Consider the following 72089-nt stretch of genomic DNA (forward strand, 5'->3'; position numbering starts at 1 on the left):
AGCCGAACGTATGATCCGCACCACCAATGATGTGGCTCGTACCCTTCTCTTCCACGCCTCTCTCCCTCCCTCCCTGTTTTTGGGTAGAGGCCCTTCATATGGCTACATATCTTCTCAATATTCGACCCACAAAAACACTCCATTTCCTTACTCCCCTTCATCGCCTCTACAACCGTACTCCATCCTACTCTCATCTTCGCACTTTTGGATGCCTTTGCTATCCAAATCTGAGTGCCACCATGTCTCCTAAGCTTAGCCCACGTTCCACTCCTTGCATATTCCTTGGCTACCCCCCTAATCATCGTGGGTATCGTTGTCTTGACCTCTCTTCTAAGAAAATAATTATTTCACGTCATGTAACCTTTGACGAGTCCTCTTTTCCCTTCTCCTCTCTCCATGTCCCTGACCCCATGGACTATGATTTTCTTCGTCCTCGTCCGCCCGTGTCCTCGACCCCATCCTCACAGGCCCCTTCCCCCCCCCCCCACTCCCTCTTCCCTCTCCTTCACCCTCGGTCCAGCAGTCTGGCCCCTATATCCCCCCACTACTCCCCTCCTGCCCAACACCACAAAATCCCTTCCGCTCCCCGCCCAGCCTCACGCATCAACCCCCCCCCCACCAGCCCCCCTACCTCTCCCATCCCCCGTGAGCCTCCTAGCCCTCCCGGCCACCCCGTGAACATCCCAGCCCACCCAGCCCCACTACACCTACCAGCCCGCCCAGCCCCCGCGAGCCTATCAGCCCTCCTCACCCCTCGCCACCATCCTCCCCCCCAGCCCACCTCGCTCCACCTCACAGCCACCACCCGACGCCCGCCCCCCTACCACTAGAAGCCAAAACGGTATTTTTAAACCCAATCCCTACCGTGGCCACCGATTCTTCCACGTCCAAAACCCACCTGACTTGTCCACTTTAACCCGCTCTCACCTCCATGCCTTACAGGATCCTAACTGGAAAGCCGCCATGTATGATGAATATAATGCGCTAATTAAAAATAATACTTGGACTTTGGTAGAGCGCCCCCCCAGGGGCCAATGTGATTCGTTGAATGTGGCTGTTTAAACATAAGTTTCGTTCTGATGGGTCTCTTGAGCGCTATAAAGCGCGTTTGGTTGTTAATGGTAAGACACAGGAGGTTGGCATTGATTGTGATGAAACATTTAGCCCCCTGGTTCGTCCTAATACTATTCGCACTGTTCTTAGTCTTGTTGTGTCCCGTAGGTGGTCTATCCACCTGCTTGATGTGAAAAATGCTTTCTTACATGGCAATTTGCAGGAAACTGTTTATATGTTTCAGCCCCCAGGTTTTCAGGACTCCACTAATCCTAAGAGTGTTTGTTTACTACAAAAGTCTCTCTATGGTTTGAAACAGGCACCCAGGGCATGGTACCAACGCTTTGCTACCTACATCTTGTCTCTCGGCTTCGTCAGCAGCAAATGTGATCCATCTCTTTTCATTTATCGCCGTGGATAGGACATGGCCTATCTTTTATTGTATGTGGATGATATTGTGCTAGCCACCTCCTCGGACTCCCTCAGGACCCGCATCATCACTCTTCTTCGGTCCAAGTTTGCTATGACTGATCTGGGTCCCCTCTCATACTTCCTTGGGATATCGGTCCAGCGCACCTCCCAGCATATGTTCCTCTCTCAGCGCAAATATGCCGAGGAAGTTCTTGCCCGTGCTAACATGTCTTCCTGCAACCCTTCTGCTACACCTGTTGATACTCAGGCCAAACTCAGCGCCTCCAGCGGTCCTCCCATCAAGGACCCCACTCTCTATCGTCAGCTTGCAGGTGCCCTCCAGTACCTGACATTCACTCGTCCTGACATCTCTTATGCCGTTCAGCAGATTTGCCTCTTTATGCATGACCCTCGTGAGCCTCATTTTCATGCCCTCAAGCGTATCCTTTGATACCTCAAGGGCACCTTAGACTATGGTATGCATTACTCCTCCACTCCTGCCACGGGCCTTATTTCTTACACATATGCCGATTGGGGTGGGTGCCCCGACACGAGACGTTCTACATCAGGATACTGTGTGTTTCTTGGTGATAATTTGATCTCTTGGTCCTCAAAACGGCAAGCTACTCTCTCTTGCTCCAGTGCCGAGGCCGAGTACCGCGGCGTTGCCAACGCCGTCGCTGAGTCTTGTTGGCTCCGCAACCTTCTTCTAGAGCTATACTATCCTCTCGCCAAAGCTACCATGGTTTTCTGTGATAATGTTAGTGCTGTTTACATGTCTCATAATCCTGTTCAACATCAACGCACTAAACATGTCGAGATGGATATTCACTTTGTCCGCGAAAAGGTTGCCCTTGGTCATGTTCGAGTCCTCCATGTACCTTCTGCGTATCAGTATGCCGACATCTTCACCAAAGGTCTTCCTAGGTCTCTTTTTTATGAGTTTCGCTCCAGTTTGAGCGTCCATCCCCCTCCCGCTCCAACGCGGGGGTGTGTTAGAATGTAATTATGTAAATGATTTGTTGTATATTTATTACCGTAAATATCCCTTGTATACCTAGTCTGTACCTATTTATGTTTAATGAAATGATGGAGGCTCCTCAAGGAGATTATCATATCTTACAGAAACACTGCCCTTCCAGCGCAGCCCTTCCTTTTTTTCCCCTAATGCTCTAATCTGGATCTTCATTATTGTTTTCCTCCTTTTGATATTGATTTCTCTCTTTTCATCCGAAAGGATGTTTTAGGTTGGCCTCCCCATTAAGAGGTTGTCCTAAGTGTTGTTTCCTTATCAAAAAAAAAAATAGAAAATGTATATAATGCTTATAAACAATGTTAAAGGACTACATATACCAAAACACATTTTTGAAGTTCAGCTAGTATGTTGCCTTAGCTGAGGAAAGAGACCTTTATTACTTGTCGCTTTTAATCAATAAAATTATGAAATGATGCTCCTAATGTAGAAGTACTTTGTTAGCTTGAGTAGTAAGATTCCATAGACCAAAACACATGCGGTTGGAAGGCGTACGGAGGGTTATACATGTTCGCGTTGGCACAGACCTTAAGAAACTTATGATGTCCACAGTCCATACTTTAAGCCTATAGTGAATTTAATGGGCGTCACTCGTTAGTCCATGCAAGCAATTCAATTGAAGAGAAAGTATGAGGTTTTAAAACGGACAGTTACCACATTTAAAATATTAATTAAAAATTATTATTTCAATGTGGGAAAGTAATTCATTTTGTTATAAAAATTTTTCCAATGTGATTAAATAGTTAAAAAAGTTCAGGAGATATTATTTTGCAGAATAAATAGATTTCTCATGTGGTCATGTGCATCAATAGGCTGGTACAAAATGATGTCTTAATGTTACCCTTTTTTCTCCTAATGGTATTAAAAGAGTTTAATATGATAGTAAGATGATAATTCTTGCCCGGTTAGAGAGCATTAAAATTTTACTTACCAATACAAGCACCAAACGTGCGGTATAGTCGTGCAAAATTATAGCCAGAACATTTTTTTTGTTCTTTGGCGATGTTGAAACTCATTAAAATTCACTTATGAGTGCCCCATATTGGAGAAAAAAGAGAGAATATATCACTTTATAAGATTAGGAGTTACTCTTCCTATCACCAATTGGTTTTAGTTTGGAACCTTTTAGCTTGTAAGTGGGCTAACTCTCCTCCTCCTTATTGGGTTACCCAGATCAATTTTCATATAATCTCAAAATTAACATGGTATTAGAGCCCAAGTTGCGGGTCTCGTCTAAACTGGGTATTTGATCGCTACAGAATAAGGATTTACCTTGATAGGGTGTCTAGCCCCTTAGAGGATTATTGCTCTGACATTTCCAGTTAGCGCTGAATTTTTAAGGACACTGTTACTCCTCCTATTACCAATTGGTTTTAGGATGGAACCTCCTAACTTGTAAGTGGGCTAAACTCTCCTCCACCTTATAGGGTTATCCAGGCCGATTTTCATATAATCTGAAAAACAACATATTACAGGCCACAACATTTATGCACATGGATTATACTTTATGAGACTATGAACCTTTGAACCTCACCTGTAATCATGCCCATTGCCCACAAAACATCACAAATATTGCACATTATAATTTACAATTTGTCCCCACTTGGTTCTTTCTTTAGAACTTTAGAAATTAATGGGTGTAACTGTTACACCATATCTTATGGTATAACAACCCAAATATTACAATTTTTTTTATAAAAAACTCTAACGACATGAAATAAATGACAAAATGACATTATATTCATATCATTATTTATACAGTTCATGTCATTTTCATGTTATACCCAAAACGCACTCCTGATCTTTTGATAAAAGAAGCAAATCTTGTAAGATACTAAAACAAATTAAAGTTGAAACGAAAGAAACTACAAATAGTACTTATTAATTCCATGATATATTTGGTTACATTTGAAAGCAACAGTTCACAAATCACATATTAACATACATGCTTTAGCTTGTCTATAGGATTGTAAGTTCGGCCACAAAAGTAGGAGCACTCGCAAAATGGAATACGCTAACCCTAGCACAAGGTCCAGATATGCCCTGATAGTTGTTGCATAGCATAGAGAGAACAAATTTTATGTGGGGTGTGGACTGTGGTAATGGTAGGGACAATTTGTTAATGGAATAATCGTATGAAATAAAGATATAGCAATCTGAGTGAACATATTTAGCTGTAAAGATCCCTTCCATTTCCTCCTAGACTTGGGCTCCTTATGGATCGAAGCTACATTGTGCATCCAACTTAATTTTTTTTTTTTGATTTGGCTGTTTGCCTATGTTTGTTCTAATCTCTCACGTGTTGTGTTGTGTCATCTAAAACTTTTCTTCCCGCTTTTTGACGCATACAAGTAAAAATTTATACTTAGATTTTATCATTTTTTCATCACAAAAAATCTTCTATAAGATTGTGTCGTACTACTGTGTCTAATTTGTGAAAATAGAATAGTATTATGGAGTGGCTTGTTCCTTTTCTTTCGGATAGCTTTTGACGTCTTACTATAATAGAGATCATGTTCAGGTTAGCTTAACATCATTCTTCAAGTTCAATTTATTCTTTATTCGTCAGCTGTGTTTATGATTCCTTGTTAAGGGAAGATTAACATACATTGGTATTGTGTGGCAACCCCAACCTCGCTCTAGGGGGTGGTTGTCATTGTGTTGAATAACATACTTTTACTACATGTGAACGTACTTTGTGCAATTTGAGTGAGTTGCATGTGAATAAGAGTCGCGAACAAGCCTTTAATTGATTTATAAGTTAAAAGCTTTGTTGGATTTCAGTTTAGGACAACCAAAAGGACTCCAATAACATACTTCCTCCGTTCCATAATAAGTAAAATACTTCTCTAAAAAAAAAATCACATAAAAGAGAGAAATGTTTGACTTATGATGGAGCGGAGGAAGTATATTTCCTATTGTAGTTCCTGTGATGAATCTAAACTCCATTGATTTTGTATTGAATCAAAAGTGAATTCAAGGATGAAGACAGATTGAATCAAGAGTTCAATTCTACCCATAATTAACCTTTACATAATTAATTTAAGCACCACATAATTTATATAAACACCACATAATACTTCCTCTGAATCATAATATATTCATCATATTGAATGATCACACTTGTCGATGCACATCTTTCACTAACAATACTTCAATTATATATTACAAAAAATTATGAAAAAGAAAAATTTTGAAAACGTACATTGAAATTTCATTAACAATTAATATTATGACATTTATTTATATAAATTAGTAATTAAAGATGATTAAAGCTGATATCTAGACAGTAAAAAAATCAGTATGATACATGTATTAAGAAATGGAAGAAGTAATATTGAGAATAATAATTGAGAGCATATGATTGGAATATTGGAGACAAAAATGCTGTCAAAATCACCCAAAACTTAGAAAAATAAATTTGCAATGAAAGAAGGTGTCGGTTACTCAGTTACAATCAGTTCTAAACACACTAAAAATCCAGCTCATATTTTCCCCCACAACAAGCCAAAAATCGAACAACAGTGAGATATATTATTTATTTTAATTTAATTTAATTCATATACTAAACAAATTAAGATTTTTATAAGGAAAAAATCTCTAAAAAAATCCAATCATACATGCCAGAAGGGCTTATGATGTGAGCAAAGGCGAAAAGCGAATAGTGTTACATGTAAGCAAGTGGCCACGTGGGTAAGGAAGCGGTCCCAAAGGCCCAAACCAATAAAAGAAGAACAAAGAAAAAAAGGCGTTTCGGGTTAAGAACGTAAGAATACTATCTATTCCTTGGATACGATCTTAAGCAACAATGACGTATTGAGTACTTTCGTCTTTCCCATGTTCCTCAAAAATTTAAGAATCAAGGTTGGTCAATTTTCCTTACATTTCTGTAATAAGGGTTTGATTCTTGTTTTTTGTAAAGTTGAAATTCTTAATTTTTTTCCACTTATAAGATACCTTTATGTTAAATTTCGGATTATGTGAAAATGGGCCTGCGTAACCCAACAAGGAGGAGGAGAGTTTAGCCCACTTACAAGTTAGGAGGTTCCATCCTAAAACCAATTGGTGATAGGAGGAGTAACTCCTTATCTTATAAAGTGGTTTATTCTCTCCTCTTTCTCCAATGTGGGACACTCACAAGTGGGCATTTCATGAGTTTCAACACACCCCCTCACTTGTGAGTGTCCTTAGAAATTCAGAGCTAACTGGAAAGGTCAGAGTAATAATCCTCTTAGGAGCTGGACATCCTGTCGAGGTAATCCTTATCCAGTAGCGATCAAATACCCAGTTTAGACGAGACCCGCAACCCGGGCTCTGATACCATGTTAAATTTCGGATTATGTGAAAATGGGTCTGGGTAACCCAATAAGGATGAGGAGAGCTTAGCCCACTTACAAGTTAGGAGGTTCCATCCTAAAACCAATTGGTGATAGGAGGAGTAACTCCTTATCTTATAAAGTGGTTTATTCTCTCCTCTTTCTCCAATGTGGGACACTCACAAGTGGGCATTTCATGGGTTTCAACACTTTATCTTCTTTATAAAATAACTAGCATTTCACGAATGATTAATGGTAATTACTTTACAGTTTGTAAAATTGATTTTTTTTTTTCTGTTTTTTAAAAAAATTAATAAAGTAATAGTTGTTATAGTTTTATTTTTTCATTAAGGATATATTCATCAAGCATGAACACCAAAATTCTCAAAAGTTTACATATATAATAGAAATTGTTCCTCGAAATTTAGCTTTTAATTTATCATAATCACTAATCTTTTCTTGGTTGCCTACCTTTATTTTTTGTTAAGTCAGGAATTCGCTATTCTCCGATGCGAAATTTCTATTATATTATTGCATTGGAAGAATCATGAAGATAAGTGTGAGAATCGAGTGAAAGTTCAGGCCTAACCTTTTAAAAAAAGTTTTAGAAAAATAAATTCAGAATACAAAAAAGATCAAGTCAACAGAAATAATTTTGATTAGTAAACATTAGTTTAACAAATATTAGTTCAATAATAAGATTAAATGTGCGTTCAAGCATTGTAAGGAACCACATGCCACATCACCTTATACACTGATGTGGGGTCGCTTTGTCTCCAATATAGCATTCTCTTATAAAAATGATCAGAATATTTGTATAAGAGGTCTCGAACCAATGACCTCTTACTTTGTAGAGTCATGACCCATGCTCTTACCATTAAACTATGACTTGCATTTGTGACAAAATATTAACCCCAAATTGTACGTCATTTTTATCTCACTAAACTATCGGGGGAATCACCCGGGTCCAACAACTAGTATTTGGACTTGGGTGATGTCCTAAATTGTTTTTAAAATTATGTTAACATAAATGAATAAGCTAGTACCCATTCGAGATCCCTTTCGGTTTTCAAATTTTGGTTTTATTAATTGTAAAAGTCATGTGATATAAAGCTATAATGAAATTAAGAGTACATATGTGTATATTAAACATGTCAATTTTTAAAAATGACAACGAAAAATTGAAAACTATATTTTTTGGTTTCCGTATTGTTGTTTTAGTTTTAAAAAAATAAAATTCAGAATTAAATATAAGATATCGAACAAGCCTTTATTTTTTACTCCCTCCATTTTCTTTTGTTGTTCCTATTTGGAATCAGAGAAAAAACCAATGCAATTTTTAAAAATGGGTAAGATTCTACTATTTTAAATAAAATTATATTAATTAAAAATAAAGATATATGCCCTTTGAGCTAAACTTTGTTAGACAACCACTAAGACAAAAGTTTAAGGGTAAAGGAACAAAAAATGACTATTAAATTGTGTGAACACATTTATGCTTAAAACTAATAGATTTTTTAGTCAAAAAATTACCCTATGTATGAAAAGATTCAAAATAAGAACAACATATTGAAATTCCCCGATGAGGGATACACACTAGTAGAAAAATGTTAATTTGCGTCCCTTGATTTGCGTCAAATATTTTAAAAGTCGACGCAGTTGTGCAAGCTCAAGCCATTTGCGTCGGTTAGGCGTAGGATCCAATGCAAATTATAAGTAATGTGTGTCAGTTTCGGTAGAGTATTTGACGCAAATCACTACTGCAAATGGGGGAAAATGATTTACATTGGTTATGCTAAATCATGCGACGCAAAGGCTGAAGGAACAAATTATTTGGGCCATGATATGCGTTTGTTAGGCCACGAGACGCGATGTAAATCATGGGCTTGTATTCTCTTTTAAGGAGCACGTTTAGGGTTTTATTATTCTAAGCCTTTTATCTCACTCTCTCGCTTTTTCACTCCAATCGTTTCACTCTCCCGTTTCGTCCTCCATTCTTTACTCGCACTCTCCGGTGCATCACTCTCCCATTTCATTCTTCAGGCTGCAATTCAATCTCAACGACTTTCTCCATCTCCTGCTCCTTCTCTTTCCGAGGAAGATGAAGGCAAGAAGAAAATGACAATGGACCATTGCTCTCTCCTCTCACTGTCAGATAGTCGACCGTCTTTGAATTGAACTGATTTTTATTAAACGAATGGGTTATGTTTAACTTTTCAACCTGATCTCAGTCTACCCAACACATTCGTTGAGTTCCGGGTTGGGTTGACATGCATAGTCTGAAATTTTTTATTCTATTTATAATTTTTCAAGTTAGGCTTTTGGGTATTTTAATTTATTTGAATTAAGTATCTAATAGCCTAGAAGACTCCAAGAAACTTTAGAACTATTTCAAGATTTTTATCGTGTGTAGTTTATGGTTGTGTTGTGCGAGTAGATGAGTAGATTATGTGTTGATATTATTATATTAATTAAAAAGACCTACCACATGTCTTCATCCATGGTAAGCCCCTTTTCCTCTTTTATTTTCAGTTTTTAGTTCTTTTTATTGTTTTGTTGAATAAATTAGTATCTCTTTTTGGGATTCTTTAAGTCTTCTTCGTGTAGATCTCCTTCTTCTCTATGGGAGTTGTGAGTATGGTTTTTTTTGCTTTTAGGTATGAGAAATTGTTCTCATTGGTTGAAGTTCGAGACTCAAGATGAAGGTATATATTGGAATATTGGATGCGGTAAACATGGCTCAATCAAGAATGTTCTTCCCAAACTATGTTAGAATAATAGACTTCCTCATTAATAGCTGCTTGATCAGCAAATACAAAGGGGTTGTGCTGTATTGCTCGATCTAGTTCATTGTAGTTTCTTCGTAGACAAATTTGATTAAAAAGACCTTGAACTATCAAATTTTCGAACTTAGAAGTTCTGATGCACTATTAACTTCTTGTTAGTTCTTAATTAATCAAGGTTTTACAATTTTAACGAATATAAGTTCGACAATAACAAGTTAGTGGATTATATTCGGGTACCCGTTTATTATATGGTTGTGTGGTGTTGAATATTCGAAGCCAATTATCTTATCAAGTTAGGTTCAAGTTGAGGGGTTCAACCCATTATTCTAAACGAGTCAACCCGAACCCAACTTAAGTCGACCCATTATCAGCTCTAAACTTAACTTATGTTCGCTATTGCTTTGAAGAAACGACAACGTTATATTATGATGATTATTATTGTTGGTTTACTTGTACGCGTTCATAAAAATTTACATTGATGTGTACTAATTATTACTAGAAAAAAGAAATAAATTCCAACAATGATAACAATATCAAGAAGCAAATTATCAAACAATTCACTTTAATCATGAAGTGGTCACTTTTTGTTACGCTTCAAGTAAGTGACATCTTTAACTCAAACCTGTAAGTTAAGACGATAATTATGTAGACCAACTAATATCAATAAGATGAATGATCACTTATCATAATAAATGTTATAATGTTAGTTTAATCAAAATAATAGTATGATAAAAAAAATATTTTTGTTGTTATTGTTATATTATAAATATTATTCACTACATGTAAAGATGTCTTAATATGATTCTATTAGGACAAATGATTTTTTAGTAAGTAAAATTAATAGCTTTCCACTATAAATAAGTTAAGTTCCACAAATATTCAATTTAGTAAAAATTTAGCTCGGTTCAATAAAAATCAATTGAAATGAATAATAAGGCATTTGGTAGAGTTCCCACTCCTAAGTACTCCCTCCGTTTCCTAAAGATCTTCCCTCTTTCCGTTTAAGGGTGTTTCCAAAAGTTCTTCCCTCTTTTGCTTTATTCCTTATTTGGCAAAACAAATTTTCATATTTATCCTCTCATGTCACTATCATATGGTCCATCATTACCTTATTAATTCAATTTTACTTCTTTTCTCTCTCTCCTACTTTAACCCCTTTTTATTTATTTATTTATTTTAACCTCTTTCTCTCTCCTATTTTACTCACACCATGCCCCACACAACTTGATTTTCCTTGATATCTGTAGGAACAGTAAGTGGGAAGATTTTTAGGAAACGGAGGGAGTATGAGATTATCGTTTTGAATCTCATCAACCTCAAGAACGGAAAATGTGGCTTCTTTATGGATATAAACTTTCAATTCTCAATTTGAATAGCTATTTTTTTTTTGCACATTAGGATTCTCTCATATCCTCTCTAGAAAAATAAGACATGTCGTGAAGAAGATGAATAAACGACAAGTAAATAAAAAACCCATCTTTTTCAACCTGAGCAAGATGCGCATTTGAACCTAATCAAATTAAAGCGTATAGTAATTTACTAGCCCAACTTAAAGTTTACATGTGTTTAATTTTCAACAAAATTAAAGCTTAGGAACTAATTAACTCATAAAGAAAGGTGCTACAAGCCGTTCACCACTAGCTCGATCAATAGCTTCTTTAGAATGTCTTCAATTAAAAAAGATCAACAACTCTTTTGGATTGCGATTATAGAAGCTTCCATCTAAATTCCACATGTTAGACAAATAGTAACAGTCCAGTAGTAGTTAATCTTAACCTCTTTTATATATATATATATATGAGGGAGTTTTAGAGAGAGTTTAGAATTTTGACTAGTAAAAACTCTAATTTGGGTGTTTGGTGAGGGAGAGGATTAAAGAGAGTTTGGTACCAAAAACTCTGATCCAAACTCTCTTTTAGAAAAGCTGGATAGGGGAGCTTTTTCATGAGAGTTTTGGAGAGAGAGAAAACAAATGACTATTTTGTCCATATAATTAAAACTAAAATTTGTTTTTAAAAAAAAACAAATGTCCACAAATGTCATTTTACATGCTCTAAAAAGTACAAAACTCTAGACAATCAGCTAAGTGTTACCAAACACCTTTACACAACAATTATTTAAATCAACAGTCAAATCCTCTAAACCAAAAAGTAATTATCTAACCACAAACTCTAAACTAACCTCTAAATTCTAAACTCTAATAACCAAACAGAGCCATACACTTATATATATATATATATATATATATATATATATATATATATATATATATAAGTGAGTTCATATGAGAATGGTGGAGGGGGAGGGAGAAGGGGAAGGAGAGGGGGTTGGGCTTAGGGTTAAGGATTAGGGTTTAGATTTTAGAGTTAGTATTTAGATTAGGGTTACATATTAGGTTTAGATCTTAGGGTTAGGAGTTAATTGTGGCAAAATGGTAAATAAAGTTAACAGTGAGTTAACAGCAGTTAAAAAAAGGGTATTTGGTGCAAAAAAAAATGAAAAGTCAGGGATATATGGTGAATTGTTGAAACATTGAGGGTATATTGTGAATTTCGTGATTTGTCGAGGGTATTTGGTGAAATAACCTTGTGTTTTTTTTGCTTATTTTAAGAATTTTTTGCTTATTTTAGCAAATTTTCGCCTATTTTACAAACTTTCATTCATTTTATATTTTCGCTCATTTTAAGAAACTTTTGCTCATTTTATGAATTTTTGCTCATTTTATGTTTGTTGCTCATTTTATCGTTTTTCTCATTTAATTTTCAGATACTTTTTGCTCATTTTATGTTGCAGTTTTCAATTTTCAACATAAAAAGTGATTTTTCTTATATATATCTATATATATGTATGTGTGTGTGTGTGTGGGCGCGCGCGCTATCTATATTCCATTCATAGATGGAAGATGCATTATAGTTTGGCTGAACAATTGTGTTAGGCTGACTTTCAACTTGGAATTCGCTAGACCTTATAGGAATAATATCCAGAGGTCCAATATTTTTGCCAAGAGAGTTTAGCAATTTCAGGTGTTTTGTAATGGTTAGTGCTAGTCTTGGTATCAATGTCGTCATAAGGTAAGTCGACCATGCGTTGCTTCCTATTCCATAAGGCATTTGGAAGATCAGAGCAAACTTCTCGTTCAAGGAGACTTTGGAAATTAGCTATTTGAGTTTTTAGATCACTAATACCATAACACATAGGAAACACAAAAAAAAAAAAAATTGAAAAAAAGGCTAACTTCCTACTTTGATTGCAAAAAAAAAAAATTAAGATCATATCTCTATCTTATTATATACAAAGAATCTTATATAGTTTTGCATACATCACGTGCATATAAAACTAGTGTATATAATCAGACATCCACAAAAAAAACAAATAAAAAAAGGAAAAATAGGAAAAGGAAAAGATAATGCTACTGTAACAAAAAAAATAGACAAAAAGAAAAACATATGGCAAAGAGAGAAGGGGGCAACAACGAAAGGTGAGGTAGTTCACAAGACTCCCACCGCTACCACCACAGCATCAAACTTCCACATACGATATTTTCTCTCTCTCCTCTCCTATTACATAGCTTTATAAACCATCTTTGGGTTTTCTCTCTCAATAAAATACTCCTATGACCCTTTTCACTTCTTTTCTTTTTAATTATCTTTCTTTTATCCCACTAATATCTTTCGATAAAATACTCCTATGACCCTTTTCACTTCTTTGCTTTTTTATTATTTTTCTTTTATCCCACTAATATTTTTTTGGTACTTGTCTTTTCCACAATTGGATTGGACACTCAAGTTACTAGTTTACTAGTTAGTACCAATCTTTAATGATGAACTTTAGATGAGGGTTAGACAATTAGGGGTCATTTGATTCAAAATAAGAAATGGAAAGGGAATGGAATGGAATAAAAGGATGGAATGGAAATGGAATGTGTTACTTTAGACACTTGTTTGTTTTGATGTAGGAATGGAATCATTGGCCTAATGACTCTCTTACTTTTTGTTTCCTGTGGTGTGAGGAGGGTTTCAAAATGGGGGAATCAAAATTGGGCTAGTAAGGGAGTGAAAAAAATGAATAACCTAACCAAACATAAAATAAAGGAGTGTGTTACCTCAATCCGTTTCCAAGCCTAAAATATTTCCAACCAAACGGACCCTTAGAGTTTGGAATTTTTTTTTTTTAACCACTTTTAAAGTTTTAACTAGTCAAAAACTTTAAGTAGAGTGTTTGAGAAGAGAGAGTTTTAGAATAAAAACTCTCAAAATATCTATAAATGTCATTTCACACAAACAAATAACAATAAGCTTTTAGCAATCAATAAGATTTACCAAACACGTTTATAAAAAAAAATGGTCAAATCAACAGTCAAATCTGCTGAAAATAAAGTTAACATCAAACTCTAAACTCTAACACCTAAAGTTTAAACTCTATTTGTCAAACAGATGTATGTTTTCACTTTCTTTATACATAAATCTAAGGAATTTTTACCCCTACTTTTTAACACAAGAACAAGATACAAAAAAATGAATTAGTGTTGGTGATATTAATTCGTTTAATTAAATAAATCAACATAACACAACACGTCTTATGAAATGGAATGAATTAGTATCAGTGGTATTTAAACCCGTTTATATTTGACCGAACATATACATGAACTTTTGTCAAGACTATTTCATAGGAGTAGTGCATAATAATTAAGGCAATGAAAAAGGTAAAGACAAGTTGAAACTAGATAATATCCACTCTATATGTGAATATAAATACTAAAATGAGTATGTACTTATTAATACCAAATTTTTTCAAATAGAAAATGCAGTGACAATGAACGAAGTTTTATAAAAGAAAATTATTGTAAGAAACCCAAGTGTATATGACAAATTCTTCAAGTTGGGTCAAACAAGTTTTTAATTGTTTTAAATTTCTTGTTTGGGATTTTAAGATAATAAAATTCGAAATCTAAAATATAGGAACATATTATAATCAGGTTATGAGGTGAAGTGAAATTTCGCATGTCTACCGAAACTTGAACACGCAAATGGTGAAACGTAAGGTACCAATTGAAGGTGAGAAGAATCAGAAACTTGGTTTAGCATGAAACTAGTAACCATCTCAAACGATGTCCCAGGTTATTACTTTTCGTAATTTTTATTTAGTGAGAAAAAATAGATGTCATAACATAATAAATAATTACATAGTATTCTGTAAATTAAACTCTTATAAGTATGGAGATGAAAGCAATGACTTTAACTTTCTACAAGAATTAGGCCGAACTAAGAATTTATGTCTACAACAGTTTTTTGATATTACCATTAAAGTGTTAGGAATTTAACTACATATATAAGTCTTTTGATAATATATAATTATAAGATATTATTCTATTTTATATTGAAATAGTAAAGAATGATATAATGTTGGATTCATGATTAAGCTCTCACTTTTCATTTCAAAGATAATGAGTTGTATACCTTGTAACTACACAATGTTATTTTTTTTAGTTGAGAGGTTTGACATTAAAATAGAGTATTTGCATTAGCACCTTAGAGGAGATGCCACGTGACAATAGACTTTTTTGTAGGCACGTCTTTATATACATTAGTATAGATTCGATACTTTAGAATACCAACAATAGGTTAGCGAAGGTTCCATTAACATGGTACCCCACCCCAATAATAAGTATTTCATCTCCCTAATACTTCATCCATTGCATAGGCATTAGGCAACGAATTAATACTAATGCTACTCCTTTAAATCAAAAATACAATCAATCAAACTCAACATACATTTGCACCTAAATGTACCTAACTAGCCGTGAAACTTTTATTCATAAAAAGTAAGGAGCACACACTACTATCAAAATTCATAATATATTGAAGGGTAATTACAAAATTCACTCACATTTATCAACCCACAAAACTCATGAGTTAGACCGATTCGCAGATTTGTCCAATGTCATAAAACTCATGACCTACAATGAACTCATCCATGATTTTCTATAAAATGAAAAAAATGTCATAAAAAAGGACTACACAGTACATTTGTTGCAATAGATTTGCACAACTCAGGGAAATTAATTCGTGCATATCCCCAACTTCCTCTTTTTATAAAGAGTAAATACATAAATCCAACGGAACTTTTAGGGAAAGGTTACAGAGAAGAAAGTCAGAGAAACAATTTTATATCAAACATATTTAAAAAAAAAAAACAAAAAAAAGGAAAGAACAACATGACTGACAACTCAAAACACTAGATTAAAAACCTTCTCTCTATTCTATCAGCAAGTTGCAGGAAAATTAATTCATTGTTAATTAATCAAGATAGTGTGTTTCTTAGAATTAAATTAGATGTCTGCAACAACTGAACTGTACAGAGAAGCAGCATCTTCACTATTAATAGCAACAAGAATCTAGTCAAAACTACAATGCTGCATCAATTGCCGAGAGAAATTTCACATGTACTAATATTATGTACTTTTTCATTATAAGATCCGACATTAAGCTTTTGTCTCAGGAATACTATGCTGCTGTATGGATAATAGTCCAACTTAACACTATAGTTTGATTAAATTTACCTCATTAGTAGTTGGTGTGTGTCTCTATTCTCAGTGGGAACAAGCAACACCAACCAATTGATCGTATATCCACTAGAAATAGACACTATACTTAAAACCCCCAACTCAGCAACACCTCAATATAATTTTTCAATTGTTTATATCTACTTATCTAGTGAGATTACTCACCGTGTAAATGTAGCATTTCACTTCCAAATTTTTATTACCCCTAATTACCACATATATTAAGTTCAATGTAAATAAGTGCTACCCAAGTTCATTCCCGCAACTCTAAAAGTTCAATAAGTCCGACCAATAAATTCATATATTTCCTCCGTAATAAAATACATGTTACACTTTCTAAATATGATTGTAACAAAATAGATATTATACTTCCTTTTTAGGTAAGAATATCTCTCCTATCACATGGGATCCTTATTTTCTTTCTCTCTATCTCTCTCTTTTTTAAAAATTTGCCTAGAAAAGTATGTTTTTAAAAGTGTAACATCTATTTTGTTACATATAAAATATGTTAAATTCATGGTCCGTTTGGTAAGAGGTTATAAATGGTGGGAATGGTAATGCATTATAGTGTAAATTTGTACTAGAAATCCAATATCATTACCAATGGTAATGCTACTTAATCACAAGATATCCATTTTCTTCCTAAAATCTCATTACTATCCATTACCACTTGTGAATGTCGTATTAGGTGGTAATGAAAATTTATAAAGGAACACCCATGTTTTGTGATAAAGTTTCATTCCCATGGTTATGGACATGTGAAAATCTTTACAAATTTACACTAAATTTCATTACCATTACCACTATTTATAACCACTAACCAAACAGGCCGTTAGGTCTATAAGTCAAATTCAAATTAAGAGAAAGTACCCTACGTAAAAATTTTAATTAGCTCTAGAAAAACCAAATAATTTTAGGCCTTCAACACTTCTCAAAAAATGGAACTTTCTATAAATTAAGTTTCACCAACACCCTCATTCTTCCTCTGAAGCCAAATAATCTATATATCAGCTCAATGGGCAAAATATAACACCAAATTGACCATCAACTGGAAAAGTTACTTGACTGAAACAATTTAGAGTGCGATCTCTTCTAACTTAGACAAATAAGTTTCTAGGTTGATCATGTAAACTCAAGTGTAGGATGAAACCAGAGCTGATAAGATAACTAACAGCAATGAGAAATTGAGAACACACCCCTGTTTAGTCACAAGTCACAACTGAGTGGACTAAAAAAAAACCTCCTTAAAAGCTTAGATGAAGAAAAATTCTACACCATTGACAAAAAATGCCAAAACCAAAAGTCATCATATGACCGTTGATAACTCATACACCAAACCGAATATCAACGGCTATATTGCCTTATTCATGTAAATCAACTTATACACTCAAAGTAATAGCCAATACAGCAGCAGATGATGCAAGAACACAAACGAAAACAAATAATAATATAATTTCCAATTTTTTTTGCAGGTTTATTATTGAGGGTAATAAACAACAATAACAATGGGAGTATGAGTAGCAAATTAGCAAACAATACAAACACTCTGGAATTGGAAAAGCTAAGGATATATCCCATTTCATCTCATAATTACTCGATTACCCCATAATTATAATAAAAGTTAATCACCCATCCATCCATCCAATTCTAAGACCCAAAAAAATTGACAAATCCCCCATTAAGATTATAAAATGAAATAAAGAAAAGAACAGGAATTTAAATCACAAGGGGAGTAAAAAAAATGAAAAATTAAAAGAACCCGTAATATCTTACTTAAAAAAAAGACGAGGAATAAATTTACCGGCGCGTGTTATGCACGTACAAGTCATAAGGAGCCCAAAGGGAATCCAAAGGACAAGCATTTCTGGTATCAAGCCTCATCCATGGCTTCCCTGACCCACTCCAATGTAGGAGAGAGACTGGACCTGCGTGCAAATCTCTGCAACTTCCTTTTACATTATCACCTCCTAATCCATGTTGATTCCACCTATGTTCGATTGGAGCCACGTATCCGGCGAACACCAAAAGGAAAGGTGGCAATGATCCCAGCTCATAGATCCTCTCTTTCCTCTGAATCTCCATCCACCGTTCAATTTTCTTGGTGTATCCTTGCGCCCTCCATTTGACTAGATCAATAACCATTACCCCTGTGTTGAAGTAACAAGGCTTTCGGTTTTTGAACGTGGCAGAAAACCGGCTTTCTGACCAAAAAACTGAGGTGAAGTATTTAGTGAAGTTGGCATGACAGTATTCCGGTGCTCCGATAGTTTTAGAACCCAACCTGGTGTTCCACAACTTGGCAATGTCGTCAACAAGCACGAGATCAGAATCCAAATAGATAACCCGTCGAACACAGGGTTCGAGGATCGTAGCTAGATAGTTCCTGGCGTAATTCAAGGGCTGCTCTAGCGCTTGACGAACTGAGGTGGAAATCAAGTGTTTTACAATGGCGTCATCGAATGTATACAGCTTGAATTTCAGGTGAGGGAAGGTGGACTTGACAAGGTTTTCCAAGTTTCGAGTTTCGTAAGAGGTAACAAAATGGAAGAAGACAGATTCAGGACATAGAGAATGCTGCAAAACGGAATGCACCGCGGCAATTGAACCCCGAAGGTAATCTACGTCAAGGGTGATCGCAACGTGGACCAATGAAGGGTCACACACGTCCGACGTGGGAGCTCGGCATTCGTCTGCGTTGCGAAATACTGGAGAACTCCGGAAGGAGAATCTTTGATCTAAAAATGTGGTAGAGGATCGTATGGCTTCTGCAGGTGGAAAGGATTGCAATGATGGGGAGAGAATGATCATTATCAATGCGGCCGAGAAAAACCCGGAAAATCGAATCAGCCACCGCATTTTTAAGATAATGCGGTGGTTGCTATTGTTTTTTGTAGTGGTGCTGATGTGAAAGGTGTTTCTTCGTTTCGATTTGAAATCGAAGAAATCGCTGAAATTGGGGGAAATTGATGAATAAAACAGGGCTAGGGTTCCTCGAAATTCTGCCAGACTGAGAAATTTGTTAAAACAAAGGGTAAATTATAATCAAATTATAGATTCCAAAATACCCACCAATTAGAATTTTTTTTATACCTGATATCAGAATAATCCAAACAAATTGAGGAATCTAATCTGTTTCTTCACACACCGGGTTAATCTTCGAATTGTTCCTCCCCTTTTTTTTAATTTCGATGATTTGTAATTTCTTTTTGTTGGGTATTATTTTTTTTTCTTCCCCTTTTTCTCTCCTTCTAGGGTTCAGAAAGAGAATGCAAGGAAAACTGGGAGGAGAGAGACTGAAGAAGGAGAGAATCCATGGCTAAGGTGGTGGTGGTGGTGGTACGTGCTCTGCAGTCCCCCACCAACCCACTGATGATTTTCTCTCTCCTCTAAATTCTTTTTTGGGTTATATATGAATTTTGAGGTTTTTTTTTGGTTTGGCTTTTTTATTTAGTTTTTTGTACAAGAATGGGCTTACCACCACATGGGAAATTGAAGATGCAATTTCTTGCAACTTAAATTTTTTCTGGGTGAAGTTGAAGCAGTGGAGAAGAGAGTGGTATAGTAAGGGGTATGGTGGGGTGGGGGAAGAGAGTTTTTGGGGAGGAGAGAGAAACGAGTATAATAAATCCAAGTTGGCTTATAAGGTCTCCTACACCATAGAAATGTACAGCCTAAAGCAGCGCATTTTGAGTAATTATAGTTATTTGTTGTTCATTTGAGCACTAGACCAACTAAACACATGTGTTTTGGGTTTTTAATTTTTCTTTTTTTATATATATAAAAAGAAGTTCCACTATGTATGGGCTGGATCGATACAGTTTTGACCTGATCCAGCACAAGCCCGCTACTAAATGATAGATCCAATAGTCGATCATGGAGTGTTTACGGACACCATTTTTAAATTTTTGCCCTATTCCGGCACGAGCACGACAGACTGGCCCGTACAACGACTTTCTCATTCCACCCAAAAAAAAAAACAAAAAAATACATTAAGGGGTGGACGAAAACTTCTCCAAATGCAACGATCACAAGCTACCAAATTTTCATCTCGGATCATGGATCTATTACTTTGGATTGCAATCGAATCCAGGAAAAAAGAGACCATACAAAATAGAAGCATGATGTTTGGATTGTGAGGAAGTGATTGAAATAATCACACCTACGTGGAATAAGAACGCCAACGACTCATCATTTTCAAAATTATAAGGAAAATCGAGGTGTTAAGGAAAAAGTGCAAAAATTGGTGTCTAAATTTCAAAACTATTAGCTAAATGGGATATTATTCATTAAGAATTGACTGAAGCGCATGACTTAGTAGAGAACTTGGATAGTAAAAAAGAGGAGTAGAAAACGCATAGAAAACTAAGAGCAGCTACAAACATTAAACCAGAATACTGGAAACAAAGAGCAAGATCGAATTGGGATGAACTAGGGGATCAACCTACCAACTTATTCTATAGAGCATGAACATTAAGCAAGGGAGAAACAATAGAAGTGCTCTGAAAAATAGGGAGGGGAATTTGATCTAAAAAACGGAGGATATCAAAATCGAATTCATGTGATATTCCACGGAATTGTTTCGAAATCAAGATGGACAGATGCATGATACTAGCGACATCACCGAGTGGATAGAAGATATGCCAAAGATTATGGAAACACAAGTTCGTGACCTCTTGGTACCATCCTCAAAAATAAAAAATTTTAAAATTCCAATAAAGAAGCAATGTTCAGTATGAAGCCTTTGAAATCTCCAGGTCCAGATGGGGCCCCACCAATATTGCTTCAAAAGAATCGGGATATCATGGGGATGATTTAGGACAGGCGGAGATGAACTTCCTAAATGGAGGTCACATGCTCAAGGAGACCAACCAGACTTTCGTTAATCAGATCCTCAAAGTTACTAATCCGGAATATGTTAGCCAATTTTGTCCTATAAGCCTTTGTAATACATTGTATAAACTCATTTCTAAATGTCTGGTTATACAACTTCAACCACTGATGATGACTTTGATTGGTCAAACTCAAAATGCTTTCGTCCTGGGCTGCTCAATTAGCTATAATTGTATCACTTCTCATGAGATGATAAGTTACATAAAAAAAAGTAAAAGAAAGGGAATAACATATCTATCATCTTAAATCAAAATCTTAATGAAGCATATGATAGAGTAAGTTGGAAGTTTGTGGAAGAAGTTCTGAAATTTATTGGGTTACCAAATCTGTGGGTTCACCTAATAATGGAATGTGTTACTACAATTACTTATTCGGTGATTGTCAATGAAAAGCTTATGGATTTAATTAAGCCCCAAGACGGTCTAAGACAAGGGGATCCTCTATCTCCTTATCTCTTCATACTATGTATGGAAGTATGTAACAGCCCGCTCTTCAAGCTGCTAACGAAACACACTTAACAACCATAAACTAAAATCCAAATATTAATTAATAAAACCGCAGCGGAAAAATATCCTTAATTACACAAATAACTCAACTAAATTCCCAAATATTTATACAACGAGAAATCAATAACTATTTCTGAATCACCTATCTAAAATACAATCTCAATCCTTAATCTACGACGACATCATAATATCGCTTCACTTCCATTCTCGAGCTCTTGATACCAAACCTGCAAATTCAGGAAGAAAATACAAAACAAACAAAATTCCAAAATGAGTGGAAAACTCGTAACCTTTACTTCAGCCCGTTAAAAACATTTTATTTCTCAAATCATTTCTTTCCTTTACAACGCTGGCGTAGCTCACTCTCTTAAACAAATTAGTGGCAACTACAGGCTTTGGACAGACATTGCCTCCAAGGTTTGTTATGGAGCCCAACAATACTACCCCCAAGGTTCGTTATGGAGCGTAGCCGACCGTATCAGGTCAAAAGAATAACTGTCCTCCACCCATACCTTGCCCACTTCCTATTTTCAATTCATAAAAACATTTCCAAAATCAATTCATAACATCACATTCGTAACTATGGCCATAGTACAACTTATTTACGAAAACAGATTAGAGAGATCCAGACATGAGGGCATAAGTAATACATTTTACTGAACATAAAAGTTACCTGAAAAGCAATCGAGATTCCACCAACATAATTTCCTTCATTAATCTGATCTCCAAATGGAAATCAACTCCAGAATTATTCTCCAACAATCACCTCACAACGAGAACGATAATCAATAACCAATCTTAACTAATCTAATTAACTTATTCTAACGCAACCACTATGCTAATCAAACTAAATCTCGCAAATAGAAATTAATGAAACCAATCTCATAACTCTTAACTTAGACTTCAAACATATCATCTCCAACTACAAAAATCATAATAACCGAATAAATAGCATGTTCCAATAAACACTTATGAAATATCGCTTAAATTAAGAACTAGAAGAAACTAAGCCTACAACAGATCATCCTAACTTTCAAATATATCTCCAAACTAACTAAACACTCAAAGCCAACTATATATCAACAAAACTAATACAACAAAAGTAAATTGCAAATTCCTAATCTGATTTTCTCTTTAAAACCCACAAACTAATATTTAGACCATTAATTGAATAAAATGAAATAACAAAATAAAACCGATATTAATATACCTCTTCATTCCAAAAATAAAGTTTTGGAATCAACAATAGGAAAAGAAAATATTTCAGTTAACAGAGCAACAACACAACATCAACCACAACAACAACTTTACAACAACGGTTTTACAACAATAGCAACAAACAGTAGCAACAATCAACAAGAAGGAAGGAAGAGAATACTTGACCCCTGTCGAGGAGCACCACCAACAACACCAACTGGGCTGCAACATGCGGCGGCGAGAGCAGCAGCGACAGAGAGAGAAAAACGCGCGCAGAGCTCGCACAAGAACGACGGCTGCAGCGATGAGTAGCAGCAGCACCGACCAATCGCAAGCAACAACGACATCACGACAAGAAGACGAGTGAAGAATAATCATCTGGTCATGGCAGCCTAGCAACGAACGAGTATAGAGAAGGGGAAGAACAGACCGACGGCCATGGGAGGAGCTCCGACGAGCTGCAGCGTAACGACGGGAGATTGGGAGTGAGGGTTTGAGAGGAAAGCAGGGCTTCGAGAGAGAGAAAAGGGATTGAGTCTTTTTTTTCAGTTTTGAGGTTTTTGGGTGAGATGGAGAAGCTACGAGAGAAGTGGTATAAGTTGAATTGGGATTTAGTTCTATACATCAACCGACAATAATAACAAAAGTCGTGTGGTGATTCGAGAATGAAACCGACTTTGAATTTCTAATTTGTGGAATACCACTCAACTAATTGCACAAACCCAAAATATAAAATAATAATAATCTCATATAATGAAATAAATAAATAAATATATTACAACGCGACAAATAAAAATCACATTCCACAACTCAAATAAAATAAGAATTATCAAAACATAATTAACTTAATAATTATATTTAACGTTTAAATAAAGGCTCTCAAAAATAGGGCTATTACAAAGTACTATCAAGAAAGTTGATGCAACAGCAAATCAAGGACAAATCAAAGGCTTGAAAATCCATCGAAAAGCTTCTGAGCCATCTTATATATTCTTCGCCGATGATGCTTTGTTCTTCATTAAAGGCACTATCGATAATGTTTGGAACTTAAGAAATACTTTGGAAAAGTTATGTCATCTATATGGGGAAATGATCAACCTGCAAAAATCCTACAGGATATTCAGTCTGAGAAAGTTCATACGCCTACTTAGTAAAGGACTAAAAGTGAATAATAACGAAAAATTAGATAAATACTTGGGATGCTTGATGGATACTAATGGTCATATACACACACACACACATACACACACAAAAGTGTTTGAGGAGCTCCCACAACAAGTTACAGGCGCAATCTCCTCATATAAGTTCTCTTCAGTCAACCAAGTAGGTAGGCTGATTCTCATGAATTACATCTTAATCACATACGCCTCACATATGATGGCTATTTACTTGTTTCCAAAAAAGATCAACAAACAAACCACCTATGATTTCCTCATATAAGTTCTCTTCAGTCAACCAAGCAGGTAAGATGATTCTCATTAATTACATCTTAATCACATACGCCTCACATATAATAGCTATTTACTTGTTCCCACAAAAGATCAACAAACAAACCACCTATGCTATCCTCAAATTCTAGTGCATTTCGAGTGCTAGCAAAAAACCTACTTATTTGAGAAAAAGAAGCCTTCTTGAGGCTCACAAAAGATGCTAAGGTTTAGGTATGAGGAACCTGGAAGTCCTGAATAAAGTTACTCTCTTGAAATAAGCCTGGCGTATGCAAAATAACATGTTGGTGCTAGTGAGTCAAATATCGAGTTTGATAAAACACTAATAGAGGGAAATTGCCCTCTATCAAAGACCCATTTGCAAATAAAAAATATTGAAGGCTTTAGTTTTAATAAAATGATGGAAAAAGCATGTACACGGTTCATGTAGACATGTCAATATCATCAGTTGTAAAAAGTGACCTTTCCCTCTCTGTAGAACGAGCGCCCTCTCTTTATAACGATCACCTTTCCCTCTGAAATTTTTTTCTTTCTCCATAATTCGTCTTCGTAAACCCTTCTCCAAAACGGTAACCCAATAAATTGTGAGTAACCCATGTTTAAGAAACCGAAGAATTTTGTAATTGTATATAAAAAATCGAAGTTGTAGTATTGTATTTCCCAACAATTGAAGATATTGGAGTTCCTTTGCCGAAGATTTTTACTAAGTGAATAAATATTCAATTATGTAATTGAGGATAATAAATTTCATTAGGGGTTCTAAATTGAAATTTAAATTATGCTTTTGTACAATAATTAAGAATCATGTAGAACCGTATTATATTGGAAAAATTGATTCTAATAATCCAACCTTTGGGTCGTTCACTCAAAATAATCCAACCTTTTGATTATTATTTAATAATCCAACCTTTTAGTTGTATCTGCTCATAATGATCCATGAAACCGGTAACCTGTTGAAGTTGTAATTTTTTTTTTTTCCCATATTTCTTTTTCTTTTCTTCTCTAACCCCTCCCTCCCTATCTCTCTTCCTCCCCCCTTACCACCCTACTCACCACTTCACCAGGAACCCCCCCTCCCCCCTCCCTCACCCCCTCCCGCGACCCCACTGTTAGCACCCCTCCCTCCACCGCCCTTCCCGACCCCACTGTGAGCACCCCGCCCCCTCCCCTGCCTCCCCTACTCCCACTTTGAGCACCCCCACCCCTCACCCGTAGCAGCGGCTCCCTCCCCCGTAGCAGCGCCTCCCTCCCCCTCCGCCGCATCCCCCTTCGAATCCCCTCCCCTCCCGCATCCACTTCGAATCCCCCTCCCCCCATCTTCCCCGCATCCCCCTTCGAATCCCCCTCCCACTCCCCATCCCCCTTCAAATCCCGTAGCAGCGCCTCCCCCCCCCCCCGAATCTCTCTCTCTCTTCTTCTTGCTGATGGTGGTGGTGGTGTTGTTTGGGGTGGGGTGATATGGGGCTTGTTGGCAATGGTGGTGGTGTGGGTGCAATGGGGGTTGTTGGCAGTGGTGGTGGTGTGGGTGAAATGCGCGCGGTTGGCAGTGGTGGTTGGTACTACGGTGGGCAATGGTGGTTGGTACTGCGGTTGTGGTGGTGGTGGTGGGGTGAAATGGAGATTGTTGGGAGTGGCAGTGGTGGTGGTGGGGGTGGGGTGTTGTTTGGTTATTTTAATTAAGATTAATATTGATTAATTAGATCACAACAAATCAGGGCAAGACACGTGTGTAATTAACCTATTCTAATGGTCACCTACCTATTTCAACAGGTCACGGTGCATTGTTTGCGAATTGTCCTAAAAGGTTGGATTATTAAATAATAATTAAAAGGTTGGATTATTTTGAGCGAACGGCTCAAAGGTTGGATTATTAGAATCAATTTTTCCTATTATATTCATGTTAATATCTTTTCAAGATATTCACATGCTTGTCATCATTTTACATGGTTCATGGTATTTGCTTATGGAGTTGTGTAAAGTTGATATAACATATTTAGATATTATGGATTGGACAGGGTTAATATTCATGTTTTAACTTACTTATTTATAAATATGGCGGTGTTAGATGAGACGAGGGAGACACGAAATCTTGAGGTCATTATTGGGTGTTTTGCTGACATGTATTGTGGTGAGCACTAACAAATTATTTCATCAATCTCGAATCATAGTAGTATGTATCGTATTTTGAGTGGTGATGTACCTATTGAGCAGGCACGTAAGGAGGTACCTAAACCACTTTAGCAGGAGTAACTACTTAGTAAGGAAGAACAAACACATGTACCTGTTGACTCTGTATCGGTTGACAAGGCTCATAAGCAGGATACGGAGGTACCTATTTTTGAGGTGTTTAATAGATTACTAGTTGTTCCTGATTAGAACGTCCTAGAGCGAAGTTATAGACAAAGGGAGACCAATTGGTCTATGAGAAAAATAGAAGGCTATGTTGAAACTTGGCAGCCATGCCAGTGCAAGAAGTATAAGGCTAAGCTTGACAATAATGCTAAAAATAGTTACAGGGTGAAAAGAGGGCAAAGGTTTTTATTAAGTGTGACGACAACTACACAAGTTTGAAAAGTCTCACAGCTGTTATACGACCTCGAGGCTGGGTTCATGATAGTGTGAGTCCCTAAGTTACAGATAATGGTGTCATAATCGATTTTAATAGATAATATAACTTATTTCATAAATTCCATGCAGTATGTGAGGCTGACATCATTGATATACGGGAGAGTTTAGGATAAACGTACGTTTTCAAGGAAGGAGTAGAAGGTTTACCCTAGATCTGACAGTTGCAAAAATATGTATATAAGATGTATCAAGTACTCCAATTTCAGTTTTAGCAATACTTTGTGACTGTTGCATTTCTTAAATATTGTCAGATACATGCTATCCAAGAAGAGGACCGGCTTAATGTTAATAACGAGACCACTGCCCTACTTCCTATTATTATGTCATACATTTACACTCATGGTGGAGACGAGTTGTAAGAACACATGTATGCGAAGTTGGTATTTATAGAAAATGTTGTATAATGGAAATATGTGTACTGAAGTTGGAAAAATTATAGGTGTTTGAACCCATGATCGAGAAGAAGCATTGACCGTGTGCGGCGTACTCCCCTGGCAGGGAGGAGGTGTTGGTGATTGATTTAATGGAGCCTAGAAGTACTTATGAATGTCATCATCTGACTTTGACAAAGTTGGTAAGTGTTCTTCATCAAATTTGTGATTGTGTTGTAATTTGGATCTACTAGGTGTACCCTAATCTTGATTGTAGGCATATGCTATGGACATGGTGTTGGGGTTTGTGGATAGCTCATGGCAAGCAGACCGCATCCACGATTGGCCGCTGTTTCTTTGACATGAACATAAAATAAGACTTGTAATATTCCAAGGTAGTTTGCTCTCTTCAAATACAAGTTTATCATATGAAACTAACCATTTGCGAACTAAAATACAGAGTTATGGCGTTCATATGTTGCTTGCTATCAACGCAACTCTAAACCCTAACTACACTACTACAAAAAAGGGTAAAGATAACACTCCTAAATTAACTCTTATTCTATCAATCGTTATGTAAAGCCTAAATTTAATGTATTAAGAGAAGAACTGTGTATCTTAGCTTGTATTGATAATATATCACTTAACACTAACCTTAATATGTGTCATCTTTGCTATGAAATTAGTATGTGGTGCTTTATTATTAATATTTTTTATGGGAATGTGCTGCTTTAGTATTAATAATAAAAATTATGTTAAAATAATTATCTTCAAAAATAAACCATTTATTTTGGCTAGAAATTAGGAACAAAACTTTACACCCTTCTTAAACCCTTTTTCTTTTATTTTCAATTTGTTGTAACTGAACCACAAGTGTTGTGCGTGTGTTCTCAGCTTGCTCAACGCCTCCAGTTTCCACCTCAGTTCCCCCTTCGGTTGTCACCTTTGGCTCTCATCCCAGGTTCCCTTCCCCTTTATTAGTTTATTCCAGCAGACTTCGTGGAACATTGAAATTCGCAAGTTCATTCTACCTAGCAAGTCATTTTGGGAGAAACCGACAACCATAATCGCCATTCTTACAGACAATTTAAGGTAATTCTTAATTTTCAAGCCCTTGTGTATTCCTAATACATAAAGAAAATGATTTTGGCAGCTTTATTGTTTAAATTTGTTAATTTAATTAATTTTTCGATTTCTTGGATTGGTAATTTACTATATTGTTTTTCTGAAATTCCCAAAATTGGGTGTGTAATAACTAAGCATAGCACTTTAGGTGATTTGGTATTGATTTCTTGAATGAGTTTTTGGATGATCTTGCCCTTTCTGCAATGGATGAGGGGGTCTTCATCACAAGATCAAATCCTTCAATGATTCTTCCCTTTTCTGCCTAGTGGTGATTTATGTACTCATAATTCTTACATTAAACGATCATGTACTTCAAAATTTTCAATTTCAGGTACTTTTTATCGATGCCAAAAATTCCCAAATATGACATGAGTTAGTAACAAAGTATTTTATCCTATGTCAGCACAAATGTCTATATGCTCCATGCACCAAGTAGCAATATATACTTTCATGAGCTAATGGGCATAAGTAGCTTTCTCTTATAAATACTCATAATGTGGTTTCTTACCCTGGTAAATTTCGCTCTAACATAGTGATTAATAATGATCATGGTAAACTTAAGGTATTTTTTGTATGCTACATCCCCTTGATAGTGGTTAAGGGTAGCTCTTCTTGATTACTCTTCTTGATTAGTGCGATTCTTTGAGGTATAAAGGGTTTTTTATTTGATATATATTCAGTTATTATTGTTACGTACTAGGAGGTTGGAAGTCTTGGATACTTTAAAAGCATTACTCTATGTTTCCACTCAAAAGGGGCATGTAACAAGAATACATGATTCTTTTGACATGTTAGCTTGAATGATACAAAATACTACTGGTGTTTGCTTGTAAACTGGTCCTTTATGACTTAATCTCTGCACCTCAGTTTCTAGGATTTGTATCAATCACTCAATCCAAGGAGATCAAGTGCTGACTACGGTAACTAAGGAAGTATGACTCCCTCTTTAAAGGTTAACCTACCTGCTTGCTTTCCGCGGTATGGAACTGTGTACAAGATAATTTCAACAGTCCCTCTAATCAGGTTTGTGTGATGAGTTACTAGTGGCTGCTTCAGTTACAGATCCCTGATCCAAACTATAACAAGTTCATGCGATTTCATGACACATTTGAAGTGCGGACAACATAATGAGACATTCGTTTAGTGAAATCTAACCAGCCCATCTTATAGTGCACTATGGCTTAAATGAGTCTCATCAAGGACTTCAATAATATTGGAAAATGGCAAGTTTACCTCAAGATTGAATTAAGTTTCTCTAATTCTTGGTAGATGGTTTGACTTTGATTTGAATAATTCCTTACATGACTCAGTTACTTGAAAGTAAGCACATATTACTCATTTCCCTACATGTTTCAATTCTATATCTGATTGTCAGTCTTTCAAATCTATATTTATTTTGTTATTTTTATTTTTATTTTTTTACCGTTTCTCTCAACTTCCCCCCTTCCATTTTATCTTCGTTTCAGAAATATAAGAAGGAAGACATGCAGCTATCAGTTTGGTGGCAACCACAAGATAATCATCTACAGTTTGGAACAACAGCTGTATGTCTCTACAAAAAATCAAACAAGGAAAGTTTTGATTCATATGTAAGGAGGTGAATCAAAGTAAGGGCATGCCATGTTTGAAGATTATATGGGGATAGCTCGAAATTAGAACAGTGACTTATTGGGGCGTTTGGTAAGACTTGATACTTTGAGAAGGTAGATGCTAAAACTTTTATTTTTGATCTTCTTGTTTGGATATGAATTTGGTGTGTTGCATTTCTTCTTCCTCTATAGTAAAGTGAAACTTCTTTTTGTGCTTCCTTTATACACATTCTCCCCATTAATATGTAATTGTCTATGTGATGCTCCATTTATGTGTGGGTAATCATCTTCTTGATCAGCTTCCATATCTAAAGTAGGATCAACCTTTCTTATCTGCAAAATTCATAACCACAATGTAAGTTGAAGCAGCCTTTTAGGAGGCAGACAAAAGCACAAGTATATATATGCATGTACTTTAGAACACAATTTTAATATCACCTTTCTACGAGTTTGACTTGCTAGTATTTTATCCCGCTTCAGGAAAACAACAAGCTCCTCATCTTCAACAGCCTCTACTGCAGCAACTACTGCATTTTTTGTGCTGCGAAGGTATTCAGCTCTGCAGTATTTGGTCCAAAAGTCTTTCTCTGACATCTGATTTTTGTAGAAACCAACCATTTTTTGATGAGCCTTTAGAGCGTTATCCTTCAAAGCAGAATACTCTCCAATAGAAAGACTAACTCTGTCCTGTTTTTGCTAATTACTATTATAAGCTTCAACTGCTAAACCTTCATTACTAGATAAAGCTCTGATCTCAGCTAAAGAAAGATATTCAACAGCTTTAGTTGCATCTTCAAGCTTCTTAGGAACAACCTACCTCATTTCTATCACTTTAAGGCTTGTTTTAGTCTGCTCTACATCTGACATTATGCCTTCATTACTTCTGATCTTGCTGCTTCTGCTGTCTGCATAAACTGCTCGGCCTCATAATTCAATTCTCGAAGATCTCTTGAGATATCTAACGGGTTAATAATCAATCCACCCGTATTCTTTTCATGTCTTACAGTAGTACCCATAGTTTATGCATTTCCCTGGCATTCTGCACTGAGCCTTTCTCGCTCTCCATTTTCTTGCTGAGAGCCTCGACTGAAGCACGAAGCTCAGCAAGATCATTCATGTTCCGATAAAGGTTATGTTTTGCTTGCTTTAACTCCATCATTATTAGTCCAGTAGTAGACTCATTAGCAAAGAACACAACAAAGCCGCTAACTGAGTAGGTGACTTTCTCTAACTCCGCAAAACCAAAGATATTTTTTTGTTGCTGTGTTCACCACCGCTAACTAAGTTAGTTAGCAGTTTACCTCTATAGTTTATTACTTTCCCATGAATTGGTTCACAACCTAGTTATGGGAAAACGAAATTGTGGAGGTAAATTGCTAACTAAGTTAGTGATGCCCAAAGACATAACTGCTAACCGAGTTATCAGTGAACCTAAGTCAGTTGCTAATTCAGTTAGCGGATTTGTCTTCGAGCACCGTTAACTGAATTAAGATTGAATGAATGGTAAAGTGGACTTCCTCCTTTGATCCTAGTGCACTTCAAAGTTAAATATTTAATTAGAACTTTGATCAGAGGACTTTAAAGTTAAATATCTACATCATAATCATATTTAATTTTGTCATTGTTTCAGGTTAATGGCAAAGGGGATAAAGCGTGACATGGTACTTCAAGAGAATGCAACCTCGGATTCGAGTATGATGACGATGGTAATAGGGATGAACGTGAGGACCGCAGAGGTCACACAGTTATGTGCAACAGTAGGGAAGGCAATTCAGGAGGGTAGAAAAATTCCACTCTTATGGAATAGAATAAAGGTTCCATGTGAGGATCATAGAACGACATTCTACACTTATGTTGGTGTACTTATTCATGAGCATGTAGACATCAACTACCTACGGTGGGGTGATGTTCCTAAAGAGCTAAAGAATTCACTTTACGAGTCGATAACAGTAAGTAAATGTTTTACTTTGATCAATTTATAATCACTTAAGGGCCTGTTCTCTTCGGCATAAAATAGCTGAACTGATCTGAATTGAACTGAACTGAACCGAACTGAACTGAAATGAATAGTGATATGTGAGAGTAAAAGTATTGTCAAGAGCTGAACTGAACTGAACTGAACTGGTTTGAACTGAACTGATCTGAATTGAATTGAACTGAACTGAATGAACTGAATTGAATTGAACTGAACTGAACTGAACTGAAAATAAGCTGGGGAGAACAGACCCTAACTGTATATGACTTTATTACCAATCACGATTTCGCATGCATAGACAGAAATAATTATACCACAAAACTCTAGAGTTAAAAGGTAAAATAATCCTGAATTACCGAGATCCTCTGAATCGCTGATAAATTTAATGGCAAAGACTTTTTCTCTAGTGGAATTTGCTCATTTTGATTAAATATTGATGCTATAGTATCCCATCTATGATAGTAATTGGGAAATGGAGAATTTCTTCTACGAATTTTTTCTGCCATTGTTACTTAAAGCAGGTATATTAAAGTTATTGTTAGAAGTTGGGTTATCAATGCTGGTGCATGGCTTTTTGCTATTTGTTTATGAAATTAGAATCTGATTCATTAGCTCTATAGTATACAAACAACGAGAAAGTTGTAGTTCCTGATTAATTTGGGTTGGCTAACATAAATCGTCATAAGAAATCGTTCCGTGACCAATGAATAATAAGAGTGGAAAAATAATTTAAAGAGGGTGAAGAAAGAGAAATAAAGAGTGAAAGTGAGGGAATTAAGATGGGAGAAAACTTTGGGACTTGTGTTTAAATAGATAAATTATATCTTAGTGTATCTCTGTATAATAGCTTTCATCGGGTTATTTTTGATGTCATAGCTACATTTAACGTAGTAAAAGAAAGATCACTCTTAAAGATGTTAGGGACTTTTGTAGTACCAATCATGTTTGTCTGGTGATGATTTTTGAAAACTAAAAGCAAATCACCTCCCTTGAACCTATGTGCTAAGAAATTCAATAACCTTAGTTTTGAGATTGGAAAATGTTCTTTCTGTTAACTATTTAGGGACCTTCCTTTTGATGCAAATGATCCTTGATACTGAAAGGATCTCCTTGTAAACTTTTCCTAGCATGAAGGAATATGAAAGTGTATGCTAATCTGATAGTATAAAGGGAGTATAATAATGTAATGCACTCTTTAATTTATTTATTTTTTTTATTTTTTGTGTTGTATGCTTGCATGAATATCATAATGTATTGGGCAATCAGTGAGATGCTTCTAAGTAGTAAATATGTATAAGTTCCTCTCTAATTAGGATCTCTTGTGAAGTTAATTAACTTGCAGGAAATTTATTCCCCTCCACCTCTTCTGCATTTAATATTTCCAAGTCTTTTGTCTCATCATATGTTTAATGGAATAATATTGTTATCAGTGTTTTATATGATATGTATCTAAAATTGTTCTAAGTCCTTTGACACCAACGACAACAGAAGAAGGAGATCCACGATCTGATTATTTGGCTTTTGCATCTAATGATGGCAAAAATATCAACCAACTCTTTTTTGCACCATATAATGAGAAATAAGTGTTGTGTTTAGGTGATTATGAATGTTTTAGTGAGAGAAACTCTCTCCTCTCTCTAAAACCAATGGAACGGTAACTCCATTGCTGATCATTCCAGTTCTGTTAATAGCTATCTCTGGACCTCGGTGACCTCTCCGATTACGGTGGTCGTGGCAAGGAAGTCGAAAGCTCAGGGAAAGCAACCGGTGACGTCGACTGGAAAAATGAAGGGCCCACAGTCGGATACTCAGGTAAAAAATGTGAAATCGATGGATGAAATTTTGGGGATAACTGCGTTAGATGTGGATAGTATTGTGCAGGAATAGATTCTCTCGCTAAGAACGTCTCTGGAAACGTTAAAAAGGCAGTCGGAGGTTCGAACACAGTTCTCTGAATGGCTGGATGTGATGCAGAAATCGCATGGGCAACAATCTGAAAGAAATGTAAGTATTGATCCTGTTCCAATCTTCTTTTCTCCTGATAATGTGGTAAATGAGAATAAAGCTCCATCACCTGTTAGGATTGAGTTAGAAGAAATCCAACCTGAAATAGATTTCTGGGCTTCATCTATATGATGTTATGTGGTTAGTAGTAATCCTCCTCAGATTGTTATGGAAGGTTTCATCAGGAGGGTGTGGAGAAATATGGGGGTAGACAAGGTGATTTTGGTGAAGAAAGGGTTGTTTATGATAAGGTTTAAGACCACGGAGAAGAGAGATCAACCTTTGAAGGATCATATCTTCTTTGATAGTAAACCTGTTATTATTAAACCCTGCCACTAGGGTATAGATATGCTAAAGGAAGATGTCAACACCCTCACTACATGGGTTCATCTGCACTTAGAGTTTAAATACTGGGGAGAGGGTTGTTTGAACAAGATTGTTGGGTAGGTGGGGAAAGTTGTGAAGTGTGATCAAGCCACAATCAAGAGAGAAAAATTGCAATATGCTCGTGTCATGTTAGAAGTCCAGGTGGATAAGGACTTCCCAGAAGAGATATCCTTCATTAATGAGAAGGAACAGTTAACAAGGGTGAAAGTAGAATATGAATGGAAGCCTGTTATATGTCAGCAATGTAAGGTTGTTGGTCATACTATTGGGGAGTGTAAGAAGAATGTAGTTAGACAAGAGTGAAGGAAGAAAGAGCCTCAAGTGGAGCAACCTCAGAATGTTGGTGGTGCAAAAGAGGTGGAGCAGGAGTTTCAGAGAGTAAGGAACCCAGCCAGAAGGCTGATACAATCACCTGCACCAATGGATACAATGAATGAGTTTCAGCAGTTAACGGAGGAAACTGAAGTTGTGGTGGGGCTTGTTCAATGTTCAAAAGTGAATGTTATCGACACAGAGGGGGGGGGGGGGGGGGGGCTACCTCCTGATGTTAATGGATAGTATTGTATGTTGGAATGTTAGGGGGATTTACAGCAACCAGAAGCAATTAGATGTTAAGAAATTTCTTAACATGAAGAATGTGGGGGTTGTTAGTCTCCTTGAGACAAAGGCAAAGGCCCCTAATCTAGGAGACCTTTATCATAGGTTGTTTGCAGGATGGTGTTTTACCTCAAATGTGGTGAACCATAAAGGGGGGAGGATAATATTGGCCTGGAACCCAAATAGTTTCCATGTGAATATTCTAAAATCAACCAGCTAGATGATTCATTGTAGTTTGGAAGAGAGAACTGGAGGTAAACCTCCTTTTTGATGTACATTCATATATGCTTTTAATAGTGCTTTGGAGAGGTGTGCTCTGTGGGAAGATCTTATAGCACTTCATGTCCACATCAGGGGACCTTGGGTCATGATGGGGGACTTTAACTGCATAATGAAGCCTGAAGAAAGAATAGGTGCTGCAGTAAGGCCTCAGGAGATTGTAGATATTCAAGACTGTATGTTAAGGTGTGGGATGACTGACCTGAACAACACTAGATGCTTGTTTACTTGGAATAACAAGCAGAAGGAGGACACTAGGGTTTTTTGCAAATTAGATCGTGTCATGGTAAATGAAGCATGGGAGGAAGCTTTTCCAAGTGCAAATGCCCATTTCATGCCAGAAAGTTATTTTGATCACTGCCCAATGGTGGTTCAAGTATATCCTCAGTTACAAACAGGTAGATCTCCCTTTAAATACTATACTATGTGGAGTTCAGCAAGTAACTTCCAAGAGATTGTGAGAGCTTGTTGGGATACTAGAATAGAAGGCTCTCTCATGTTCAGAGTGGTTAGCAAGTTGAAACTAGTCAAAAAGGCTCTGAAAAAATTGAATGCAGAGGGATTCAATGATATGCATGCTGCTTGAACAAAGGCAATGTAACACTTGTTAAAATGACAGGCTAAGATGAAAGAGGATATAGAAGACCCTGCAAAAAGAGAAGCAGGACATAATGCAAATGTGGAGTATAGAAGAGTGCATAATCTATACATGTCCTTTCTGAGCCAAAAAGCAAAATTGAGTTGGTGCAAAGAGGGTGATGAGAATTCCCATCTATTCCATCAATCAATCAAGGCTAGGAGAGTTAAAAATAATGTATATGATATACATGATAGTGTGGGTGTATGGCAAGATGAACCTCAGAAGGTTATTGAGGCTTTTCTCAGATACTATGAGGAGCTGCTAGGCAAGCCTATGACTGGGAGAGTGCCTGTCAAGTAAGGGGTGATTGAGAGGGGTCCCATGCTTATTGAGGATCAGATCCAAGGCTTGAGTAGAAGTTTTGATGCCGAAGAAGTAAAGAAGGCTGTTAAATCTATTCCTGAAGAGAAAGCTCCAGGACCTGACGGGTTTGGAGGCTTTTTCTATAAGGATACATGGGAGATAATTGGCCAAGATGTGACTAATGCTGTGCTAAACTGCCTACAAATAGGGAAGCTATTGAAGGAGGTTAATGCCACTATTTTAACCATGGTCCCTAAGGTTGCTTGCCCAAGTAGTGTAATGGAATTTCGACCTATTACATGCTGCAATGTCTTGTACAAGATTATCACAAAAGTATTATGTAATAGGTTAAAAATGGTGCTGCCAAGTCTAATATCTGAGAATTAAGGGGCTTTTGTCCATGAGAGGTTTATTGTACACAATATCATGGTATGCCAAGACTTGGTGAAACACTATGGTAGGAAGGGAGTTAGATCTAGTGTTTTGATGAAGCTAGACATGAAGAAGGTTTATGATACCATTGGTTGGGATTTTTTACAGGATATGTTGGTGGCCCCGAAATTCCCTAGCCACTTTGTAAATCTCATCATGATATGTGTGAGAACTCCAAAATTTTCTCTTATGATTAATGGCTCCTTACATGGTTTCTTTGAAGCTAAGAGAGGTATTAGGCAGGGGGACCCAATGTCCCCCTTGCTCTTTGTCATTTGTATGGAGTATATGTCAAGGGTAATGAATATCCTCCAAGAGGTTCCTAGATTCTCTTTTCACCCAAGATGTAAGAATTTAAAGTTAAACCATCTGGTGTTTGCTGATGATGTAATACTGTGTTGTAAAGGAGATTTTCCATCTGCCTACTTGATATTACAAGCTTTTCAGATATTCTCTAACTCATCTGGGTTAAGAATAAATGAAATGAAGTCAGATTTTTATTCAGCTGGTATGGATCACAACACTATCCAGAGAATAAGGGAGGTTTCTGGTTTTAGGCATAGTAGATTGCCATTTAGGTATTTGGGGGTCTCCATATCAGCAAGAAGAGTTTCTGTAGGGGAGTGCCATGTATTGGTGGATAAAATGTGTGCAAAGATCAAAGTTTTGCAGTCTAGGAACCTTTCCTATAGTGGCACACTTCAGTTAGTTAACTCAGTGTTATTAAGCATACATATATATTGGGCCCAGATTTATATCATGCATAGGAGTGTTCTTGAAAAGATAGAACAAGTTTGTAGAGCATATTTGTGGCATGGAACTCATTTTAGCATGAAAGCTGGTAATGTTGCTTGGGACAGGGTTTGTTTAGAAAAGAAGGCAGGAGGTCTGGGGATCAGAAACATCAATTTATGGAACAAGGCTGCAATGATGAAATATGTTTGGGCTATCACTACCAAACAAGATTCAATGTGGATAAAGTGGGTGAATGGTGTGTATATTAAGGCTGAAAACTGGTGGGAGTACACACCCAATTCAGGAAGTAGCTGGTATTGGAAACAGAGTTGTAGAATGAAAGAGGAAGCTAAGATCATCTATAGTGAAAATGAGTTGAAACAGATAACCAAATTCTCTATTAAAAAGTGCTATCAACTGCTTGTAGGGAAGATGGATAGAGTTCACTGGGATAGATTTTTCTGGAACAAGCTTGCTGTGCCTAAACACAGATTTATATCTTGGCTCATCATGTTGGAAAGGCTAAGAACAACAGACAGGTTGGTGGCTTCAGGTATCTGTATTGATGACAATTGTGTATTATGTACAGGGAAGGAATCACATAGGCATTTGTTCTTCGAATGTGATTATGCTCTCAAGTGTTTGAGAATGATGCAAAGCTGGCTGAATCTGAATTAATCCCAATCATGGTTTAATAGAATGGTAATATTCCTGTCGAAGAACTAGAGATCTCAATTCCAGAGAAGAGATATAGCTGCAGCATATAGTGCTCTTGCATACTATATATGGTGGGCCAGAAATGAAGTGGTTGGAACCTGAAAGTCTGGAGGCCTGAGGTTATCATGGAGAGGATTAAAAGTATAGTCCTGTTAAGAGTCAGTCTAGTTCTCCCAAAGAAGCTTTCTGTAAAGGATCATGATTGGTTTGAAGTATTAAAGTGTAAAAATGTATAGAAGTATTGTTTGTTTACTTGCTTGGGGTTGAGGAGTCTAACCTAGTTGGTTTGCTCTCCCTAAGTTAAGTGTTAGGTTGTAATGATTTGTGGTGTTTAATGAGAGTTTACTTATTTAGCAAAAAAAAAAGTGTTGTGTTTAGTCTATGTGAATTATTATTTGAGTACAAAAGTTATGGTGTTATTTAAATTTAAAATGATTTTGTTTTCTTCATATTAACTTATTCAATAATATAGTAAACATCAGATGTTAGGTGTTTTTAGTCCTTGGAACGGATTGGTGTATCGGTTAGATCCAAGAGGCACTACTACAAAAAAGGCTTAGGAAACCAGTTGAAAATGGCCTAGGAAACCGGAATATAGCACATCTCCATCTCACAGGTGTCCTAGGTCAAGAGACCGATTATAATAAATGGTTTCTTTGTTTATTTGGGAGACCAGTTAACAAGTAAAATCGATTTCTTAAATAAGCCTATATATAATACATAAAGAGGTTAAGAGACCATTTAACATTCAAAACTGATAGGCGTGTCGCGCACCTAACAAAAGTAATTTCCTAACTAACCTCCTAACTATGTAGCAGGGCAAGTCAAGGTCGAATCCACAGGGACAAACAGTATCAAACACTAGGTATCTTGACTCTATCTAATTAAACAAGTGACAAACAATGATGAAAAGGGTGTTGAAATAATAATAACAGTAACTATGACAACTACTAAAGACACAAAAGGTATAATCAATCAATAAAGGCATCTAAAATTAAGTATCCTCACTAGCATGACCAATACATGAATAATTTTCATCCCAACAAACATAATCAATGATTCAAAAGGAGTAATGCACTCTATAGCTACCAAAGACCTCTCCCGAGTACCAATGGCTACTCTAAACAAGCAACCAAACCTATTCCCATGAATTAATGCAAGAAAGAGACATTAAACATGGCATCATAATTAAATTCCTAGTAATCCTATCTACTTATTCCCATAATAGAGATATTCATACTCTTGATTGAATCAACAAATCCATCTAGATTTAATTCCCCTTGAAAACAAGTTATAAGGAATCAAATCAAAATCATCTATCCCTAGTATGATAATGAACATAAAAACAATTCAATCAAACAAGAACAATTGATCACATAAACTTGGGATTAATGGAGGAATTTATGTATTAATCATCGCTAGGGTTCAACTTAACCCTAGATTATAAGACTACTCGCTCATAATTAAAATAACAAAGCAAATAATAAACAAATTGAAAGACATAATAATAATGAAGGAAAGGAAGAGATTAAGAAAACTTAGTCTTTACTTGATGAAATCAAACTTGTAGAAATCGATGTTCAACAATGAAATCTCTCTAATAACTCTCTAAAAAGTAGTAGTCTATTCTCTAATAATAAAAGCGTAGTTTTTAACTCTAAAAAATTAAGTATTTATATGTCTATTAAAATTGGCGCAACATGCGCTCAAAAAGGCCTAAAAATCGTCTCGCCCAACCGGCCCGGGCGGAATCTGCCCGGTCGGGCGGTTGTCAGGTCATAAACCGTAGAACAGGAAATAGCGCCCCGCCCGGTCGGGCGAGATTCCGCCTGGTCGGGCCCGCAACAAAATATTTTCTTTTCATCAAAATCTTCTCCAAATGATGAAATTTGGCTAAGTAAGAGCGCCCAGGCAACCGGGGCGTATTCCTCCCGGCCGGGCGGTCGTCAGACTGCACAAAATCTCAATCTTTAGACCATAACTTCTTCGTTATTCGTCGGAATTAGGAAAATGACCACTCGTTGGAAATCTCTTGAAATGTAGAATCTAAAACTTTGAAATCACTCTATTTGGATTTATATAACTTGAGATATAATCAAAAGAGTGGATTGGAGTCATTTTTCTACTTCTTTTATTATTCGCTTTGCTTCAAAACTCTTCCAACTCAATGCTCGTGCTCTCGAAAGTACATCATCTCTTGTAGTGATATAAATGAGTAGGAAATGCACTAAAACGTGCAAATTCCTACAATGATCAATCTGAAAATACAAACACACTACAAGGAGCACATTAGTAGTAAAAATGGCTCCGAAGAGCGCATTAAGACCAATAATGAATGAGGGACAGGTAAAATCTCTATATAAAATAGACATATCAAACTCCCCAAGCTAAACTAATGCTTGTCCCAAGCATTCCAACATGAAACATAGGGAAAGTAAGATAAAAACTCTTCAAGCACACACACAACACGGTTTTCAAATCAATCTTCAATGTGAAAATAATACCATGAAGGGAATAAACACAAAACTATTCAATCTAAATCCTAGATCTCATAGTTGTTACTTGACAACCAATACTATGACTTTGCTCCCCCAAGCTTGCCTTGACCATACATGATAAACCCTCACTCTAGTCGTGCACACAACACTCATGTGTATAAAAGGGTCAAATAGTCGCTCAAAGCTCCATTCCATTGACTATATCCTACCATAAGCTTGCACATCTTCTCACTCTCCACCGCTTCGGGACTATGTTATATGCAAAGAATCATGAGGGCTTTATATAGGTTGTAATGAAGGCTTAAGGTATGGGTGTGGAAAGTTCTAGAAAAGTGGTGCTCAAAGGGGAAAGTGAAGCTTTTTTTTTCATACACCTTGAAAATAATCATCAAACCTCACACATTTTAATTTCACTTCATTTTCTCTTTTTCAATGGCTATTTCATAACTCCTCAACTATAAACTCCAATTTCCTTTTATTACGCACTAAAGACATAAATCACAGTCTTTTTTTTCTTTTGTTTTCTCTTTTTTTTTTCAATATAGGATTTAACAAATTCTCTACAAGAGGAAATCGATAGGAGTTTCAAAGAAAGCAGCTATGAGGAGGTGAACTCAATACAATCAAACACCACAAAATATCTCTAATGTCACGTTTAACCTCATCAACATAGCTTCACAATTCCCTAGGTAGGACAAGGTAAAGGGCTAAAGATGTAGTTAATCAAGAAAAACAGGCTAGGCTCAGAGGGGTGACAAAAAGAGAGTAATCAATGTAGGTGGCATTTGGTTATGTAGCTCAGAAATAACAGATGCCTCAATCATATTCAATGCAAACACAACTTAATGCGGTCTCAAGGAGTATCAATGCAAGTTCTAGAGGATAATAATCAAGGAAGAGCATCACACATGAAAAGAAAGACTAAAAAAATTTAGTCCATTAGGCTCAAATAACCTCACTAGGTAGATTTTTGGCTAACAATATAGTCAAGTCTCCCTTGGGAGGATCAAACCGTCTTACCACATACCATTTAAATCACAACGAGCAAGGAGAGATCAAAAATAGTTCAGAGTTATTCAAATCATGCTTAGACTTCACATAGAAGATGAGCATAAAACCAAGCGTAGTGTGTACTATCAGCAATGATTGATCCTAAATGCAACCTAAAATGCAACTTAATGATGAAACTATATGCAAAAATGGAAAGTAAAAAGCCTAGATGATGAATATGTATAGATGATGTGGTAAATCCCTCCCCAAGCTAGCATGTCACAATGTCCGCAATGTGACAAAGGTAAAGAGTAGACACAAAGAAAGGGGCAGGGTACTCACAAATCCTCACTAAGGAGGGGAGAGCGAAGGGATCGAAACCCTGGTGACTGCATCCAAGTATTGAGGTTTTCCAAATTGTGAATATGGATGACAAGTTCTTCTAATAATGCACTGCTCTGCCTTAATCTCAGCAACTGAATGTTGGATTTTTGCAAGTGATCTCTCAATCGACATAGAAGAAGGAGTGCTAGATATTAACCGGGGTATCCTCATTGAGAACATCCACTATATCAACAATTTCTCCCATAGATGGAGAAGCCTTGGAGTTTGTGAGTGTGTACTCCATCTTCTCATCACCTATTTCAAAGGTGATTTTTCCCTTTTTCATATCAATTATGGCTTCAGCAGTGGCCAAAAAGGGTCTCCCAAGAATAATGGGAACGTTTGCATCTTCTTCCATTTCCATAACAACAAAATCACATGGAATTAAAAATTTTCCGACTCTAAGAGGAACATCTTCAAGGATGCCAAGGGGAACTTGACTGTTCTATCTGCTAGTTGTAAGGAGATGCGTGTGGTTTTAGTTCACCCATATTGAGCTTCTTGCAGATTGACAAGGGCATGAGACTGACACTTGCCCCAAGATCACATAAGGCATTCTTGATCTCAATATCACCAAGCTTAACAGGAATAGAATAACTGCCTGGATCTCCTAGCTTCTTTGGAAGCTTGTTCTGCAAAATAGCGCTACACTCAGTGTTAGTGAAACAGTGACATTCTCTTCAATTTTCTCTTTGTTGGAAAGCATGTCTTTCAAAAACTTAGCATAAGAAGGCATCTCTGAGATAGCATCCAAGAAAGGGATGTTAATGTGCAACTTCTTCAAAATATCAAGGAACTTCCCATACTTCTTCTCTAGCTTTGCTTGTGCCAATCTTTGAGGGAATGGAACAGGTGGCTTGTATGGTGCAATAGGTATGACAAAGGTTCCTTTTTCTCAGCTCCTTAGCTTCCTCTTCCAACACTTTTTCGCCTTGATCTTCTTCACTCGGCTTTTTGGACTCTTTTACACTCTTCCTTTGGTCATTCATCTTCCTATAGGGATCTTGCAATTCTCTACCACTTCTCAATGAGATAGCATGGATATACCCTTTTGGGTTTGGTTCTGTAATAGCCCTATTTTTAAGAGCGTTTATTTAAAGGCTAATTATAATTATTAAGTTAATTATGTTTCGAAAATCATATTTTATTTGAATTGTGGAGAATGATTTTTATCTATCGTGTTTGTAGTATATTTATTTATTTAATTTTATGAAGTTATTAATAATTTAATAATAGCTAGTAGATGAGTGTTCTAAATTATATAAGTGTTTTATGTTTTATGTTTTCATGAAATAAGTCCACTTACATTTAGAGTGGTAGTCCAAAAGAAAAAGAGACAACAAACCCATCTCTCTCATTTTCTCTCTCCTCTCGTGTCTTCTGTTCAAAGAACCCACTGCTTCCTCCTTTCTCTCTTCGTGTCATCCAATTTTCAGTACCACCCAGCTACTTCTGTGATTCATCATTTCACATTCAAATTCTCCACTTAATTGAGGAGAAAACCCCATAATTCTCAAAATCCTTTCACTTCCCCGAGAAACCTCGAACCCTCTTCTGTGAAATCCCAACTTCATTCGTGTCTCTCTCCTCTGTTCGACAGCATCTTAAGTTCGCCGGAATCCCGCCGTTTCCTCGCCATTGATGCGTGTGTTGCCTCGCCGCAGCTGCTGCCAGAGTTGTTGTTGGCGCTGTCGTGGTTCCCTCCCTTGTTCCGTGTTTCTCTCTCTTCTTGGTGTTCTATTCGTGTTGTTGCCGTGTCGTGGTTGTTGTCGCGCTCCGACGGCGCGACGTTACTGTCGCTGCTGACTGTTGCTCCTCTTTTTCTTATTCTTGTCGTGTGGTTGGTGTTGTTTGTGGTGGTGGTGCTGGCCACCTTTACTTGTTGATGTTCTGCTCCTAGAGGTACCATACCTCTTTCCCTCCTTTGATTTTATTCTGAAGATTAATAAATTGATTGTAAATTGTGTATTGTGGATGTTGTTGTGTGATATAATTGATGATTTTGATTCATAATTACCTTGTGATTTAGAATTTTGGGGTCAAAGCTTCACCATTTCAGATTAGTATTTGTTAGTGATGAAAGTAGTGGGATGTGCTCTAAGTTAATTTATGATGTAATTTATCTTCAACTAGGACAATAAGATTGATGGATTGCTTAGTTGCTTGTGATTATGGTAGAGCTACTCCTAGTTGGAATTGAATCCACTAATTTTTATTCGTAATTTCAAATGTATGTAATAAGCTAAGGAATGATTATAAAAGTTGGCCTAATCTATATATTTAGTGGATAATATCATGTTGTCAAATTACGAGAGATTTTACTATACTAGTGGTGCTATTGTTGCTTGTTTTGAATACATAATCAACTAGCTTTGATGTATTGGTTTCGGTACTATAAGCATAAAGAAACAATGGTTTTGGTATAAGTTGTAAATTATAATTTTGTCAAGTCACTCTATTACAACAAGTTTGTGTTTTAATTACATAGTATGGTTTAGTTGGTCTTATCAAAAAGGATATTGTCAAGCTCATTAGTAAGTAGTTTCTATTAGAAAGACTAATTTGTTTAAGTTATCTACATGGAAATTGTGTGAGATATTGTCATGGATTAAATATGTAGTATGAATTATAATTTCATGGTTGTGTGTTAATTTGTATATCTTCAAATGATTTTAATTAGAATTGATTTATGAGTGGGAAACATCGTTATTATTGGTATCATAGAGTATTTGATTAGAGTTGTTGAGCATTGTAGTAGATTGTAAAAGTGAATTACTTTTATTGGTTTTTCCATATGAGGTTAGAAAAAGTATTTAGTAATAAATTAATAATAATATGGAGATTATTGGGTGTAGTTTAATCAATTATGGTCTAGATTATTGAGATTAAAGGGAATTCAGTTGAATAACTATAAATAGAGAAATATTATAATGTTAGATTAACTGCTTGATGACGACAAAAGTAAGTTTGTTAGTGAGTTTAAATACGAAAGTGGAACATGAGTTGGTGAATCACCTCAAAGATGCCTTAGTATACGTTTGAGTAATTTTAGTAAGAATGAATTCGACCCGGTCTATGTAATCATAATCTTGGCTTGTGGGTGGCTTGTTACTAATTATGTTGTTTGGAATTCAACTAATGGTATAATTAGAATCCCATTTAGTTACTTTAATCAACGTTTAATTGGTGAACCTTGGGTTGTGGAATTTAAGTCAACTCTCCTTAGTTAACTCTAAGAGAGAGACTTATTGTAATTGTTATTGGTACTTGATGACAATGGTTATCACTATTGAGATAGATGTCGATTGATAACCACATGAAGTATAAAAGAGTACAAACTATTAAGCGAGAATATGAGTTATTGCATTTGTGAATTAGTAACTCGTGTATAAATTATTATGGTTTGTAATTTCTATGATTGGAACTGAGTTGAACCTAGTTGCATAACTACGCTGACCTTGAATTCATAACAAAGCACGATAGCATGTGATTATAGTTTTCCAGAGTGAAGTCTTCTAGTGTGGTTGGTTATGCAACAATTGTTTATAATTACTAACGTTAGCGGATGAGTTCCAAGAGTAATTGGTTGTGTTATGATTGATCATCGAAAAGAATCTAAAAGGGGAAAGTAGCCTCGTCTGAGTCGACGGATGAGGTGACATGAACAGTGCCCCATGGATTATGAACCTTGGGGGCCCCACAGGGAAACTTGCCCATTGCTCTGTGGGGCGATAATCGGGCGTTATATCAGGTAATGTGAAACCTGTGGATGGCTGATGAAATCAGCGGAAAAATGTACTCCGGACTAGTCGCGGTTATTGGCCAAAAGTAAAGCGAATGGTTGGGTGACGACCCCCCACTGTCGGAGTGTAAGCTTTGTCTCCTCCGCCGCGTTCTCTTTCCCCCTGGTTAAAAAGAATGTTATCGCAAGTACGAAAGTTATATCGATAATGGATTCCCGATAAGGAATCATATCAGGTAAGTTATGGATGTTTATTCAGTTTATGAATATGAATATCGATATTGCTTTCCTGATAAGGAGGCATATCATGGTAAGTGATACTAACGTTGGATTCCCGATAAGGAATCACATCTTATTATATGGATTCCCGATAAGGAATCGTATCTCGTTATTGGATTCCCGATAAGGAATCGTTATGATAAAAGTTGTTATGTTATTTATTGCCTGATAAAGGTTTGTGTAGGACAGTATAAGGAAATGATTGATATAGTATAAAAGTATAAGTTTGGATTCTGATAAGGAATGAATTAAAGGAAGTAAAGTATATTGCTTATATCAAAGTTGGTGACCTCGAATTCCTATTATGGAATTATGGTAAGTTGAAAGATCAACTAAATGAGAATATAGAAACATGTCAGTGTTGAGAGTCACCTTATGGTGTTTGTTACTATGTGATTAGTGATGTATTGTGAAACAAGGAATTGGATAAAATATAATATGTATGTTCAACAAGAATATTGCTGCTAAGCATGCTGTGATTGATGTAATTGTTGAACTTATTTTGATTGCGTGAGAGTCGTTTTCAAGTAAAAGCCACCAAAGCATGTGTTAATCTTATTTACAGGTTTAGTACTCAGCTTTGCTGATGTGTGTACATTGTTTTGTCATTTTTGTGGCCTGTCACTTGGTGGGTGGCAGTATTTTAAATGTTTCAGGTTGAAGCCGTGAGTTATTCTTTTGCAAGTTGAAGCTGATACGAGATGATGCAGTATTATATTTGTTATTGAAGTGAGGACGCTCCACTTGTAATAGTTAAACCGTTTATTTTCTATAATATATTTTCTTCATTTAAGAACCGGTAGCTAGTGCTTCTGATTCTCTGTTGGTTGTTGCTCCGCGAAAGCGTTGAGGTTGTTAAGCTTTGGGATTTGGAAATATTTTATAAATTGAATTTGCAAACAGGGTTAAATCATTTTTCGATCTAGCGTTGTCCTATTTTCAAAGGAAACTCTATCGAATCTTCTGTAGATATTTATGGGAATAAAGTCTAAGAATCAGAGTGTAGTTGCAATAGTTAATTAATTTGAATAGAGTTGGGAATTGAGTTCCACACTCTCCCGATGTAGTTCGGTGAGTGTGATGGTAATAGTTCGGGTTATCTCGACTAGAGTCTCTTTCGCTGTGCTTAATCCTTTGTAAGCTAGTCGGGAGAATCCGGGCTGTTACAGGTTCGGTTTGCCCTGGAAGTTAGCCTGAAGGTTTTGAGAGATGACTGATTTTTTGAGCAAGTTAGGTCATCTGATTTACCATTATTTTATTATGAGCATGAATTTGTTGAAGGGAGTTGCTGAAGAAGTCATTCTGCTTTGCTTGATATTCAATTTGCCTTGCCTGAGAAGAAGCTAAATTCTCTATGATGGTTTCAAGGTTGGATGTTGAGGATGAGGAGTTGAATGGTGGCCTTTGTTGGAAACTGTGTGGTTGGGAGACGTTTGTGGGTGAAGGTTGAGGTTAGTTATTTTTGTAAGAGAAGTTTGGATGCATTCTTCCAACCTGGGTTATATCTGTTTGAATATGGGTTATTTTGTGGTCTTGTATTTGTGTTTAGGAGGGCTTTAGCTTGCTCAGTTACCGCTCCCATGGTGTTGTATTGACTCTTATCAAATGAGTGACCTTGCACTTCACAAATCTCACAAACAGGTGCTATTGATCCACTACTCAACTGATCAACTTTAGCTGTCAAAACTTGCACAGTGTTAGTTAAAGTAGCAATAGCATCAACCTCATACTTACCTCCCTTTTTAGGGGCTCCACGAGACACACTCCAATCATTCAAGTAATTGTTGGCAGCCATATCATCCAACAATGTCTTCGCAGCTTCTGGAGTTTTGGCCATGAAAATACCGCTAGATGCGGCATCAATAGAACATCGAACTTCATGCTTCAGACCATTGTAAAATGTCTGAATTAATAGCCACTTAGGAATGCCATGGTGTGGACACTGCCTTTGCAAATCCTTGTATCTCTGCCATGCTTCATAGAGAGACTCCAATTCATGTTGTTGAAAACCAGATATCTCATTTCTGAACTTGGAAGTTCTCATAGGAGGGAAGAACTTGTAAAGAAAATTCTTTTTCAGTTCTGGCCATGTGGCAATCTTCCTCACTTCTTCTTCTTTAAATCATTCCTTTGCTTCGTCCCTGAGAGAAAAAGGAAAAGCACAATACCGAATTAAATCATCAGAAACGTTTGTTAATTTCAAAGTATTGCATTTTTTTTAAAAGTTAGTCAAATGATCAGTAGGGCTCTCTTTGGGTGTTCCCGCATATGATTCCTGTGAGATGAACTCTGGCTTGAGCTCGAAATGTGTAGCAGTTGTTGTTGGTCTGGTAATGGTGGTGATGGTCTCATCAGGCATAGCATATTCCCTTAGACACTTTGGTGGTGCTTCGTCTCCCATTGTTGATTCTTGTTATTGTTTTCTTCTTTGACCTCCTAATCTCCTTGCTGTAGCTTCGATCTCGCGATCAAGAGTAATTATTAGATCTTGTGAACCCTTGCTACAAGTGCGCATGCAACAAAAGACTGAAAGAAAAGAGATCAATTAAACAAATAGAGTAACAATGATCGAACAAAAAAAACAGTTTAGCTAAATAAATCAAGATAAACTAATCTAATACCGTTAGTCCCCGGCGACGGCGCCAAAATTTGATAGGCGTGTCGCGCACCTAACAAAAGTAATTTCCTAAGTAACCTCCTAACTATGTAGAAGGGCAAGTCAAGGTCGAATTTACAAGGACAAACAGTATCAAACACTAGGTATCTTGACTCAATTTAATTAAACAAGTGACAAACAATGATGAAAAGGGTGTTGAAATAATAATAACAGTAAACTGTGACAACTACTAAAAACACAAAAGGTATAATCAATCAATAATGGCATCAAGAATTAAGTATCCCCACTAGCATGACCAATACATGAATAATTTCCATCAAAACAAACATAATCAATGATTCAAAAGGAGTAATGCACTCTATAGCTACCAAAGACCTCTCCCGAGTACCAATGGCTACTCTAAACAAGCAACCAAACCTATTCCCATGAAATAATGCAAGAAAGAGACATTAAACATGACATCATAATTAAATTCCTAGTAATCCTATCTACTTATTCCCATAGAGATATTCATACTCATGATTGAATCAACAAATCCATCTAGATTCAATTCCCATTGAAAACAAGATATAAGGAATCAAATCAAAATCATCTATCCCTAGTATGATAATGAACATAAAAATAATTCAATCAAATAAGAACAATTGATCACATAAACTTGGGATTAATGGAGGAATTCATGTATTAATCATCGCTAGGGTTCAACTTAATCCTAGATTATAAGACTAGTCGCTCATAATTAAAATAACAAAGCAAATAATAAACAAATTGAAAGACATAATAATAATGAAGGAAAGGAAGAGATTAAGAAAACTTAGTTATTACTTGATGAAATCAAACTTGTAGAAATCGATGTTCAACAATGAAATCTCTCTAATAACTCTCTAAAAAGTAGTAGTCTATTCTCTAATAATAAAAAGCGTAGTTTTTAACTCTAAAAAATTAAGTATCTATATGTCTATTAAACTGGCGCAACACGCGCTCAAAAAGGCCTAAAAATCGTCTCGCCCGACCGGCCCTGGCGGAATCTGCCCGGTCGGGCGGTTGTCAGGTCATAAACCGTAGAATAGAAACTAGCGCCCCGCCCGGTCGGCCGAGATTCCGCCTGGTCGGTCCCGCAACAAAATATTTTCTTTTCATCAAAATCTTCTCCAAATGATGAAATTTGGCTAAGTAAGGGCGCCCGGGCAACCGGGGCGGATTCCGCCCGGACGGGCGGTCGTTAGATTGCACAAAATCTCAATCTTTAAAACGCCATAACTTCTTCGTTATTAGTCGGAATTAGGAAAATGACCACGCGTTGGAAAGCTCTTGAAATGTAGAATCTAACACAATTGAAATCACTCTATTTGGATTTGTATAACTTGAGATATAATCAAAAGAGTGGACTGTAGTCATTTTTCTACTTCTTTTATTATTCGCTTTGCTTCAAAACTTTTCCAACTCAATGCTCGTGCTCTCGAAAGTACATCATCTTTTGTAGTGATATAAATGAGTAGGAAATGCACTAAAACGTGCAAATTCCTACAATGATCAATCTGAAAATGCAAACATACTACAAAGAGCACATTAGTAGTAAAAATGGCTCCGAAGAGCGCAATTAAGACCAATAATGAATGAGGGACGTAGGTAAAATCTCTATATAAAATAGACATATCAAAAACCAGTTATTGAGCACAACCGATTTCTTAGGTTTGCTACATTTTTTTTTTAGAAATTAGAATGTTACAGTATACATGCATAATTATCTTGTAACTACTCCTGTATATGTGGCTCCTTGTATATACGTTCTTTTTTATAATAAAATATATCTAAATAGCTACAACAATATTATTAAACAAAAATTTCTACTTGCTTTATTCATCTTGTAAATAAAAATTACGGTTTTTTCACCAGGTACCCCTGTGGTTTTTAAAAATTCATGGGGTACCCCTGGTTTTAAAAAAATGCACAAGGTACCCTTACTGTTTCAATCAAATGTACGAAATGCCCTTAATGACTAACGGTGTTAAGTTTCCGTTAGTCATTAGGGTTAATTAACTCCTTTAATCCTAATTAAATCCTAATCAAGCCCTAATTAAACCATAATTAAGCCCTAATTAACTAACTAAATCCTAACCCAATAACTTGAAACCCTAACCCCACACCCACCACCCAACCCACCTCCACCCCCACCCTCGACAGCATACCCCCACCCCCACCCCCATCCCCAACCCCGACAACATCTCCCCTCCCCCACCCCTACCGCCGGCAACATCCCCCTCCCCTAGCAGCAGCCACCACCTCCTCCCTGTAGACCGACAACCACCACCTCCTCTAAAATTGATTTCAGCAATCATTTTCGAAAATTAATTTCGAAATCATTTTCAAAAATCATTTTCGAAATCATTTTCGAAAACTATTTTCGAAAACCTTTTTCGAAAAAATTTTCGTAAACATTTTTGAAACTATTTTCGAAAAACTTTTTCGAAAACCTTTTGCGAAAACCATTTTCGAAAACCAATTTTGAAATCATTTTCGAAAATCATTTCGAAACCATTTTCGAAATCAGTTTTTGAAATAAAAAAAATCAATGAAGAAGAAGGAGAGAGAAAAAGAAATGAAGAAGAAGGAGTTCCTGGGTCGACTTGCGGTGAGGGGGAGGGCTGAACGGTTGCGGGTTGGGGGAAGGGTAGAGGGGTTCTAGGTGAGGGGAAGGCAGAGCCGCTACGGTGGGTGTGAGGTGTTAGATGAGGCGTTAGGGTTGGGGCTAGGGGGTGGGGGGTGGGGGCTGCTGGGGTGAGGAGGGAAGGGGACTGGGGTGGTGGGGGTGGTAGGGTGTTAGGGTTAGGGTTAAGGATTTAGGGTTAGGGGGTTAATAATGGCAAAATGGTAAATATGACTAACGGAAACTTAACACCGTTAGTCATTAAGGGCATTTCGTACATTTGTTTGAAACAGTAAGGGTACCTTGTGCATTTTTTTAAAACCAGGGGTACCCCATGAATTTTTAAAAACCACAGGGGTACCTGGTGAAAAAACCGTAAAAATTATTACATTTAAATTTTTATATCCAAAAACAATCTATAATTTCTTCCAATAATATTTTTTAAACAAATTTTCTATAATCTAATGCTATCTACTAACACTAAAATTCTAAAATAATATAATAATATGTACAATTCAATCTTGATTGTCGTCTTCAATCTCCATCATCTTGTGTTTGGCTGTTTAAATATTTCACTCACATATATCCTAGCTCGTCAATCATCTCTTGTGAATAAATGCTCAGAATCAAAAGAAAGTACTACCAAAAAAATTTAGATAACACTAGTGGAAAAAAACCCATCTGATACGGTCACAACCGGACTTATGGATGCGGTTTTGGTCCGCATCAGATGAGCCCGCAGCAGCTTTGAGAAATAACCTGATGCGGTTTTGAATAGGACAGCATCAGATTGTACGGATAGGATGTAAAAGACAAAACACGACACAACCACGTATCAACAACAACAGGTCGTGAAAAAACGAACGAAAACTTGTAAACCAAAAAAATTCCAGAAAATTACAGTAAATTAGGGAAAAACGAACAAAATCCATATTTAACTAAAAATATGTACCGAAAATATAAACAAAAAAAAACGAATGAAAAAATGTAAATTACATAAATATACGTAAATTACAAAAAAAAAAAAATAAGAACTAAATCTAACGAATAATATAAATTACAGAAAATGAAGGAAAATTACAAAAAAAAACTAGATCTATAATTGAAAAAAAAAACGAAAGAAAAAATGTTCATGGCTTAAGACACGGCAAACAATGAACTAGATCTAAACCCTAAATGTTTGCTTTACTTGCGCAGCTCGTGGAGGTTTGTGGCGGAAAGGACGGCAAACGAACGTTTTCCGGCGACGAAGCTTAAAAGACGGCGAGCAATGAACAACGAATGAAGCTTAAGAGACGGCGAACGAAATCCGCGAGTTTTCGATGAACAACGAACGAAATCCATTGAGTTTTCGATCAACAACAAACAAAGAAGGAATTCCGGCAACTTTTTCAAGAGAAAAATGCAGAAAAAATAGAGAGAGGTTGAAGGCGAAGGGAATTCAGAGGGGAATGAGGAAGACGTCGTTTGAGAAGGGAGGAGGGAGATGGGTCAGTAGGTTCAGAGAAGAGAGAGAAATGATAGAAGAGAGGAGGGAGATGTGTGTTTGCTGTTTTGGGTTTTAGATTTATGAGGGAAGGGAGGAGAGAGGTAAGGGCTGAAAATTTGGGCCTGGTCTATTAAAAGGAGGTGCGCGATTTTTGTGCTGTTATATAGTCAATTTTCTAATGCGGTCCAAACACCGCTTCAGATGTTTTAAAAACCGCAGCAATTTTTTAATCTGATGCGATTTTTTAACGACCGCATCAGATGTTTTGGCCAAATTTCCCTCCCATTTTTTTGGTTGATTTTCGGATGCGGTTTTAGAAAAACCGCATCTGATACTAAGTGACATATAAGGTTTTTTTCCACTAGTGTAATTATAATTAGAACTAGGATACATATATTTTATAAGTTTTTTCTACAAAAACTCATAACAAACAAATCGATTAGTACTAGGCATTGTGAAATCCAATTGCAACCAACCTAAAATTGCTTTCATTTCAATAAAAAGCAAGTATGTTTTGTTAACATAGCCAAAGATGTAACAAATGGTGCTTAAAGAACACATTCTTTTTCAATGTATATAAACACCAAGAAGTCCAACTCAATGTAGAAAATAAGAGCAAAAATCGGCAAAATCTGATTTGTATCATTCAAGTATATTAACTGACCAAGAATAAATATTTGATACTGTTGAACCCTAGTTTTGATGATGACAAAGGAACAAAGATGCAAACTAAGTACTGGACTAACAAGTTGTTTAAGTGAGTGAATTTCAAGGTATCATTGAAAAGAACAAAGAGAATACTAAGTCGAGGAAGAAATCAAGTTTGGATTTTGAAGACTAAGTGAAGATGTTTCTCTATTTGATACTGGAGCAGCATTGGAGCAAGAAGACTAAAGCGAGGCTTTTTATTTCTAGTTCCATTGTAAAGGAACGAGTAAAGATGGTAAGGAACTATGGCAGTTTTGTTTGAGAATGATAGTTTGTTTGTTAAACCCTAGTTTCGATGATAACAAAGAAACAAAGATGCAAACTAAATAGTGAACTAATGAGTTATTTAAGTGTATGATTCTTAAGGTATCAATGAAAGAAACTAGGAGAATACGAAGTCAAGGAAGAAGTCAAGAGAGGATTTCAAAGGCTAAGTAAAGAAGTTTCTATAAGTTGATACTGGAGCAAGCATTGGATCAAGAAGAATAAAAGCTAGGCATTTTATTTTCTAGTTCCATTGTAAAGGAACAAAGTAAGGATGGTAAGGAACATTGGTAGTTTTATTTGAGAATGAGAGTTTGTTCCTTTCTAAGGAACAAACTAAGTGGCACTAAACGAATCTGTTAAAGGAACTTGGTTTATAAAAGGAACTAGACTTAGGCGTGCTGTAAAATAACGGTACAATAATGAATTGAGTAACCCATGCCTAAATAATAGGAAATCAGTTTAACTTAAGTGAAACTCAGTTTTTAAATAGAAAATCTTTCTAAAGAAAAGATTTTGTTTTTCGAAAAGGATAAGAAAAATATTATCCGGTTTTATGAAAAGTTTATGTAAAAAGATAATATTTTCTTAAAGATTAAAATTCATTTTTAATAATAAAACTATTTTGATATTTAAACTGATTTTCGGATAAAGCTCAAGAAACTCCTAACCTTTAGGAGTTGTGGCTAAAATATATCCACGTTCAGAATGAGATCATGGGATCATGGGACATGATGAACAAATGTTCCTTAGGGGAAGGAACATCATGGGTTAATGGACTTAACATGAACTCGATTTTAACTCCCACGTTCTTTGTGATTATCTCTATAAATATTGAAGTCCAAATAAGTTCCAAAGGGTGTCTGACTAAGTAATTAAGTGAGTTTAACTAATTAAGTGTCAATGCCTTCATTCTCTCATAATAGCCATTTGTTCTTTGCTTCTTACTCTAATTCCACTAAGCTTATTTCGATCAATTGTATTTTGGTTTTTGGGGTAAGGGAACTTTGAGTGAAGTTCTGTAAGAGAGAAGGCTTTGAGTGAAGCTTGTATGAGTGAGAAAACTTCGAGTGAAGTTGAGAGGAACTCTGTTAAGGGAACAGTGGCTCAGGAACTTGAGTTTAGGAACTCAAGGTGTGGCTCGAGTTAGAATTAGGTTGTAACAAAGTTGTTTGGCCTAATTAGTGAAAGAGTTGAGTTTAAAATCCCTAGTGGTCGAGGTTGTTTCTTCTTGTTGGGCCCAAGAAGTTTTTCCTCGTAAAAATCCCTTGTGTTCCTTAGCTTGTTTATTCGTTTAAGTTTTAATTTCCGCAAAAAGTTACGTTTATTTCTACACCTACAATTCACCCCCCCTTTGTAGTGTTCCTAGGAAATAACAATTGGTATCAGAGCTAGAACTCACGTAAGATAGGAAACCCTATTGAGAAAAAGATCCAAGGAACAATGAATACCACCGAGAAACTTGAAGAAGGTTATTCCACTCAAAGGCCTCCTATGTTCAATGGGAAGTACTACAACTATTGGAAGAACCGCATGGAGATATTCATCAAAGCTGAAAATATCAGGTATGGAGAGTCATTGAAGTTGGTGATTTCGAAGTCACAACTACAAATGACAAAAATGAGGTAACTCTAAAACCCCTCTCTGATTATGACAAATCTGATTTTGAAAAAATGGAAGTAAATGCCATGGCTATTAAACTGTTGCATTGTGGACTTGGACCCCATGAACATAATAGGATCATGGGATGCAAATCCGCAAAGCAAATATGGGATTTACTAGAAGTAACCCAGAAGGAACTAATGAAGTTAAAAGATCAAAATTGATTTACTTATGAATCAATATGAACTGTTCTGCATGAAATCATAAGAAAGCATCCAGACATGTTTACTCGTTTTACTAACATTATTAATGAGTTGGCTTCTCTTGGAAAGTTTATTTCATCTGAGGAACAGGTTCGAAAGGTTCTTAGGAGTCTTCCTAAGGACAGATGGATGGCTAAAGTCACTGCTCTTCAAGAAACAAAAGACTTCACTAAGTTCAACTTAGAACAGCTGGCAGGGTCACTTATGACTCATGAGCTTCACCTTGATACTGAATATGGTGAAAGCTCCAAATCAAAATCAATTGCTCTCAAAGCAGATGATGAAGATGATTCGGATTAGAAGAAGAAGAAGCAGCCCTCATGGTTCGAAAATTTCGAAAGATGTATAGGAACATGAAGAATGGAAACTTCAAAGGTAAAACTAAGAAATTTTCTAACAAAGCTGCTTGTCATAAATGTGGTAGTACAGATCACTTCATCAAGGAATGTCCTCTTTGGGAAAATGACAAAACCAAAGAAAGGAACAAGGAACGCTTTGCTGAAAGGAACAAAGAATCAAAAGCACCTTTCTCTAAGGCAAATGTGCGCAAAGCTATGATAGCTGCTTGGGGAGATTCAGAGACGGAAGAAGAAGAGGAACAACAACTGAAGAAACAGCAAACCTTTGTCTCATGGCAAACACTGACGAAAAAGAAGATGAAGAAAAAGTTGAGGTAAGTCAACATGGTCTTGAGTCAGACTTAGATGTAAAACTAGGCGTGAAATATATGATCTTCTTTATGATGCAATTCTTGAATGTAGAGATGAACGTGAAAAATGTAAACAAACGGAACAAGCCTTAGAAGTCTGCAAGGAACACATAGAATGGCTTAAGAAAATGAGAACATATGTTGAAACAAGATTCTTTGATTTATTTGATAAAAACTTAAAAATCAAAGAATATTATGAAAGTTTGAAAAATGAAAATTATCTAATTAATTTAGAGATTTCACACTTGAAGGAGTTTGTCCCTGTTCTGAGTTCCTTTGATATAAGATCAACCCTTTGAAAGGATACAGATCTGAGATTGAAAATTGAATAAAGAGAAAAATTTTTAAAGGAACAGATTGTAATCTTAAAAAGGAACTGGTTGTCGCAAGGAACAGAGGCAAAATCATGAAGTTCCTAAGTGGATTGAGAAACCACAGACCAAGAGGAAGGAAGGTCTTGGTTTTGAAAACTACAAGAAAAGGAACAAGACAAAGAAATATGTTGATCTACCTAGTGATAATTTTGTATGTATTGTGGAAGGTAGGTCATTACATAAATCAATGTCAACTAAAATCTGAATGATTGGAAAAATGTGACAATAAGTAAGAAAAAATGGGTTGTCAAAACAAATCCTAGTCAAGAACAGGAACCCACGAAAGATGGGGTTCCTACAACTAACCAAGAGTTGATTTTTGCAGGTTGGAGTGAGGGGGAACAACACATGGTATCTCGATAGTGGTTGTTCCAAGCACATGACAGGAGACAAAACTAAGTTTCTCTCACTCACAACCTATGAAGGTGGAGTGTAACATTTGGTGATAATAAGAAAGGTAACATAGTTGCATGGGAAGGTGGTAAGTCCACATTACACTCCATTGAAAATGTATTTTTAGTTGAAGGTCTAAAACATAATCTATTAAGCATTTCTCAATTCTGTGACAAGGAAATACTGTAAAATTTGATAAAGAAAAATGCTTGATCATCAACATTAAAACTAAGAAGGTTATCTTGGAAGGAACAAGGAAAGGGAACACATACATTGTGGATCTGACCTTGTTCCTAAATCAATTTAACTTGTCTTAGTGTTATTGAAGATGATTCACTTCTTTGGCACAAGGTCTAGGACATGCTAGCTTTTCATTACTTGAGAAACTTAGATCAAAAGATCTTGTTTTAGGATTACCATCCATAAAATTTCATATTGATCAAGTTTGTGATGCATGTGCACGAGGTAAGCAAGTAAGATCCTCTTTCAAATCTAAAACGATTGTAAGTACCACTAAACCATTAGAATTAATTCATATGGACTTATGTGGACCCATGAGAATTCAAAGCAGAAGTGGAAAGAGGTATGTACTTGTATTGTAGATGACTACTCTAGGTATACTTGGGTTATTTTTCTCATAGTAAAGATGAAACTTATGATGAGTTCCTTGTCTTTGCTAAAAGAGTTCAAAACTTGTGGTCATAAAATAATGCACATTAGATCAGATCATGGCAAAGAATTCGAGAAATTATAAATTTGATGATTTAAGCAGAGATAACGCCTAGATCATGAATTTTTTGCCCCTAGAACACCACAACAAAATGGTGTTGTAGAAAGGAAAAATAGAACTTTGGAGGAAATGTCTAGAACCATGTTAATTGCTAGTGAACTTCCAAGGAACTTTTGGGATGAAGCTGTCATTACTGCTTGTCACATAATTAATCGTGCCATGATGAGACCTATCATTAATAAGACTCCTTATGAACTTTATTTTGGGATTAATAAGACTCCTTATGAACTTTACTTTGGAGGAAATGTCTAGAACCATGTTAATTGCTAGTGAGCTTCTAAGGAACTTTTGGGATGAAGCTGTCATTACTGCTTGTCACATAATTAATCGTGCCATGATGAGACCTATCATTAATAAGACTCCTTATGAACTTTATTTTGGAAAGAAACCAAATATCACCTATTTTAGAACATTTGGCTGCAAGTGTTATGTGCATAATAATGGAAAAGATAATATTGGAAAACATGATGCAAGGAGTGATGAAGCAATATTTTTAGGATACTCTTCACATAGTAAAGCTTATAGAGTATATAACAAGAGAACTATATGTGTTGAAGAAAGCATTCACGTAATCTTTGATGAATCTGACAAATACAATCCAAGCATACAGGTTGATGACTATGAGATTGGGTTGGTACAACCAAGTGAGAAGAATGCAGATTCACAAGAAGAAGAAAAAGTGAAAGAGGAAAGGAACGAGGAATTTGGAAACAATAACATCAATGACGTTCCTGTTCCTCAAGGAGGAGAAGATGTTCCTGTTCCTCAAAATGAAGGAACAGAGTCCACCGAGGCTAACAGAGGAACAACTGATCAGAGTTCCTCATCTACTCAAGGAACTCATGAGGAACAACATGTTCCTATAAGAGAGTTTCAACCAAAACCTTGGAGATAACAAAAGTCACACCCAATGGAACTCATAATCAGCGACATATCCAAAGGTACGCAAACTGGATCGCAGTTAAGGAACTTTTGTGCCTTTCATGCGTTCCTATCAATGATGGAACCAAGAAATCATGAAGAAGCCCTGACTGACTCTGATTAGATTACTGCTATGCAAGCTGAATTAAATGAGTTTGAAAGAAACAAGGTATGGCATCTAGTTCCCTCATCTAAACAACAAAAAGTAATAGGCTTAAAGTGGGTGTTTAGAAACAAACTAGATGAATATGGAACCATTGTCAGGAACAAAGCTAGACTTGTAGTAAAAGGTTATAATCAACAAGAAGGAATGATTACGAAGAAACCTTTGCTCCTGTAGCTAGATTAGAAGCCATTAGAATTTTAATTGCATTTGCTGCTTACATGGGATTTAAACTATATCAAATGGATGTTAAGTGTGCATTTCTAAATGGCTATCTAAATGAAGATGTATATGTTGAACAACCCCTAGGCTTTGAAAATAATGATCTCCCAAATCATGTCTACAAGCTTGATAAAGCTCTTTATGGGTTAAAACAAGCACCTAGATCATGGTATGAAAGATTATCAAAGTTCGTTTTAGAAAACAATTTTAAAAGAGGAAAGGTTGATAAAACCTTGTTCCTAAAATCTAAAGGAACTGACATTTTGCTTGTTCAAATATATGTTGATGACATCATATTCGGAGCTACTAATGAAACATTGTGCAAAGAATTCTCAAGTCTCATGAGTAATGAATTTGAAATGAGTATGATGGGTGAGTTAAATTTCTTTCTTGGACTACAAATCAAACAAACTGAAAAGGGAATAATTGTTCACCAACAAAAATACAAGAAGGAACTATTAAAGAAATATGGCCTCGAAAACTCAAAGATAAATCACACTCCTATGGGAACTTCAACTAGATTAGATGAAGACTCCATAGGAACAAGTGTTGATCAAACAAAATATAGAGGAATGATTGGTTCACTTTTGTATCTAACTGCTAGTGCTCCTCAGGCTTTCAGTGTTGATTTGTGTGCTAGATTTCAAGCAAATCCAAAAGAGTCTCACCTTACAACTGTGAAGAGAATTCTTAGATATCTTAAAGGAACAGATGATCTTGGACTCTACTATCCAAGAAGTGATACATTTGAGCTAAAAGGATATGCAGATGCAGATTACGCTGGAGATCTTGTAAATAGGAAAAGCACCTCAGGTATGGCACAATTCCTTAGTCATAGTTTAGTTTCTTGGAGTACCAAGAAGCAAAACACAATTGCTTTATCCACTGCTGAAGCAGAATATGTAGCTGCTGCTGCATGTTGCTCTCAAATGCTTTGGATAAAACAACAACTTAGTGACTATGGAATAAACTTTGATTGTGTTCCTATTTATTGTGATAATACTAGTACTATCAGTATTTCTAAAGATCCAGTGCATCATTCTAGAGTTAAACATATACATATCAGACATCACTTTTTAAGAGAAAATGTTGAAAAAGGTTTGATTAAACTTGAGTTTTGTCAAACTGAGAATCAGATTGCTGATATACTAACTAAGCCTTTGCAAAGAGATAGATATGAAAAATTAAGGCTTGAGTTAGTGTTAATAAAAATTAAGTGATAGTTCCTATGTCATTCCCCCATGTTTGAATCAATTTGAGTGACTTTGTGTGCTAAAAATAATCGTATTTAATTGCCTAAGACCATTGCAAATTGGAATGTTGCAAAACATAAACATGAATTCAAAGGAATTAAACAACTCACAAATGTCACATAATACTCCCCTTACTGTTCCTAAGGTAAAGAAACATGCATGATATGAAGAACATTGATATGTAGCATTAGTTGTTCCTATAGCACAAGTTCCTTAGCATTTATTTTCCTTCCAAAAATTAAAACTCATAAAAATCCGAAAAATCCGAAAAATCCCAAAATAAAAGGAATCAGATTTAATTAAATCTTGATTCTCATTTATTCTCTTTTCGTTTTCTTTTTTCTTTTTCTTTTTATTTGTTTTATTTTTCCCGCGTGTCAAAGACACTGTTACATGCAAACTCCCTCCTTAATTCAACATTAATAGAAACCGTGTTCCTCCAACCTTTCATCTTCGCCATAGCCGAAAATTCTTCACACCTCTTCACACTCCATAAAAACCTCAACTCTTCCTAAATTCATGGCAAGAACCTCACGCAACTCTCCTTTTCCAACATCCAAAAATTCCAACTCCTCAAAAATGGAAAATTCTCCTTCATCTACCAAAACCCTAGAAATCGACCAAAATCAAGAAACCCCCATGAATGAACAACAATTAGAATCTCCAAGAAGGAGCATGCGTAGAAGAAAATTAATTGGGGAAGATGATGAAGAAGAAACCCCGGAACAAACACAGGGGGAAGAAGAAGAAGTTACGCCTGTTCCTTCCAAAGGAACTGTTTCTTCCTCTTCCAAGAAACGGGTTGAAAGAAGCGAATCTAGGTATGTATTGGGTTTTTGTGTAGATCTAGAATGGGCAAATATAGTAGAATTTCATGAATTAACTACCATTCTAAAGGAACAGGGCATGAAATTCTTGTTTGAATTCGCCTTTAACAATGCACTTGTTCCCACTAGTAGAATAAATGCTATTTGCTACGGTGATTAACTGGCCTATTGCGGCGGTTTTGGCCGCGCAGCAATTAAGGGGGCAGCAATAGGTAAATAATATATTGCTACGGTTTTAAACCGCAGCAATATTTGAACATATTGCTATTTATTTTATATATTAGCAAAATTGAGTATATTGCTGCGGTTTGTAAGGAAAACCGCAGCAATATACTCCATTAGGTCAAAAAAAAATTTTTTTTTTTCATTTTGCCATGAAATTCGAAATTGAACAAAATTCAGAAAAATAGCCAAAATTTATAAACTTTCATCAAAATCTAGCTACAAAACGAAAAAAAAATTGAAGACAAACTTAACATTATATATCAAAAAACTTAACATTAATTCTAACACATAAACAAAAAAATAAAAAGACAAACTTATATTACATCAGAACAAAAGGAAAAAAACAGATCTGAAATAATTAAAAAAAACTGATGTGAAATAATAATAAAAACGAAAAAATAAACAAATACAATTGAAAAACGAAAAAAAAAAATCTGAAAAACAAACAAAATAAAAAAAAAAACGAGAAAAGATAAAAAAATAAAATGAAAGGAGACGAGTCTTCAATCTTCGAACTCGATCTTGGAGTCTTCCATCTTAAAGCCTCGATCTTCGTAGGAATCTGGGCGCGCGACAAAACGAACAGACGCGCGAACGAACAGCCGACGAAGAACCAAAGAACAGACGACGAAGAACAAACGAACAACCGACGAAGAGAAAGCAGACGCGCGACGAAGAACAGCCACGAAGAACAGATCTGGGCGGTTTCCGGCGAACAGAACAGCCGACGAAGAACTTGAGAAGCTGCGTTTCTCCGTAGTAATCTGGGCGGTTTCCGGCGAAATCTGGCAGAAACGAGGAGGGAAAAAAGAGAAAGGGAGAGAGAGAGAGGAGATGAGGGAGGAGAGGTACTGATGAGGGAGAAGAGGCATGAGATTGATAGAGGAGCTAGATTGTTGATAGAGGAGAGAGAGAATATGAGGGAGAGGAGAAGAGGTGTGAGATTGTTGATAGAGGAGGAGAGAGAGAGAGAATATGAGGGGGAGGAGAAGAGGCGTGAGATTGATAGAGGAGGAGAGAGAGTGAGAACATTTAGGGTTTAATTTAGGCGTGAAGAGTGGGGTGGATTATTTTATTATTAATTTTAAACGCCTATTGCGCGTTTTTTGTAGGAACCGCAGCAATAGGTTCAAATAATATTTTTTAATATTATTTTAATATATTGCTGCGGTTTTTATCAAAAACCGCAGCAATATATCTGGTCAAATAGTCAAAATTTTTCAAAAAATTTCCGTTGAAACCATATTGCTGCGGTTTTCGGCCAAAACCGCAGCAATATTGTTATTTTATATTTTTCTTTTTTTTTTACGTGATATATTGCTGCGTAGGGGTAAAACCGCAGCAATATCACCGCAACAAATAGCATTTATTCTACTAGTGTCCTTTAGCAATGGATAAATTTTGTGCGAATTTTACAAATGTTGATGGACTATGCACAAATGAGGTTATATTAGGGGAAAGAAAATTAAGTTTAATCAAGCCACATTGGGAAAAGTTTGGGAAGTTCCTTGCAATGGAACCGATTTAAATTTTAAACGGAAAGGAATCTTTTCCAAATTTTCCTCAGGACAAAATTGTGGAATATTTTGGAGGAACTGCTGGTCAAAACAAAATAAATCATAACCTACTCTCTCCTCTTCACAAAATTTTGTTCAACCTAGTATGGAGAGCACTCATTCCTCGCACTGAAAAGAGGAATGAAGTGGGTCTCTTAGATATGTGTTACATGTTTTGTTTGGACCATCACATTCAAATCAACTTCCCTTCTCTCTTTATCCAACATCTTACCCACTGTATTGAAAATCATTGTGTATTTGGGTATGGAGCATTGATAACCTCTCTCCTTCATCACTTTGAAGTGAGACTCACTGGATGGCCTACTTTAGGAGTCAAGCAAGGGAACATCTTGAATGAGAAGACTCTTAATGGACTTGATCTTTCTGTCCAAGAAGGAGTACTCATTCAAGGGAGAATAACTCCTAGTTCCTCAAACAAAAGGAAAATGTCTAAGGTTGAAATAGAGGAACAAGATGATGATGGTATCTTGGAAGAACAAGTTCCTAAGCCGGAGGAATCGAAACCAAAGAGGCGCAAACACATAGCCAAAAAGCCTACCCCTCCTGTTCCTAAAAGAGTGAGGAAGAGCAATCGTTTGAGAATTGCTCATTCTGTTTCTGTTCCTTCCAACAAGGACTCCCCTTTAGTTCTTTCTGATGCGAAGGAACAGGAACCCTTTACTCTCAAGGAACCCACTCCACCTACATCACCAAAGCTTTATGTTCCTTTCACAAAACTAACCTCCATCTCTCCCTCATCCTTCTCTGTTCCTTCCAGTTTTGAGCAGATTAAGGATGAAATCATAGGACCTGACCCTTTTGCTTCCACCTCCACATCTCTTCCACCAACACCACCATTTCTTCCTCCCATTTACAACCCTTCTCCATCTGTTTCCACTCCCGGAACTGATGAGCCTTCCATTCAACCTCCTCCACAATATCCTCCTTCTGCCTCTGGTTCCAAAGGTAAGGAACAAGTTGCTCCGGATGACTGTAGCTGGGTTAATGATGTTTGTCTTCCTGCACAACATATGATTAAATTCTATAATCACCTACACTGGACTTTGGATGCTGAAACTAATAACATGCTAAGTCTAATGAAGATTCTAAGTGATACGGTGATTGCGCAACAAAAGAAGATGGATACTATGGCCCTAGATTTGGAGGATTTGAAGGAACGAGTTGGAAAAAATCATGGGGAAGTAATGAAGAAGCTAGAGGATGTGGTTGAAGAAGAGATTGTAGAGGAACACCATTCCCCTTCCCTTTCTTAGTTTTTTTTTGTTGTTGTTCCTGTTTCCTTTTCAAGGAACACGACTTTTGTTTAATCCTTTTCTTTTCCTTTCTTTGTTTTTGTTATGGAACAAGTGCTATATATAAACAATGACTTTTGCTATTATGTCTGTGTTTATGAATGTTTATGCATAATTTCTTCCTTGGAATGGCTAGTATTATGTGATTGATGTTTGAGCAAGTTTACTCTTTGAAATTCTAACTTAATCACCAATGGTGCTTGCATATGGTCTTAAGGTGTTAAACCAATGCATCAATACACGCAAAGTCTGTTCTTTTTGAGGATGACAAAGGGGGAAAGAATTTAAGGGACAAACTATACATAATCTGAAAATCTGAAAAATTAAAAAAATTGAAAATTAGGATAAGGTAAATGAAAAATCAAAAATAGGTTAAGGTAAATGAAAAATCAAAATTCAAACATTAAGTAGCTTACTTAATTGTGTTTTATTTTTCATTTTCTTCTTTATTGTTTTATCGTCTTCATTCACTTATATTATTTGTTATTGCCTTAGTTTGTACCTTTGTTGTCATCATCAAAAAGGGAAATTGTTGAACCCTAGTTTTGATGATGACAAAGAATCAAAGATGCAAACTAAGTAGTGAACTAATGAGTTATTTAAGTGTATGATTCTTAAGGTATCAATGAAAGGAACTAGGAGAATACGAAGTCAAGGAAGAAGTCAAGAGAGGATTTCAAAGGCTAAGTAAAGAAGTTTCTATAAGTTGATACTGGAGCAAGCATTGGATCAAGAAGAATAAAAGCTAGGCATTTTATTTTCTAATTCCATTGTAAAGGAACAAAGTAAGGATGGTAAGGAACATTGGTAGTTTTATTTGAGAATGAGAGTTTGTTCCTTTCTAAGGAACAAACTAAGTAGCACTAAACGAATCTGTTAAAGGAACTTGGTTTATAAAAGGAACTAGACTTAGGTGTGCTGTAAAATAAAGGTACAATAATGAATTGAGTAAGTCATGCCTAAATAATAGGAAATCAGTTTAACTTAAGTGAAAATCAGTTTTTAAATAGAAAATCTTTCTAAAGAAAAGATTTTGTTTTTCGAAAAGGATAGGAAAAAATATTATCCGGTTTTTATGAAACGTTTATGTAAAAAGATAATATTTGCTTAAAGATTAAAACTCATTTTTAATAATAAAACTGTTTTGACATTTAAACTGATTTTCGGATAAAGCTCAAGAAACTCCTAATCTTTAGGAGTTGTGGCTAAAATATATCCACGTTCAGAATGAGATCATGGGATCATGGGACATGATGAGAAACGTGTTCCTTAGGGGAAGGAACATCATGGGTTAATGGACTTAACATGAACTCGATTTTAACTCCCTCGTTCTTTGTGATTATCTCTATAAATATTGAAGTCCAAATAAGTTCCAAAGGGTATCTGACTAAGTAATTAAGTGAGTTTAACTAATTAAGTGTCAGTGCCTTCATTCTCTCATAATAGCCATTTGTTCTTTGCTTTCTTACTCTAATTCCACTAAGCTTATTTCGATCAATTGTATTTTGGTTTTTGGGTAAGGGAACTTTGAGTGAAGTTCTGTAAGAGAGAAGCTTTGAGTAAAGCTTGTAAGAGTGAGAAAACTTCGAGTGAAGTTGAGAGGAACTACTGTTAAGGGAACAGTGGCTCGGGAACTTGAGTTTAGGAACTCAAGGTGTGGCTCGAGTTAGAATTAGGTTGTAACAAAGTTTTTTGGCCTAATTAGTGAAAGATTTGAGTTTAAAATCCCTAGTGGTCGAGGTTGTTTCTTCTTTTTGGGCCCAAGAAGTTTTTCCTCGTAAAAATCCCCTATGTTCCTCTAGCTTGTTTATTCGTTTAAGTTTAAATTTCCGCAAAAAGTTACGTTTATTTCTACACCTACAATTCACCCCCCCTCTTGTAGTGTTCCTAGGGAAATAACATTTTTCCTTCGTAAGGAACAGATGAATTGGCGCTAAACTTATAAGTTAAAGGAACTAACAATTAAAAGGAACTAGACTTAGGTTGAAGCATTACAACGGTACATTAATTGATGGCAGTTGAGAAAATTATGCCTAGAATGTAGGTAACTGTATTGTTTAAGGAAAAATCTGATTTTATGGAAAATCCTTTTTAGGAAAAGATTTTATTATTCCAAAGATAATAAATATATTTTTCGGTTTTTACGGAAGTAATTTAAAGATAATATTTTTATTAAAATGATTTAATTTCAGATTTAATAATTAATATATTTTTAATATAACCAGATTTTCGAGTAATGCTTAAAGTGGTTGCTAAAATTGAGGAGCAGTAACTAAAAACACTCCCACGTCTAACAGTGATCATGGGATCATTGGATGTTTGAGGAACGTGTTCCTTGGGGTAAGGAACATCATGGGATAATGATTTTTCACAAATACATGTTTTAAATCCCACGTTCTAAATTACTACCACTATAAATATTAATGTCGAATTAAGTTCCAAAGTGTGTCTGACTAAGTGATTTAGTGAGTTTAACTAATTAAAGTGTCAGTGCCTTCATTCTCTCATAAAAGCCATTTGTTCTTTGCTTTCTTACTCTAATTCCACTAAACTTATTCGATCAATTGTATTTTGGTTTTTGGGGTAAGGGGACTTTAAGTGAAGTTCTGTAAGAGAGAAGCTTTGAGTGAAGCAAGTAAAAGTGAGAAAACTTCGAGTGAAGTTGAGAGGAACTGTTGTTAAGGCAATAGTGGTTCAGGAACATGAGTCTAGGAACTCAAGGTGTGGCTCGTGAGTAGAATTAGGTTGTAACAAAGTTTTTTGGCCTAATTAGTGAAGGAGCTGAGTTTAAAATCCCTAGTGGTCGAGGTTGTTTCTTCTTGTTGGACCCAAGAAGTTTTCCTTGTAAAAATCCCTTGTGTTCCTTTAGCTTGTTTATTTGTTTAAGTTTGAATTTCCGCAAAAAGTTACGTTTATTTCTACACATAAAATTCACCCCCCCTCTTATAGTGTTCCTAGTGAGATAACAGATACAAAATATAATTCAAGTATTCTATAAACATACTCCATCCATGTACACCTGTGCGTTTTCAGCATCAGCTCTTGTCTTGAATTCCACATATGCATATCCTTTAGGAAGATTGACCAGTGTATACCATCATGTCAAAGTTAGCTAGCTACTGAAGGCACGAGTGCATAAGTTGACAACAGGCATTAATAAAACTTACAATGCGATCCATAGCAAGCTCAACATTTACTACTTCTCTGAAGTTGCCTGCCAGCAAAAGAAGGAAAGTGAAATAAGTAAAGACACATAATAAGGAAAGTCAAACAGGTCAAACAAAGAAGATATGCATCACATAGACTATATATAAAAAGACGAACATTACTCTAACCAAATTCAGTTACATTTAGAAGCTTGTGGGAAAAAATGTAGACATTTGGAGAATAACTAGGGAGTAAAGAAAAGAAAAGGGAGGAGAGCAGAAGGGGGAGTCTAACTATATTTAAACACAACTCCAGAGAAGCAGCCTGTTCTCTTGGTCATATTAGCTAAAAAACTGCTCTAGCTTGATCACCTCGAAGTTCCAGTCTCTGACTTGGTCCCTTCTAACAACGACTCCTAATTAGTCGTGGAGTGCTTGAAATATCAACACAGTTTGATAAATCCGGCTGCGGAGTCACTTTTTATGATGACATGATTGAGTTTCCCCGAGAAGGAGGAACAAAAAGCTTCCCGATCAAGCAGTCAGACATAGCTGAACATCGCCCATCATTGTCTGAGCTAGAAACGGAGTAACTTCTCAATGAATGTGATGAGATTTCTACACCATGGCGCACAAGACAGGCGAGACTCATATTTAATCTTGAACTAGTCTGTACTTAGCCTGCTGATAAAGAAGAAAAATATTGATTAATTAACAACCACAAGAGGCTAGCTTAATGACAAAATAGATTGAAGGAAAAGTTTGGCATTATTATTAACCCAAAAGGGTATTACATCATATAAAACCTAACTTAAGTAGAGCTAGAAAAATATATACAACTAGGAAAACATATCCTAAACCAAATATAATACTCAGAAATATTCTCTCTCGATAAGCACTTTTAAGTATGTCTAGATAAGCACTTCTTGATAGATAGATTTAGTAAATACTCCTAAATCTATCCTGACACTTAACAAGAAACAATCAAACTTCAAAGAATTCAAAAGTGATGCTAAACAAAGAAACAGTTCAGAGAAGTCTGGACCATCATGTAACTTCATGAAGAAGGAGGTAACAAGCAATCTTAGAGTACAGAGGCCAAGTCAATATGCTTCTCATCTATCAAAATTCAGAAATAACAACAAACATAAGTCAATGAGCTTGCAACCACTCTTTTGGCCACAAAAGAAGCACCACCCTTAAAAATGTTTTTTTCCCCTAAATCCAACAAATATATATATCAGGGCCAAGTCAAGCAAGGGATCACTGTCAATCTATGTTTCTCTCATTCTTCATTACATGACTAATGTATCATCATATAAGAAAATACAGACCTTTAAAAGAAACTGATTGAGGGCTACAAATTATGCAATTACATCAATTTGTTCATATCAGAATAGTATAATATAGTTATAACCCTTCATGATCATCATCAAAGTATATAAAATTTTGTAACTTTATGCATATACAAGCAGAATATCGATCCAAATTAAAGAGTTATTTACCATCAAAGCTGCCTTGCTTACTCGTATCAAAGGAGTTAAAATGATTGTTGAAATTCCGAAAGAACATATATAATCAGTTATTATATTCCTAGAGCAACAACAACAACAAAATAAACATTTATAACAATTCTAAATTATATAATCTGATATATGAACACCCATAACAACTGAAATTGCATTTTATATTCCAATTCTCATGAAATTGATAAACCCTAATATATAAAGTAAAACAAGAAATCAAGTAAATTGAGTAGATTAAGATGTACCTAGTCACGAGTCATGACTCTCGGAAGTTTTCCGTCCACCGTCGTCCACCAAGGAACCAATTTCGACCACTTCTGCGGCTGCAAGTTTGCGAGGCACAACATGTCAACACCCAGTGGCGATTATGCGATACGGAGGCACGAACCACTAGGCAACAACAGCAGGGTTTCTGAGAGTCTGAGTCCACAAAGCTGCCGTCGGTGAGGCCGTATGACGGGAGGGAGAAGTGAAGGTTTGAGATTTTATGAGAGAGAAAAGGAGAAGGTCTACGGGTGCTGAGGTGAGAGAAAAGAAAGTTGAAAGTGAAAACTGAAAAAAATCGTGCGTGAATTGTTTGAATTTTTTTATTTATTGCTGGAGCGTGTTAGTAGGTAAATTCGCCACTAACTTGAAAAGATATTAAATTTAAAAATTAAAATATTTCAAGAAAACCGGTTTTACTTAGAAATAGTCTCCTATCTCACAACAAGAAGAATATCTACGTATATTATAAGATTATATTGAAAGAAAATTGAATTGAAAAATCAAAATATTTCAAGGAAAACGGTTTTACATAAAAGTAGTCTCCTATTTCACAATAACTTTTCCAATAAGTGAAATAGTTTAACTTAAGACACTGGTTTTGGATAATCAACGGTTTTCTATATCTAAGAAATGGGTTAGTAATCTCAACCAGTCTCTTATGGATAGTCTCTTTGGCCTTTTTTGTAGTAGTGAGGAGTTGGAAATGAAGTTCGACCATTTGCTAAAAAGATGATTAGTGAGTAAGTCTTAATTGACTATTTAATATTCTTATTATTATTAATATACTATTTTATTATTTGCCTAAACTTGTTATGATCACAGAGGGGAATTATCAAATTGAGCACGTACCATCGAAAAGATATCAAGAAGATTAAAAAGAATCCGAAAATTACATAGAATCAAATAGAGGTATCTGACTTTCATTTAATTATTTTGATGCACAAAAATATTCTTCATTGTCTATATTAAAGTATTTGTGATTTCTTGAGTATAATGCCCTCGCCAACCGCTTGACACTCTAGACTATGAATATTATGTGTGTCGCTACATGCTTGAGACATACCGTTGAGATGACTAGTTATTCCAGATAAGGTACTTGAACATTAGTTATAATTTGGCTTTTAAAATTTCTATATGATTACGAATCTTTAGACTGTAGATTTGTATCTATATTATATTAGAGAGATGAAGATTAGTTTGGGTAAATTAGTTGAAAACACTTTATTATTACTTTATATCTGAATCATCTTGCTACAACTATGATAAAAAGAGTTCTGAAAATTAAGCATTGTTTAAAGTAGATTTCCTCAATAAAGCAAGCAACAAAAGCATTGCTAGCTAATGTACCAAGAAAGAGGATGTTAGACTTTGGGTCAGGCCATTGAAGCCATGAACAAGATCTTTCTCGAGGTATTGGGAAGTGTTTTTTCTCAAGTCTCTTGACCTAAAATAATTGGGTGCACCAATCAGGACTCATCGTGCTTGCATACTTTTATTTTAGTCTTAATAGTTAATAACTACTCCCACTTCAAACTCTGGGGAAAAATAATCATTCATCTTCTTATTTGTTTCCTTTTAATTTGTGCATGATTAATTATAAAGTTTAATTACTTTTCAAGTTTTTATATATATATGAATACTTATTTTATAATTACCTTTACTTTAGTACTATCAAGGCATTGGTCCAACCTATTTTCAGGAGAAAATTGATGAACTTTGGGAGTTGTGGATTACATATGGTGGAGATCAACACGAAGCACAAATGATGAATGAGTTCTAACTTTCCGCCTAATTTTTTTTTTACTTTAATCCACTTTTGGACGTACATCATTTTTGGATTTAGATATTGATATCACGTGGATGTGGCTGTAGGCTAGATTTGATCTTGTTTATTATTTAGATTAATATTGATATGTATATATAGTAGTTTTTTTAGAAGTTTAGAATTCTGAATATTAGTTGAATTATTTTGTGATATGAAGAATTTTGGAAGTTTGGAATATCATATTCAATTTATTGGTTGTAAGATCTTATGGGTTGAGTATTAATTATACAACAGATACATGTATTGTACTGTCCTATAAAGAAAAAGGAATTGTACTGTACGACATTGTTGTGTTGCGTGCTGCAACGCCTACTACCAATAATATGCGTGAAATGATAATTTGATTTTTTTTTATAAAAAATATCATAGATAATAGTTATAGGTAATATATGTTATATATATTATAGGAGAACATAACAATTATTCAAGATAAGGGTTAAATTTTCCTTCTCTCAATTTGTCATATAAATAGCAAACATAACACTTATTTACAAAATCTGTTATCTAGCAGTATAACGTGTATTATAAATGACTGTTATGTTTTCTCTGGCAAACATAACAGTTTCGTCAGATTTTGTGTTTACTTTACTTTACATTGACTTGGATAACACCTAGAAACTGTTATGTAAAACCTTATTTAACAGTTATCTTTGCCCTTTTTTGTAGTAGTGCCGCTAAGGTATAAGTGGTATTGTACTTTTATAGTACCCATTTTTCAGAATTCACCTATTAGGTGCTCATATTTCTGAATACGCAGTGGCTAATTAGTATTGTGTTGCTTTGGATTTGCAAAGCGAACATGTTCGAGGAGCGGGAGCGCCTTTTATGCGAGGCTGTAATGTCTGATGAGAATGAAGTGAGAGAGTGTGTTATTCAACTTATAAATGGTAGTAGGAATTAAGGATGACAACGTTGACATTATCTTTGTTCTAGTGGAAATAGGGTGAGATACCTTCTTTTTTTTTTGGCACATGTATTAGAGGAGATGTCTCATATTTATTGTACGTTGGAAGAGGTTCTTCATATTTTTTGTACCCGTATATTAATAAACCATGTTTACCTATAAAAAAACTAATATGAACCCGGTGCACACTAACTTAGTGTACACCTTA

At 35.9% G+C, this 72089-nt stretch overlaps 3 protein-coding genes and 1 non-coding gene across 19 annotated transcripts; 3 read left to right on the forward strand and 1 right to left on the reverse strand.

Annotated features, from left to right (window-relative positions):
* Positions 1-1477: 1477 nt before the first annotated feature.
* LOC109135494 (uncharacterized mitochondrial protein AtMg00810-like) lies at positions 1478-1915 on the forward strand. Its single transcript, XM_019250608.1, has one exon. It carries the CDS (start codon positions 1478-1480, stop codon positions 1913-1915), a length of 438 nt encoding a protein of 145 aa, XP_019106153.1.
* A 15680-nt stretch (positions 1916-17595) lies between these two features.
* LOC104899146 (probable galacturonosyltransferase-like 7) lies at positions 17596-19849 on the reverse strand. The gene is made up of 2 exons (XM_048648040.2): positions 19252-19849; positions 17596-19168 (listed from the first exon to the last, which is right to left on the reverse strand). Exon 2 carries the CDS (start codon positions 19015-19017, stop codon positions 17959-17961), a length of 1059 nt encoding a protein of 352 aa, XP_048503997.1. The 5' UTR covers positions 19018-19168; positions 19252-19849; the 3' UTR covers positions 17596-17958.
* Positions 19850-28048: 8199 nt separating this feature from the next.
* Positions 28049-52465, forward strand: LOC104899144 (uncharacterized). Of its 16 annotated transcripts, XM_048647678.2 has the most exons (6): positions 28049-28293; positions 29194-29646; positions 29793-30029; positions 31546-31864; positions 33582-33702; positions 33772-38409. In XM_048647678.2, exon 6 carries the CDS (start codon positions 36527-36529, stop codon positions 37943-37945), a length of 1419 nt encoding a protein of 472 aa, XP_048503635.1. In that variant the 5' UTR covers positions 28049-28293; positions 29194-29646; positions 29793-30029; positions 31546-31864; positions 33582-33702; positions 33772-36526; the 3' UTR covers positions 37946-38409. The 16 variants fall into 16 exon arrangements, 12 of the variants coding, with proteins under 12 accessions (XP_048503635.1, XP_057246927.1, XP_057246926.1 ...); XR_008967152.1 differs by adding an exon at positions 52339-52465 and having other exon boundaries at positions 31546-33894; XR_008967151.1 differs by adding an exon at positions 46517-46798 and having other exon boundaries at positions 31546-33894.
* LOC125492170 (small nucleolar RNA R71) lies at positions 47803-47909 on the forward strand. Its single transcript, XR_007268614.1, has one exon. It is a non-coding gene; the product is annotated as a small nucleolar RNA R71 (small nucleolar RNA).
* Positions 52466-72089: the final 19624 nt, after the last annotated feature.

This window comes from Beta vulgaris, chromosome 7 (assembly GCF_026745355.1).
Source record: "Beta vulgaris subsp. vulgaris cultivar EL10 chromosome 7, EL10.2, whole genome shotgun sequence".
In the NCBI taxonomy this organism is placed as follows: domain Eukaryota; kingdom Viridiplantae; phylum Streptophyta; class Magnoliopsida; order Caryophyllales; family Amaranthaceae; genus Beta; species Beta vulgaris.

What these genes read in the sequence shown, in the direction of transcription:
- LOC109135494 (XM_019250608.1), top strand. Translation starts at nt 1,478, where the DNA reads ATGGCCTATCTTTTATTGTATGTGGATGATATTGTGCTAGCCACCTCC.
- LOC104899144 (XM_057390944.1), top strand. Translation starts at nt 36,527, where the DNA reads ATGGTATGCCAAGACTTGGTGAAACACTATGGTAGGAAGGGAGTTAGA.
- LOC104899146 (XM_048648040.2), bottom strand. Translation starts at nt 19,017, where the DNA reads ATGCGGTGGCTGATTCGATTTTCCGGGTTTTTCTCGGCCGCATTGATA.